This window comes from Mya arenaria, chromosome 3, assembly GCF_026914265.1.
Source record: "Mya arenaria isolate MELC-2E11 chromosome 3, ASM2691426v1".
Taxonomy (NCBI): Eukaryota; Metazoa; Mollusca; class Bivalvia; order Myida; family Myidae; genus Mya; species Mya arenaria.
The window spans coordinates 67,846,475-67,918,563 of NC_069124.1; the positions used below are offsets into that span (position 1 = coordinate 67,846,475).

The 72,089-nt window shown below is 35.7% G+C and overlaps 6 protein-coding genes across 8 annotated transcripts in view; 2 read left to right on the top strand and 4 right to left on the bottom strand.

Annotated features, from left to right (window-relative positions):
- Positions 1 to 368: 368 nt before the first annotated feature.
- LOC128227242 (lysine-rich nucleolar protein 1-like) lies at positions 369 to 10,423 on the bottom strand. The gene is made up of 2 exons (XM_052937592.1): positions 10,344 to 10,423; positions 369 to 2,428 (listed from the first exon to the last, which is right to left on the bottom strand). Exon 2 carries the CDS (start codon positions 2,424 to 2,426, stop codon positions 1,320 to 1,322), a length of 1,107 nt encoding a protein of 368 aa, XP_052793552.1. The 5' UTR covers positions 2,427 to 2,428; positions 10,344 to 10,423; the 3' UTR covers positions 369 to 1,319.
- Positions 10,424 to 11,635: 1,212 nt separating this feature from the next.
- On the bottom strand, positions 11,636 to 17,707 carry LOC128227243 (cholesterol 25-hydroxylase-like protein 1, member 2). Its single transcript, XM_052937593.1, has one exon. The coding sequence runs from the start codon at positions 17,332 to 17,334 to the stop codon at positions 16,357 to 16,359; it is 978 nt and encodes a 325-aa protein (XP_052793553.1). The 5' UTR covers positions 17,335 to 17,707; the 3' UTR covers positions 11,636 to 16,356.
- A 3,173-nt stretch (positions 17,708 to 20,880) lies between these two features.
- On the top strand, positions 20,881 to 34,236 carry LOC128227240 (AP-4 complex subunit epsilon-1-like). Of its 3 annotated transcripts, none has more exons than XM_052937587.1 (19): positions 20,881 to 21,156; positions 21,850 to 21,921; positions 23,030 to 23,153; positions 23,435 to 23,508; positions 24,329 to 24,450; positions 24,853 to 25,012; positions 25,340 to 25,506; positions 25,788 to 25,861; positions 26,381 to 26,503; positions 26,935 to 27,044; positions 27,596 to 27,735; positions 28,040 to 28,152; positions 28,379 to 28,491; positions 31,228 to 31,449; positions 31,782 to 31,947; positions 32,163 to 32,301; positions 32,513 to 32,609; positions 32,910 to 32,996; positions 33,616 to 34,236. In XM_052937587.1, the coding sequence occupies exons 1-19, from the start codon at positions 20,998 to 21,000 to the stop codon at positions 34,189 to 34,191; spliced, it is 2,838 nt and encodes a 945-aa protein (XP_052793547.1). In that variant the 5' UTR covers positions 20,881 to 20,997; the 3' UTR covers positions 34,192 to 34,236. The 3 variants fall into 3 exon arrangements, with proteins under 3 accessions (XP_052793547.1, XP_052793548.1, XP_052793549.1); XM_052937588.1 differs by having other exon boundaries at positions 32,178 to 32,301; XM_052937589.1 differs by having other exon boundaries at positions 21,097 to 21,156; positions 22,994 to 23,153.
- Positions 34,237 to 38,226: 3,990 nt separating this feature from the next.
- On the bottom strand, positions 38,227 to 46,780 carry LOC128227245 (60S ribosomal protein L35-like). Its single transcript, XM_052937595.1, has 4 exons — positions 46,732 to 46,780; positions 46,450 to 46,530; positions 41,139 to 41,200; positions 38,227 to 38,485 (listed from the first exon to the last, which is right to left on the bottom strand). Exons 1-4 carry the CDS (start codon positions 46,732 to 46,734, stop codon positions 38,254 to 38,256), a joined length of 378 nt encoding a protein of 125 aa, XP_052793555.1. The 5' UTR covers positions 46,735 to 46,780; the 3' UTR covers positions 38,227 to 38,253.
- A 158-nt stretch (positions 46,781 to 46,938) lies between these two features.
- LOC128227244 (actin-related protein 2/3 complex subunit 5-like) lies at positions 46,939 to 50,127 on the top strand. The gene is made up of 4 exons (XM_052937594.1): positions 46,939 to 47,144; positions 48,095 to 48,167; positions 48,398 to 48,577; positions 49,348 to 50,127. The coding sequence occupies exons 1-4, from the start codon at positions 47,008 to 47,010 to the stop codon at positions 49,408 to 49,410; spliced, it is 453 nt and encodes a 150-aa protein (XP_052793554.1). The 5' UTR covers positions 46,939 to 47,007; the 3' UTR covers positions 49,411 to 50,127.
- A 7,040-nt stretch (positions 50,128 to 57,167) lies between these two features.
- LOC128227785 (probable maltase-glucoamylase 2) overlaps positions 57,168 to 72,089 on the bottom strand; it is a 23,928-nt gene continuing 9,006 nt past the window's right edge. Inside the window, exons 3-15 of the mRNA XM_052938634.1 lie at positions 69,733 to 69,856; positions 67,789 to 67,939; positions 67,535 to 67,604; positions 67,008 to 67,340; positions 66,761 to 66,829; positions 66,391 to 66,576; positions 65,472 to 65,740; positions 65,231 to 65,300; positions 64,962 to 65,126; positions 64,551 to 64,727; positions 63,491 to 63,578; positions 61,424 to 61,601; positions 57,168 to 57,512 (exon numbers count right to left, since the gene is read on the bottom strand). Of these exons, the coding sequence (XP_052794594.1) occupies positions 57,423 to 57,512; positions 61,424 to 61,601; positions 63,491 to 63,578; positions 64,551 to 64,727; positions 64,962 to 65,126; positions 65,231 to 65,300; positions 65,472 to 65,740; positions 66,391 to 66,576; positions 66,761 to 66,829; positions 67,008 to 67,340; positions 67,535 to 67,604; positions 67,789 to 67,939; positions 69,733 to 69,856 (1,970 nt within the window). The 3' untranslated portion in view covers positions 57,168 to 57,422. The remainder of the gene's footprint in view (positions 57,513 to 61,423; positions 61,602 to 63,490; positions 63,579 to 64,550; positions 64,728 to 64,961; positions 65,127 to 65,230; positions 65,301 to 65,471; positions 65,741 to 66,390; positions 66,577 to 66,760; positions 66,830 to 67,007; positions 67,341 to 67,534; positions 67,605 to 67,788; positions 67,940 to 69,732; positions 69,857 to 72,089) is intronic.

A 72,089-nucleotide genomic window follows, 5' to 3' on the forward strand; every position in this document is an offset into this window, starting at 1 on the left:
ACTTCAGGACTTTTGATGGTCTTTTTAAGGACAAAATCAATTAAAGGTCTTTTTAAGGCCATGCAAACATTCTGATTAATACAGGTGCACCAAATCACATATTCAACAGTTCATATCATGGTCATTGACATCTGAAAGTTTGAAAAAGATTTATAGAAAAAATGAGAAAAAATGACCAAGGATTAGGCTAGACAAAGCTGTATAATTTTTGCCTATTTTAACTTATTCAGGGGCCATAATTGGAGACATGATCATGTGATTCCAACCACAATCACAGGGGCAAATGTTCTCACCATGGCTAAAAGTTTGAAAAAGATTCATTCAAAAATGACGAAGGAGTAGGACGAACAAAACTAATTTTACCCAATTTAACTCATTAAGGGGCCACAACTCCACTCAGGATCATGTGACTCCCACCAAATTCATGGAGGCAAAGGTTTACATCATGGCCATTAATATTTGAAAGTTTGAAAAAGATTTGCTCAATAGCTTCAAAGAAGAATCCTGGACAAAGCTAATTTTGCCCAATTTAACTCATTAAGGGGCCACAACTCCACTCAGGATCATGCGACTCTGACCAAATCCACGGAGGCACAGGTTTACATCATGGTCATTAATATTTGAAAGTTTGAAAAAGATTTGTTCAATAACGACAAAGATGAATCCCGGACAAAAAAAAACGGACGGACAGACGGACAGACAGACAGACGGACAGACGGACAACCCGATTCCAGTATACCAGTATACCCCCCCCCCCAAACTTTGTTTTGGGGGGTATAATGATTGGATTGAAATAAAACTTTGTATATAGACAGATGGCAATAAGAGGTAGTACAGTGTGCAACAACCAGAATATTTGTTAAGTTACCTACTCTTTATCATTTTTTCATAATCAGACATAATGTCACACTGGTCGCCTGGTTTCTTAAGAGTCAAAAATGGGACAGGTCTAGATGCTAGGTAATTGAAAGTAAAGTGAAATCTTCAACCCAAGCTGGCAATCCTTTCCACAAAGAATGTGACTTTTTTTACTATAGCATATTTTAAATATATGGCAAATGATAGATCTACTCAATTTATTGAATGCTTGTTTTATTTTTGTTTACAAGTATGAACCCCGTAATGTTACATTATACTAGTGATGTAACAAATTACAATATTGAAGTTAAAAGTAATAACTATAAGTTATTAGTTTGAAACAAAACAGTAACGTTAATATTAATATGGAAATGAAAACACAAACAACGAAGGACAATGTGATCCCTATTTTCCTGTCATTGTCATGCAGCAATGACCCAAAGGTGACAAAAAAAGTCATATTAATCATCAAATTTAATTGAATTTGACTTTCTTGTATCAATAAAGAACTTCTTTCCCTCATCTGGGGGCTTTTCAAAGCCAAGGCCAATTCCCTTGTTTCTGTTACTACTCAGTGCCTTTTCAAAGTCAGACTCCAGAGTTTTTGTATACTTGTCCTGCTCGTTTCTATTCATGGCTCCAGTGCCTCCTGGTTTAAAGGGCTTGCCAGAACCTCCAAGCTGGAATTTTTTCTGCAATAGATTTGAAGAATTTGTTTTCTTCATACCTCCAAGAAGGCGATAAAATTTGTTCTGTCGGTCAGTGTCTTCAAATTCAGCACTTTCCCACTGACCAACTGTGGATTTTTTGTTATTGCTCTGTTCTTTGTCACTCTTGAGATTTTCTTTCAAACTATCTGTTCCAACACTAATAGAATCCTTTTGGACAGCTGTTTGTTTATTTTCAGGTAGATCACCATCTGCATTTGTGTGAACATCCTTTTTAAAGTCATTATCAACAGAAGAATCTTCTTTTTTGTGCTTTTTCTTCTTTTTATGTTTAGTTTGTAGCATGTTGGAGTTATTGCTATTTGCTTCTTTGTCAACATTTATTTCCAATAATTCTTCTTTGCTCTCAAGTGCCGACTCAGTAATTTCTGAAACATTTTTATGCTTTGATTTTTTCCTCTTTTTGCCTGTACTATGTTCAATCGATCCATTTAGATTCTGGTCTGTTTCATCTGATTTGTCTGTCCTCTCTTTAGACTTTTTCTTTTTTTTCTTCTTCTTACTAATCTCAGAATCATAGTTTGGAGTTTGCTTGACGTCAACACTGGAAGTGTCATTTGATTCAAACTTTGAATCAACACTTTCATCAAGATTTGGTCTATGTTTCTTCTTGTGTTTCTTTTTCGGCCTGTCATCAACAGCTTCATCAGATTTAATGGTCAAGCTTTCTTGGGTTATATCAATAGCATTGTTATGTTTTGATTTATCTTTTTTCTTTTTCTTGCCTGAATGTCCAACCTCAGCATTGTTAGTGTTGTTGTCCTGAACCAGTTTAGTGCATGCCACCTCTTCTCCAGGCTCACTGCTTTCTTCGTGTCTCTTTCTTTTATTCTTTCCCATCACTGAAAAAGCAAGAAGACTTTCATTGTTTTAATACCATAAGTGATGGCGCCATCATGAAATAACAGCATTATATGTATTATTAAGAAATACCTAGTGTAATAACTTTCGATGTAAAGTCATACAGATACAAGAGCTGTTGTAAGACAGCGCGCTCGACTTCGCCGCTTTGACTTGGGATAGAATACAATAATGATGTATGTGCCTGTCAAAAGCGATAAAAAAATCAAATTAAAAAGTAAACAGTGACCATAACTCAAGGGGGACCAAAACACAATATCATGAAAGGTCTCTATAAACTCTTTATATATACCAAGTTTGATCGTAATATGTCAACCTTTACTTAAGTTATTTAATACCAACCATTTTCCGATATATAGTAACTTTGACCTTGATCCTAGGGCCTAAAAAAAAAAATTGTTTGGTTAGGGTTACATCCTTAAAAAAAATAGGTAGGGTAGGTAGGCTTTTTATTTTTTTTTTATTTATTTTTTTTATTAGGCTTTATATAAGAAAATAATTTTCATCATTGGAGAATGGTGTTAAAGCTATCTTCTGTATAAGCATTTAAGGTTTAAACTTAATATTAAAAAGCAATTTTAAAAAAAAAACGAGATTTTTTTTTTTTTTTTTAATTTTTCATTTTTTTTTCAAACTGACTATAAAAACGGTAGGGTCGGCGCCTATTCCGTAGGTAGGGTCGGTAACCCGAACCAAATGTATTTTTTTTTTAGGCCTAGGGACCTCAAACGCAATCCCATGAAAGGTCTCCATAAACTCTTCCTATATACCAAGTTTGGTCACTATATGTCAAACCTAGCTAAAATTATTCGATACATGAGGTGACTTTGAAGCTGTTGTCCCACCAGCCCTCCCAATTAATGACGCAAGTCATTCTAATAACTTGTTTTCCCTTTGTGAAAATCTGGTTAAGAATATAAAAAATAATAAAAAAAGTCAATCAACTGTGTGAGGTATTAAGTGAATTGAAGGAAGGGTATTGGACTTATAAGAGAAAATCCCAACTTGCCCTAAAACTTTAACCTGCCCTAAAACTTTAACCCTGGTCAATCAGGGGACATAATTTGTATCATGGATAGTATGGAGTTATGAAACCTCATTGTGTGATGGTCCTGAACAACTCTGTAAAGTATTAAGTCAATTGAATGAAGGGTATATAAGTTATTAATAAATATCCCAACCTGCCCTAAAACTTTTACCTAAGTTCCATAGTCAATCAGGGGCTATAATCTGTATAAAGGATAATATGGAGTTATCTAATCTCATTATGTGATGGCCCTGAACAACTGTGTGAAGTATCAAGTGAACTGAATGAAGGTATTGGACTTATAAGTGAAAATCCCAACTTGCCCTAAAACTTTAACCGGACGCCAATGCTGGGGCGAGTAGTATAGCCCTCCTTATTCTTTGAATAGTCACGCTAAAAACGTTGAAATGTGCAGTATAGAGTATCGTTTTAAGTATAAACACTGTAAAATAATATTAAATTTGGTGGTTGTGATAACCCTGTTCATGGTCAATCATGGAAAGGCTCGTTTTTATCAATTTTCATAAACAAATTTAGTTAGTTCTGTATTGAATGACAGTAAAAGTGATATTGTATTTATTTTAAGAATACTTTTTTAATACTGCAGGTTACTAAAACAGTCTCAACTAAACTACCAACAGCTGAATGCACATCAAACCCAGACCCAGAATTTTGATAGGCCATCCTGTTGCTTCCATAATTATTACAGGGTCATAAAGCCATTCACAGCAATTCCTGCAATCACCATCTCATAATCCCTAAAGATTTTGTCAAATGTCTCTACCAGTATCATATTAACCAAAGTTACATGATAGAAACATACATGCCATATTTCTGAGAGGGTTCCCAGGGGATTTTGGTCTGAATTCCAGGGGATTTTGATATTACACCAGGCGATTTTTACGCTGCAAAACTTGTGCAATATCTGCATTTATAATATAAGAATAAATACAGAAATACCCGGTACACTCAAATTACAATAATTTTTGGACTTAGTCATCATGGTCCTTCATGGAATTTCATACTCATGATATTAATGATGCTTTCCACTGTCAACCTTAAGCAAGTTTTGAAAACAAAAACATTTATTTATTTTTTAATTCCAGGAGATATGGATCCCCCGGGGACCAGGGGATAGGTCGAAATTCTGGGGGATTTTTCCCCCGCCGGGGGATATGGCATGTATGTAGAAACATAGTTTTGTCATGGTTTTCCTCTATTAGTCCATATAGAACAAGTGACTCCCTCTAAAAGTTTATATATATGAACAAGTGAACCTCTCAAAAGGTTTCAATAGAATAAGTGGCAACCTCTAAACGTCTACATAGAACAAGTGGCACCTAGTGCCGAGCCAGTTAGACTATACAGTGATTTTTTTTTGGTGCAATTTACTGCCTTCCAAAGGCTGTTTCCCCCGTGTGAAAAAATGTCCATTTTCCCTCCAAAATTGATATTTTTTTCCAAATTCGATAAATGGAGATGATGTAAATGAATAATTTAATAGCAATAAATTTCTTGAAAAATAAACAAAATCTTGGCAAGACTAACTCCTTCACAGCATAACGTATGCATTTAAAGGTGAAAACATGTTTATTAGCTATTATATTTGCTATCTTGTTCCGGATTGGTATTTTTCCCAATTTGAATTTCTTTCCCAATTTGGCAAGGCACAGGCGGTAAAAATATTTCCAAAAAAATCTCTGCTATAGGACCACTAGACAATGATAGGTATACATACTATTTTAGCTACAGTAATGAGCGATCAGGGATACTTTTTTATTTTTTGACATTTCTTATGTATCCCTGTAACGCTACAACTCTCTACCATTTAACACTGGGCGAAAAAATATATAGTAATATTATGCATCGATGTTGAATAATAATCTACAGTGGATTGAATTTGTCATTAGAGTTGTTATTTTCACATAAATATATCTGGGTCACGAATACCATTTTATACATGTACTTAACTAGTCCAAATAATTGTACATCGACAGATTTTTTTTTACGATTTTTGATATTTATAGCAAATCCTTTACGTACAAATTGTTTTGTATCAAAAGTGAGTAGTTATTCCGATCAGGATTCAGGGTTAAAGCATATTGTGTCTATAAAATATCATAATACAAGAAATATTAACATATTATGTTATTTTGTATTAGTTCCGTACACAAAAAATAAATACCCAACGAATTATGAGTTTGATGCGTTTTTCTTCATTTCATACTGTCAAAACAAAACGATATATACATAAAGGGCACCTGCATGGCTGCACCTCACAGTTTTACAACAATCCAAACACTTCGGCCATCGCCGAGTAGTTAGGATTGTATTTACAAGGACTATCTCGGAGCTTGCCGGAGATGGTCGAGTGGTGTAACACTTGGCATAATTGTTGTCTGTGTTTGTCAAGTTTTGTTTTGTTGGAAAGGTAAATCCTGTGTTTTAATCCATTTTATGCTTAATGGCAAAAGACGATTTTCTTTTTACTATGGCAGACTCGTGACGTCCACCATCCCAGCAAAAAGTAGCAAACAGTCCTTGTGCAGAGAATCCTCACAGCCACAATTTTGAAATTATCTCCCGTTATAAATTTAATTTCTGCGAAAATATTATTGCCTACTATTAAACACATATTTATTTATGTCATTATGCCCAAAAAACATGATTCAGATATCATAAAACACTTGTAACATGTGTCCACTGTTTATCAAGTATCCGATATCTGTAAATCAGGGACAAATCTGACAGGCTGTGTTCACGTATAAAACGGTATTCGTGACCCAGAATATATTTATTTGAAAATAACGACTCTATTGATAAATTCAATCCAGTTTAGTTTACTGTCAGGTATATATTGAACAATTTTGTCATTATTATTGAACATTGATGTATAATATTAGTTTGTATTCTTTCGCCCGGTGTTTAATGTTAAAAAGTTGTAGCGTTACAGCATGTTATATGACAGCAATCTTATATGAAAAATGAGCATTTGCGGAGATAAATGCAAAAGCTCATTTTGCATATAAGATTGCTGTCATATAACATGCTGTAAAATGTCTTAATCAAAGATATGTTGGATGGGACCTCGCGAGCTTAGACTGCCTAGGCAGCTGGTCTCTTTCAATGTGTCTTTGATTTAAATCATGTTAATTAATTGTGACTTCTTTTTTTTTATTTCCCATGCCAAATGCATTGTCGTATTACTTTGTGATTCGTATTTTCGATTAACTTATGCTATAAATTATGCTAATCTACCTACATTCTATATATAGTCGAATGTCTTTCAACTGCCAAATATGTTTATGTGATTTTACTATAAGAATTATTTATTTGTTTCAAGTGTACATGTACATACTGAATATTATTATTTGCATGAACTGATGGGTGTGATATATTAGTTACATAAATTATGCTATTCATTTATAATGTCGGTCAAAAGCTATTCATAGCTTATGTTAAACTGTTGATGATAGTACCCGACAATAAATAAATATTGACTTGACTTGACTTTACAGGGATATATATAAGAGATGTCAAAATAATAAAAAAAGTATTCCTGATCGCTCATTATTGTACAGTTGATTAAGGGATTCCGAATCAGTAAGGACAAATCCAGTGCTGTATAAATATTAGGATAGTCAGTTAAATGAAACAATACATGTTCAGGAGCTCATATATATGGACTAGATTTTTATTACTTTCAAATTATGATGAGACTTCTGAAGTCCATATATCTTGTTGTCGTAGGAATTCCGGATCAATTGAAGGTGTTTAGGATCACGTGATATGTTAGGCTGTTTTATCCAATCACTGTATCTTCTGTTCTCTGAAGTTGGGGGTCGTTTCAAAATCAACTTGAACTGTCAAACACATGTCGAAACAAACATGGAAAAGGCCAAAGAATTTTTTTTCTTTGATTCTCATGCGGACTTTAAAAATTAAATTGGGTGTTTGGGTGGATTTTATTTAGAAAAAAATAGGCTAGTTAGAAATAATGAACTTGCAGGTTGGTCATATTTAATTTTATTTTACATAATCATTTGTCCTAGTCAAATGAAAAATTAAGGCTGGTGGGTTAAAGTAAGGATGTGGGGTTTCAGACAGGTGGTCAAGTGAAAATCCAAAATGATTGATTTTGCCATCAATCTTGTTAATGTATTTGAAGTAGGGCTGAATGTAACAAATATCTTTTGTAACTATATTTATTTTTTGTTAATACCTTTAACACAGACCAGTAACAAAAATAAATTGTGACAAAATATACATGGAATATATAAACCAACGTCTACTGGCTTTGGGGTACACATGCAGTACCAGTCACTGACTAGAAATTAAATAAAAAGAATATGTAACAAATAAAGATAACAAACATGGTATATATGAAATGGAGATATGATGGAATAAGATAATGATGGTGTTGAAAATAGTAGAAAATGGGCATTACTACTCACTCATTTTCTAAGCTGGACTTTTGCCCAATGAAGTTGCTATTGAAACATGTGTACCAAGTTTCATTTGAATATCTTAAACGTTATCTTATCTGAAATGCCAAGCCAGGGTATCACAATTCCTTGACTGTTTTCTTAAAATTCAAAAAAGAAAAGCTAAAAGTATAACTGTCCCATTATCTGATAAAATTTCAATACAAAGTAAATCTAACTGTTTATATTTCTGATCACAAGGTTCATTGCACTCCCAGATGTCATTTCAGCAACAGTATCTTCCAAATTCTTAACAGTTTCATCAAAGCATGATGCCATTGGCTGGATGGTGTATTGACATTGAAGCACCGCACCATCACCATGTAACTTCATTTTGCTCTGGCCATTGACATGTACTTGGTACTGGATCACCACATGTTTCAGCATACACAGTTCCTCTCACCATGAAATTGGAAATAAAACACACTTTTAGTAAAACACTTCATACTGTGTCAATGAATTGTATGTAAATTTATGTACTTGTATGTGGTGATTAAACTGATCAAAGTTTTTAAGAAATTAAGTAAAAAGAAAACACAAATTTGCAACCACAAGTTCTACCCCTCTTAACTTCCAATTTCGAGGTCTGCCCCTGCAAACCCACAACCTCATGGCCATCAGTTGCTTCTACTATTAAGTATAAGATCTAGCAACATTTAAAATTTTATGAACAAGGTTACTATAACATAAATTTTTATACTGAACCAATGGCTAAGTAATGTTCTGTAAACTTCAGGCCATGATTTCTATCATTTAATTTTCAGACAAGTATTTTTGGTTGAAACTTCTTAAAGCTGCACTCTCACAGATTGAACGTTTTGACAACTTTTCTTATATCTTATTTTTTGTCTTGGAACGAGCCAATTTTCCCGAAAAACCCTGGAAATTAGTGATATAAGACTGCTGACAAAAAATCAGATCACAGATTTAAGTTAAAAAATTGTTTTATGCATTTTTTCTTAAACCGTTAACCGTATTAAGTAAGGGTGGGTGCAGGACGAAGTGAACCATTTCACAAGTGAACCAGTTCCTAAGTGTACCATTTCAGGACCAAGTGAACCACATATGCATTATATAGTGGCTATTGTGTGATGGCACACTGCATGAAAGGTGATAATAACTAGTAATTAGCACCATTTGAATGCAATACTTCACACATTTGTTACACAGTTAAAGATGTTTATTCAGCTGTTAGAAATTGAAAAGGCATGAAACCTTAGACTTTTTATATAATAGTCTACAATCTAATTTTTTGTCAGCAATCTTATATCATTGGTTTGCAGATATTTATGCAAAAATTTGCTCTTTCTGAGATAAAAAAAAATAGTAGTTGTAAAAATGGTATCTACATGTGAGGGTGCAGCTTTAAACCACACACTATGAATTTTGCTTGCAACTAAAAAGTGATTTTATGTAGAAAGTTGAGTTTTCAACAAATATTTTTACACAAGAATGCAGAATTGTTTACAAGAACGTTATTTACTGTACAATATGCAATGCACTTGACTTTGAGACAGCCCCCAACATGTGACCCGGAATTCCCGCAATAACCCACTTTCATTTTCAATGTAAAATCAATATTTATTCTCAATATATTTCTATGGGGTGCTAGCATCTGTTAAAGTAGATATCCATCTTATGTTAAAATCCAAAATAACAAGTATTTACCACTTATTTACCTATTTATTTGATGTTGTTTCATCCAAAGCGCATTTCCATTACCGGTGCGTCGGTAAAATTGTTCCATGTGCGATATTTGTAAACATGTACACAAAGGTAGTTTTGATGTGTACACGTTCTAAAATTGTTGTAAGCAATAACAAAGCGTCAAACACAATATATATGGAAGAAAAATCTTTATATGCAGGTCATTTTCTGGTAAATTTAAACGACTGATTCGGAACTACCCCTGATTCGGAATCCCTTATTAAACTGTCATTAAGGACCAATAGGTGGATTGCAGAAACAGGCAGTCTTCATCGTAACTGGGTTGCCCGAAGCCCGGGACAAGTTAATACTGTTTCTGGCAAGTCAAAATTCCCAAGTGGTTGTCCGAATGGGCAAGTGTATTTATCCGAAATTTAGATCCCTCTGTTTTCATAATTACTTCAGCAACAATTCACAAATCCTGATTGAACGTTATTATTATATTGAAAATTGGGTTTCGTACATTTAAGCATAAATTGGTTATTTTGGGCAAGTAAAACTGTTTTTGGGCAAGTGGTTTTCTTCAATTACTTGCCCGAAAGGACAAGTGCTGAAAAAAAATTAATGCAAAGACTGAGTGAACAGGTGAGCGGATTAGAGCCTTAGATTAATGTTACTCATTGAAAACCCTACAATTCTATTATGTTTATTCTCTGACAATACATCATTTATATGTACCAGTCTTATCTTGAGAGGACAGGAAGGCGTAAAACAGAACGACTGTCACCTGTTGACATCCCCCACGTGGATGTTTTGACAACTACCTCTTATTGAAGAGCAACAGTAATATTAAGTAATAACGTCAATGGATCGAACGGTGGTGTAATGTAATAGGTATTTTTCTGCTATAATAATGTACGTGCTGTCTAAATCTGTCTAAATCTAGGACGAGTAAAACATATTGATTTCATTTTAATCACGAGGATAGTTGGTGAGGCAGAAACTTAAAATGTGACATTATTTGTTGTGCAGACTCTCAGTATAGTTTTATAGTATGTGTAACGCAGAATTCCGCGACTTGAAAATGATGGAATATTGGCAACGGAAGGGTGAAGCGGGGCTAAATACGCACTAGCGGGTCCAGGGGGCGGTGGTGCAGCAAGCGCTCGCCCTAAATCGTCCAAGCATTTTTTCAGTTTCGCAATTTTTAACGTCAACTCCTGGATACGCCCCTGATCCGCATATATAATATAATAAGTTTTTGGTCACCATTTTCTTTGCTCCCAGTACTGAGTAGAACTGTAATGATAGTTACTCACTTCAAAAGGTGAGCAAACCATAATTCACTTATCTCAAAATACGCGACCCCAAAATACGCAACAACACCGTTTTAGGAGATGGTCTTTGAATTGCCGGGTGAAAATATTCGACATGGGACTTGTGAAAACTGAATCCATTTTAGTGCTAAATGTCTGCAAAACGTCATTTATTCTGTGTCATCTCGGCCTCACCGCCCCGATATCGACCTGCATGGATAGACCAACATCGGGACGACTGATACCGTACAAACCCTAAACAGTAAACTTCGAGTGACAAAATCACGAGGAAATCGATTTACTGGTCCCCGCCAAAACATTAGTACACTAAAACTCAATAGATTGATATCAATAAACCTAATGACTGTATTTAACGAAACGTGAATAATTTTGTTTTGCTGGTTTTGACTGGTGTATAAATGGTCTATTTTTAGTCGGTTTTAACTGGGACATTGAACTTGACCGAAATGTCTTAATATCTACATAACAATAATATACGAATTGCACTATACACACTTTTGTCACATTTGGAGGAGGTACTGTTAACTACATGTATGTCCGAAATATCTAATGCGACAAATTGCGAAATATTCGCCTAGACTGAGAACATAGGCACACTGAAAGGCTGAACGGCATAAGCATAATAAGGATTTGATATAGCAGTTTTACTCTTTATTTATTTTAAGGAATTATCAATCTGCTACTTTCTATGACGACAATATTTCTTCGAAAATGCACGTTAATTAGTAAATATGTGTTCTTATTAAATAATTTCCTTCCGGCCTAAATATGCTGGCCAGTTTACAGAAAATAATAAATTAATGATGCATCAAGTACTTAGATGCTTAGAACACTTTTATAGCCAATTAGTATAGTCTTTGAAAAGCGAAAATGAAAATGATAAAATGAAATCAGAATCACCATGGTTCGTTCCTTTAACATTATGAACTAGGAGAATAACTAAATACTATACATAGCTCAATAAATCTCGGACCAAATGTTGAATTCCATGACAGAACATATACATAACTGACAGAACGAACCCTAAAAATCATTAAGTTGATGCACACTCGACCACTATTTTATTGTAAAGGCATAATAAAACAAGAGCTGTCACAGTATGTGACGAATACCCCCAAATGTGACATTGACCTATGAACAAGGTCAGTACATGAAAAGTTAAAGATGAAACAAATACATATGGCAAGTTATTTTAAATTGCCTCTGAACATAAAAAATACCACCCGTACTTGACAACCTACATTCTTATGTCCTTATATTCAGCATTTTGTTGTGAATAAACACAAAGTGTATCTTTCACCTTAGAGGTAGGGACATGGGTCTTGCACGTGACACGTCGTCTTGGTATGTCAAACACATGTGGCAAGTAATTTTAAAATTTGTCCATACAAGAAAAAGTTACAGCCCGGACACGACAACCTATGCTCTATGTCCTTATATACAGCATGCCATTGTGAATAAACACTAAGTGTAACCTTGACCTTAGAGGTAGGGACACGGTTCTTGCACGCGACACGTTGTTTTGGTATGTCGAACACATGTGGCAAGTTATTTTAAATTGCCCGGTTACAGCCCGGACACGACAACCTATACTCTATGTCCTTATATGCAGCATTCCATTGTGAATAAACACTCAGTGTGACCTTGACCTTAGAGGTAGGAACACGGGTCTTGCACCCGACACATCGTCTTGGTAATTCAAACACATGTGGCAAGTTATTTTATAATCTGTCCATACAAGGGAAAGTTACAGCCCGGACACGACAACCTATACTCTATGTCCTTATATGCAGCATTCCATTGTGAATAAACACTAAATGTGACCTTGACCTAAGAAATAGGGACAAGGATCTTGCACGCGACACGTCGTCTTGGTATGCCGAACACATGTGGCAAGTTATTTTAAAATCTGTCCATACAAGGGAAAGTTACAGCCCGGACACGACAACCTATACTCTATGTCCTTATATGCAGCATTCCATTGTGAATAAACACCTAAGTGTGACCTTGACCTTAGAGGTAGGGACATGGGTCTTGCACTTGACATGTCGTCTTGGTATGTCGGACACATGTGGCAAGTCATTTTAAAATCTGTCCATAATATTCTGAGTTATTGAGTCGGCCGGCCGGACGGACGGACGGACGCTGCGATTTTAATATGCCCACCTTCGGGGGCATAAATATGCAAAATAAATAGTATAATATAGAACACTATACCAGATGAACGTTGCAAAAATTATTAAAATATATTACTTCTGAAAAAAATGACAGCAAGATCATATAAGCCATTGCTTTATGGGCACTAGAATATATTTGTATCGCATAACCATTCATTAAGTATCTTGTAGCCATGTTCACAAACAATGAAGATCAAATTTAATTTACTAATGTTCAACCTAGTATTGGAATTAGACTTTAAATCAGTTTGGTTTATGGCTAGACTATTGTTTACGTTAAAACTTAACAACAAATTTTGCATGTTTGAATAATAAATTAAACAAAAATGTTTCTTTCCATTCGGTATGGCCTGCTTTCGTAATACATTATCAACATGGTATACATGCAGTTTCTTTATCAACATTGACCTCATACAAACAAATGAGTTGGGTAAACAAAAGTTCAAAACCGATCCTTAAATGGAAAGGTATTTGATAATAAATAAGACACAAATGGAAATATTCGTTAGTTCAAACCGCACGTTTATGACCTGTAACAGTTTCTTAATTAAGTGCTTTTTGCCACTTCGCAAACTATGTATGTCACATTATAATACGAGTATGAATATCAAGCTGCTAATTGTGTTGTTTAACTATTGTACCTTTTTGACTTTCACGACTGTTCATATTTTCTCGTTTCGAATGTTCTCGTTTTTTCAGAGACATTATTTAATATTAACGTCTGGAACCTGAAACTAGTATGCACATAAACTTGATCCAATAACTTTAACTTTCCATGCATGACCAATGTTTAGCGCCGTAAATTACTACGTGCACATGCAGATGGAAGATACTTATAAATAATCATAAATACACTCATTTTTATTCATCTACATCTATTTATGAACTAACTGCTTTGATTCAGCACTTTGATTTAATGTGCAAATATCAATTGTAACTTTTAAAGCACATATAAAAAGACAAGTACTTTAAAAGGATTCGCTCATATTTTGGCACCAAATTAAAAACAAAGCTGAAACCATATCCACTTGCCCACAAGGACTAGTAAGTAAGCTGATGGATATTTTAACCTTTATTGACTGCTTTGATGGAATCACGTCAACCAGACAAGCTACAGCCCTTTGTTGAATCGCGTTTAACTCTTTTCATCGTGGACTTCAAAGAAGATATTTGATATTTTATCAACAATTGTTGAAGGGCTCAAGCCGTCACTATTTTAGTTTTAACACTCTAATTGATTTGCCACACTTTATTTCGATTTTTTTATCCCATAAAAGTGCATTTTATAAATCATGAAACAGTCCCTTTAAACACAAATATGTAAATAAAAGATGTACATTATTAATTGTTTATCAATGAATTATTCAATAAATTAAACACGACAATACACTTAAGTAAAATAAAAGTATGTGACAAAATCATTTCCAAAATAAAACCTACGTGAAGGTCTACATATCTAAGATAAAAGCGTGACATAATACCCCGCATTTCAGCGCTGCATTGGGGTGATACAGAGCGTCATAAACGCAATACTACGTCAGCTTACAATCTACATAGACTATAGCTTCTTAATCAAAATGTAATAAGTAAATAAATATATGAAATATTTGTTCATGACCGCTTCGAATATATTGATAAGAATATTCTTTTATTTTTAACAACTGTAAAAATCGGATTTTATACAAACTTTTCTTTTTCCCTTAAATTAAAAAACAACAACAAACAACACAAAATCAAGATAATTTAAACTTAGTTAAAATATCGAATAAAGCTCAATATCGATTGAAGTAGTTGTGCAATGATATACTTTTCAATATCGATACAAAGATATATTTCCTATATCGACTATATCGATATATAACGATATACTATCCACTATCGATACAACGATAAACTATCCTATATCGATACATTGATGTGTGCGTTATGACATTCATCGATCATCAATCATGACTATACAAAAGGGCAGCTAAAAATTCATGAGTAAAATTTAATAACTATTACAACAAATATATTCTGGTGTGTTCATAATGCACTTCGAAACCGTTTTGGGATGAAACAGTTCGTCATATATGCATAGCATCACATCATAAATACTATGTAAGAACATGTAAATTATTTTATAAAAAGTAATAGTAGGGACTTCTTCAAATGTTTATATTCTATGTCTTATCCACTTCAAAAACGGTTATAAAAAAGGAATAAGTAATACCCGCATTTCAGCACTGTATTGGGGAGATACAGGGCGTCATTCATGCAAGCTTATACCACTATATTTTGTATATGTGATCGTCAAGGTTTGCACGTGCTGTCGGCGAGTATCGCGTCATTAACACGTGCACTTGACCATTTGTTCACTGAACTACGTTTACCAATGCAAATGTAAACACACATGGAGTTGAACGCCGGATAAAACATGAATTACTATGGTAAAACAATTAAATGCTTAGTATAAACATTCTTTCAGGTGAAAATAATTCATTAATTACTCTGTTCAAAACAATAGTAAGAAAAAACTCCACTAATCCAGGTTTGAAATGTTATCTGGTCTGAGGTTGCAAACGGAATACCATAATAACTTCGTCAAAGCAGGCAAACATGTGAAAGTACGGTCGAACCCCGTTCGCTCGAACTCTCAGGGATCGGCAAAAATACCTCCGCACTCGGGGAAATTCGAGCCAAGCGTGAATGTTTACATTCAGTTGAAACAAAATCGCTCGTTAACACCCAGTTCTAGCCGAGGAAATCGAGCCAAGCGAGTTTGAGCCAACGGGATTCGACTGTACGTCAAATAAATAAGTTCAATAACGGGACGACATAATGCACATTAATTTTAAGTATAAATGTAAAAAAATGTTGAGATTAAACAATATATCACAGAGAACCAGCCGATGTTCTAGCATCTCTTCAAATACAGTCATCCTCGATCTAAATAACCAATAAGTACAGGAAGTTCGAACTACTTAGTAATCAATATCCGATGACGAACTGTTAATCAATTGATGAGAAATATTTCAATGATGAATTTTAACCAACGTGAACTGAGTCCACACGGAATGTTTTCCACATGTGTAATTTGTCAATGTTAAGCACAGCATGAATAAGTAAACGTACAAGTATGTCCTACTTGATATAAAACTACCTGAATTACAGAAGACGGTGTTAACATTGCGGTTAACATTGCATTGGCACACAATAGAATAGTAACGGTCGTATCACATGAACAAACAGCTGTCTCTAATCAAAGGTTTTCTTTGTTTCCTTCTGTTTCCGCTCGTAATCAAGGAGGTCTGGCGGTTTGACTCCTCCCCTTGTCATGACTGGGCAGTACGACCCGAAAATCTTGTCCCAATGATTGAAGAAAGGCTGGAAGTTCGTCAGCGGCTTTAAATGATGCATGTCATGCTTCGGTGCCCCGCCTATCATTCCGAACGAGAAGTGATTTAAAGTAAAGGGAAAGTCAAACCCAATGTGTGCTTCAACACTGACTATGATCGAAACCACCATGTAACTCCATATAGTCAGTGGGTGGCAGTTGAAGAACCAAGTGTTAGTCGTTGTAAGAAAGCCAACGGTGATCAACTCCCATGGATGGAGGTACTGCGTTGTCCAGACGAATGGCGAGTGGTAGCGGTGATGGAGAGCGTGCACATGTTTGTATAGAAAACGCACCTTATGATGCGTCCAATGCCACACAAAGTACTGCAAGTCAAAAATGACCAAGGCAGCTACTTGGTGCCAAAGAAACTCGAAGAGAGTAGGTGCCCTTTCTGGAAGATACGTGTCAGGGGTCCACACCCACTGAGATACCGCCGCCGGAAGGATGTAGAGTACATGATTCCAAAATGTGAGACTCACAGTGTCCCATATCTGCGCCCAGGTTACCTCCAAATTCGACTGAATCTTGTACTTATGTATACATGGTAGTTTATCTCCCAGCAAGTCGACTATCATAAACGGTGTGCAGAAACTGAAGTAGAACGAAACAGACAGAATCACGGGAAATAATGGGGAAGCAAAGAAGTTTTCTCTCCCTAATCGTATATCCCATATTGGTTGAAGGATGCGAAAATCGCCCGATGCAGCTGCGTCCGCGATCGTAACATTTCTTCCAAGATGTGATTCGTTATGTTCTTTAGACCGCACCAAGCTGTCAATCGCGGACGGAAGGTGGAGTAATGCATCGCTGAAAAGTTCGTATAAATTAGAGGTCATATTGATGAATCACCACGAAAAACATTGAAAGTCACTGGGCTTTTGTTACACTAAACACGCTCTGTATTTAAGTCATCCACTACCACTCGCCATATATCCAACACGCTATTTCAGCGGTATTTATACATTCCCCTCTCCACAATCTCAATCGATAGCGCCTCCCATTTCGCTACGTCACATAAGACATTTCCGATATCTGGAGATAGTTAACGTTATCATTTTTGAACTCTAACCTATCTGCGAATTTATTGATCCGTTTAATATAAATCCGACGGTGGTGTTCACAAATGAAGTCGTTAACGATATATTACCGAAGCGTTTATTAACAGATATATTCCATTGATTTCGGTTTTCTTCTTTATTCATTGTGATAATATGAAAGAGCTTGAAAAACACCGTCACGATTTAATGAGGCCCACCACTTCTCATTATTTTAGGAAGGGGAAAACAATAAGTTTAGTTGCCGATTGTTATACTCAACTGGGTTTGGATTAGGACAGCATTACCCTTTTCCATGGTTAATATATGATATTGGGTGATTATTTTGCGAGCTAAAATAGTGTTTCAGGTTTCATACACCACCCATGGCAAATAGAAGGCAAATAAGACAGGTCTCTAGGTAAGTACGGGCCATCTAAAATGTAACCTGAATTAATCTTCGGTTATTTCGATCAATGCGTGAGGTTTAATTATATACACGTATGCTTTTGTAAACACTACATGCAGTGTTATAATTTGAGCCCATAATTATCAATCATCAGTCTTGATTTTAAATGTTAAATTGTACGTGCATGTGTCGATGCTGAAGTATTGTTTTGTGGTCACCAAGCCAGACAAGTGGGTTTTCTTCGGGTTCTCCGGTTTCCCCCACAACACAAGACCACACTTTCGCGTAAAATCGTGTCAACGAGAGTGATTAATATAATGTTGTAATAACCTGTTTCACAATCCTTGTAAAATAAATATGTTTAAACTAAACTAATGCTGAAGTAAAAATTACTTGTCCAAGATCAGGCAATAGAAAAATACGGACAAGCCCTGAAGCCAAACAAAAACAAATACCCTGTTCACAAGGCATCAGGCTAATACACTGTATTCTAGGGCGTAACAAACAAATAAGTGAACTAGAGACACACAGCACACTCGGTTTAAAATAAGTTTCTAATATATGTTCTTTTAATATAATTAATTATGGTGTGCAAGGGCGTACCAGACATTGAACGAGAGACACACAACGTACACACACCACTGTGTGCTAGGGCGTACCAAACATTGAACGAGAGACACACAACGTTCACACACCACTGTGTGATAGGGCGTAATAGGCAATGGACGAGAGACACACAACGTTCACACACCACTGTGGGCTAGGGCGTACCAGACATTGAACGAGAGACACACAACGTTCACACACCACTGTGTGATAGGGCGTACCAGACATTGAACGAGAGACACACAACGTTCACACACCACTGTGTGCTAGGGCGTACCAGACATTGAACGAGAGACACACAACGTTCACACACCACTGTGGGCTAGGGCGGAACAGATAATGAACGAGAGACACACAACGTTCACACACCACTGTGTGCTAGGGCGTACCAGACAACGAACGAGAGACACACAACGTTCACACACCACTGTGGGCTAGGGCGTAACAGACAAGGGACGAGAGACACACAACGTTCACACACCACTGTGTGCTAGGGCGTACCAGACATTGGACGAGCGACACACAACGTACACACACACACCACTGTGTGCTAGGGCGGACCAGACAACATACACATAACACAGTGTTGAGTATACCTTATGTGTGTGTTTCGTTTATTGTCTGTTACGCCCTAACCCATAGCGTTGTGTGTACGCTGTGTGTCTCTCGTTTATTGTCTGGTGCACATTAAGTAGCCCACAGTGTTTTGGCTTTAATGATAAAAAAGCAAATGATTAAGGTACAGATAAAAGCGATTAGCCTTCTTATGCGTTTTTTGATAAATAGCTACGTATAGCCACAATTGCATGAGCCGGAAAAGCGCCAAAATATCGCTTATATTTTCAATCTCTACCTCACTCATATGCATCTTTTTTTCTTTTTTTTTAAACTTTTTATCATTATGTCAAATGTTTTTACATTAACCTATATTGTGCGCGTCGCAAACAACAAAACAGATTGAAGGCTAAGAGGTAGATTTTACTATATACACGTTTCATATTACTAGTTTATGTTTGTCAAAATTGCACTCAATGCTATTGCTCAGAAAAGTGGTTCTTCCATGACTGTATTTTTAAAAAAATGACACCCTTCCACTCTCACCACATAACAAAAACGGAAAAAACACCTTCACTTGTATATCGACACCACGCTTAAATTATGTGTACGGGCATACAATTAAAATGTACTATATATGTATATATATATATACCCCACAACGCAGCGTTAGTGTGGTAAACCCGTTCTAGGCAACGTTAGCGTGGTGATACCGCACTAGGTGTACTACGGTATATACTGCGTATACATGATAACAACGATTGTTCTCGATCCACAGACGATTGTTATTCACGAAGATTATCATACGTTCATGATTCGTTACGTGTCCTATCTCATCAGTCATAGCAAGTTATGCTTCGGACAATATAGAAGCAGCAATAAATATACACAGACGACGTCATGCGCCACACAAATTAACGTCATGGTAAATTGTCGTGTATTGCCGCAAATTGTGAAGATACTTGTCGATCGCAATCGACTGCGCCACAATTGTAGATACATCGTAAAGTAAGTGTAGAAACTGGTATGAAAATGTGCTAACGTTTCAAAACGTATAAAAATAGTGCATTCGTAAATAATAGTACTGATCAAGTGACCAATAATTGCACATCTTCCCCATTGTGTACAGAGAAGTATACAATATCAAACGTGACCAGGTCAAACATTATCAACAGATAACTTGCAACTCCAAAGTGTAAAACACTGATTACATATTTATTTGAACAAAATGACCTAAATGAATAGAGGACACGTAAACATATGCTCGTTGATGTCCTTTGATACATGAAATGATGCATTTAATGATGCACTTAATGAACCATTTAAAATTAGGATAAATAATTATACCGTTATATATATGATTTCAATTATCTCTTTTACAATAAACATTTTATGCTGTACTACTATAGTAGTTTATGTCATTGTACAAAAATGAAGCACCATCAACATTCCTATAAAATCCGCGACAAGAAGAACAATTAAGTCCTTAAGTAAATTATGACGTAAGTCAGTAGAAGGTCGTACGTAGTTTGCTCGCTGTGATTGCAAGACATGATGCTAAAAGTAAAAAAAAAACTATTTATTTATAAAAGAGCGACTCGTTTCTGCTTGTCGTGTTTCAATTATATAAAATGTATATTTGTTAAAAAATGAGATTTCTTTCGCATTTTTTAAAGTCCACATGTAATATTACTGTTGACTTGCTGTCTTGGGCATAGTCTACCGTTTTCGTGTAAGACGTTTTGTCTGTTTCGAAGATATTGTGCTATTTTCACGAATGTGTTAAAAATCATAAAAATAAACAAAGTTCTCGAAATACAATGTCTAAGAGTTCATGTCATTTTTTTCCCACCGAACACACCTTATGCTATGTTTATATCAGTAAAATGTAATAGATGGCAGAGAAAAGTTTAAAAGTGTTGTCCCGTGTTTTGGCGGATGGCTTGTTCGGTAATGTTGGTGGGTCTACTCAGTCGACAACTAACACCGTTAATGTTTTGAATAGAGGGTTTGAGACGTTTGTCATCAGCATTCGCAAAGCTCGGTCTAAACATGTAAGTAAAACGTAAAGAGCTATATCAGGGCTCTGAGAGAAGTTCCGCCAATAATTACTGTTGCATTTGTACCGCTTTGTCATTAGGTGATAATTTATTCAGGTCAACCATATAGTCATGTCCTTTGACTGGATTTTTTTTTCTGTAATTTGACTGTAAAAATCAAGCTAGCTTCAGGTTTGACCTAGAGACACTAAAGATTATCAAATTGAATACCCTTGGTCAAAAATAAAGGAAACATGGGCCCTGTGTTGGGAAGACCCCATGACAGCGGGAACAGTAGCATAGTGCTCTAACCAAATGAGCTAGGCGACTGGGTCTTGATCAGCAGTCACTTTACTTTTACCCCTTCAACCTTTTAGGTTAACGGAAGCCTTTCTGGCGTTAAGTGTGCCATAAGGTAGACCTGGGGGAAATGTGCTCCCGGTGTGGGGATTGAAAACACGACCGGCCCAACACTAGTAGTAGCACAGCGCTCTAACCAACTTAGCTAACCGGGCTGGTTCTTACCCACACACATTATAAAACTGACTTTTGTTAACTTTTATTACGGATAATAAATGCAACAAATAATTTCCCAAGCCTGAGACCAAAAGTCAAAAGAAAAGCCCTTAGCATAAAACCAGGGCTTGAATTGTAAGAAAAATTATACGCGCAAATTAATGAAGTCAATCTTTACCCTTTTTCTTGCAGGAAGAAGGTCAGATTGTTGGAAGAGAATTGGAAGCCCTTAAGACAAGTCTTGCTCTTCCAAAGTTGTCCATGGTAATTCAATGTAAAGAATGTGCAAAGCTGCACTCTCACAGATTGAACGTTTTGACAACTTTTTTATTTTTTGTTTTGGAACAAGCCAATTTTTGCGAAAATCCATGGAAACTAGTTATATAAGACTGTTGACAAAAAATTAGATCAAAAACTTGCTCTTTCCGAGACAATAAATTAAAAAGTTGTAAAGATGGTATATCTGTGAGAGTGCAGCTTTAACATACTCTGTAATGGTTTATGATTTGTGGCAGTGTCAAATCTACCTAAATGTTTAAAAGCTATGTTTCCTTTACTTCTGTGTTGCTTGTAAAAAATGGCTTAAAAATAAAGATTGCTTTGTCCCTCTCCAACGTCACACTTCCGCTTCTGATCAATAACTTTTGAAATGATTGGTAATGAGTCTTCCAAATTGGTATGCACATTTTTCATGGGCAGGAGATGACCCCTATTGATTTTGCGGTGAATACGTCATGGTTATAGTGACCTTTACGCAAACATAATACTAGTAATAGGTGCTCCCAACAGGCAACATGTGTGAATTATGGAATTCTAGTTTATAATTATTTGCTGTTATCAGATTTAAAGTATGTGCTTAGTTAATTTTATCTAAGTTTCTTTGCAATCAAGTTTTCAATAGAGTAATATTTTACAAATAGTAACTCATTTAATATTGTTAACATGACTAAGAACTTAGTTAGGATTATTTCTTTGAAATAACTAGTAAAATAATTCCATGTGACAAACATCCACATGTTGAAGAACAAGATCACATATATCAATATTTTTTAATCTGAAAGTATGATAGTAACTGTTCGGGCAATAACAATATACTGGTATACCGTTGCATGCATATGCCTGTATACTGATAGATGATATATTGAAGGCGATATCAAACATACCGTTTCTTATAGAGCATTTTAAGGTGATGTGCAAAGTTATGGGCTTTGCATATTGCAATATTGTGCAATTCAGGTATTAGCATATTTTTGCAGCCCTAGTAACTGTTGACTTAAACCATTCTGTTCGATATTTTGGATGTTACACATTTAAGTTTTTTTTCTCTTTTGTGTAGGGCCATATGCGAGTAGTTTTTTTCCCTTTTGTGTAGGGCCAGATGAAGGACTATCTGTGTAGAACGATCCTGTGTCATTTACTTGGTTACGATGTAGACTTTGGCGCAATACATGCTGTCAAACTGGCCCAACAAGGCACACTGTTAGAGAAGAGAACAGGTCAGCCTACAACAAAGTGATGCTCTCTTATTTTATGTTAATTTTCCAGTGTACCTTGGAAAAATAAAGTGTACCTTGAAAAAATATATCTACATGTATATGATTTTAAATGATTTAAAAAAAATCAAGACTATCTGTGATTGTGAATAGTTGTTTAATACACCAACATGTATTGTTTCTGTTTTTTAAGTAGTCAAAACACTTGACCTTGATTTAGTAGAAAATTTGTATAAATTTAAGAATCATTGTAATAAAGTGTAAAAAAATGCTGCATATTTCAGGATACCTTGCCTGTTGCCTGCTCCTTAATAGAGAACATGAGTTGACTCTGCTCCTCATCAACACCATACAGAAGGTGGGCACCGTATTAGCGACCTACATTTATATGTTGATACGGTGTTGTATTGTTTTTCGGTGTTTCACAATCCGTTACGAAAATCGCACGAAAAAATTAACAATCTTTTCAGTTAAACTTTAAGCCAAGTAGCTGTTTGGACAAATCTAGTTTTTGGTTATTTATACTTATATTATTATTCTGTTTCACATGAATCCCTTTGAGAAAGACTGCTGGATAGGAACTGAAAATTATGACATCAGAAAATTATATATTCTAGAGGTTAATACGAATGACTGAAATTTGAAGTGTTTATTGGATTTGTTTGCACAAACATATATGGGTCAACAGAATGTTCAGTTTCATTTTTTTTTACTTACTTTTTTTCTTTTGTATTTTTCACACACAGTCCTGACTATTGATACAGACAGATTGTTATGCTATCTGACTTTCATTCATCTATACAACTAGTTCAATAAATCAATGAAACATTTTGATCTGCTGCAGGTTATAATATACTTTCATAGATGTTTCTTAAAAAAGATCTGATGATGAGTCATGTCTGGTATGTAAAGGTGTTTAAATAATACACAGCATTATATCATTTTTTGTTTTCTGTGTACAAACAATATCCAAACAAACTCAATAAAAATACCTCATTTTCACATGTTTTCCATTACTGAGAACAAATAATTTGTTATTTCTGTTTTTTTTTTTCATTATTGCACCACTTTATGCTCGTTATAAATTGAAAATCAGGTACATGTTCATGTAGCCATGATAAATTAACCCTAAAATGGTTGATTTCTTTTAATTATTTTTGTGCAATAAATTTCTTCAGGACTTGAAGAGCAGTAATCTTTTGGACAATATGTTGGCCCTGTCTGCGGCCGGTCAGCTGGTTCCTACAGAGATGGTACCCAGCATACTCCCACTGGCCATTTCTAAACTACAACACCAGAGGTATGTCAAGATACATGTAGTTAGTTTTTAAGTCTTGTTCTGTAAAACACAGTTTTATGTGAACAAAAGTGTTTTTGTAGCATAAATTATACTGTGAAACTGTGATGATTATAGTCATGTCATTGCAACTTTAATTCCATTTGCTTTGGGTGCCCAAAAACATATAAGGGTTGGGATTGATCGTGTTCAGCTCGTCTCAAACTCTTTTATTTACAAATCTGCTTTCATTCCATAGATTCAGTTAACCTTCATAATTCCAAACACATGTCATGTAAGCTCATGTGCAATAATTGGTTTGATTTCTGTTATTTCACTGGTATTCTCAGGCAATTTGCTCTTAACATTCATGTATAATTTATAACTTTTTTATTTTTCAAGCATATCTTAATTGTATATCTGTAGAGAGTTGGTCCGACAGAAAGCGGTGTTGTGTCTGCACCATCTGCAGTTACTTGCCCCTGAATTGTTGGCCCATTGCCAGGAGAGTCTAGAGAGGGCCTTGCTGGATAAAGACCCAGGGGTCATGGCTGCTGCCCTGCACTCCCTCTATCATAATATACAGGTATCACAGGTTACAGACCATTGTTTTTATCGTTCATGTAGGATGTTGTTGCATTGAAATATTTAAAGTGATGAATGCTGCGTGATTTTATGAAATGTTAAATTTCATTCCTGTACTTAATTGTCAATCTTTAAGATACTTTTCTTTGATATTCATATTGGACCGAATTCAATGATTCAATGAAGTTTTCTTAGAATTTGATGAGTATTTTCTTCTTTTCATGTTTATCGCAGAATTCATATAGTTAAAAAAACATTAATTTGACAAATATGTATTGGTTTTAAGAACATGAGTGCTTGATTTTCTTTATACATGTACTGAATTCAGACAAATCCAAGCAAGCACCTGCAGTCAGGGGATATGTTGGTTTCTGTGCTACAGCAGCTTGTTGCTAGGAAACTGGCGGCCATGTTTGAATATCACAACACTCCAGCGCCATGGCTACAGATACACATCATCAAATGTCTGTCCTTGCTGACCCCTCTTGATGATCAGTAAGTCTCAATAGTGGTGTGTCACTCATAATGCGTAAGTCTTAAAAGTGGTGTGTCACTTATGAACATATTTTTTCTGTGACTAATCCATAAGAAATACAACACTGAAACAACAAATCTTCTCTGTATGTTATAATTAACATACCCAAACTATCAAATGAAATTAAATTACATGAATAAGATAAAAAATGACATAATTGTTTTGTCTGTAGAAAACTTTACAGAAGTATTTTATAGAATACATGTAAAACTTGTATTGATAAGTGGAAGATTATTTTAAGGCTGAAGTTCAAAGTATCCACTGTTTTGAAGATGATATTACAAAGGACAAGTCTGAAGGAACCAATTGCATTTGGTGAGTTGTTGTTACGGTTGATTTACTCACATAAGAATAATGTTTGAATGTTTGGGTGTTAATAACAATTTTGCATTCAATGTTTTAAACACAAATTTTCAAAAATTCAGTTTTTATTCAATCTTCATGAAACTTAATCGGGTCGAGGATATTTTTCAGCATGATATTTAAGACCATTGGGAATATGGGTCAAAACTAGGTCATTTATATTCAGACAAAATTTTGTGTTTAAGAATCTTATTCCATTCATATATTCACCAGTGTTCATCAAATTCAAGAAGGTCAGTCAGGATAATGCTCGGCATGATATTAAGGACCAGTATGAATATGGGTCATCTCGACTCAAAAACTAGCTCAGACCATGTGAATGTGGGAATATATATCCTGCTGCTTAATTGCATGTGTCAAAATGAATAAAAGGACTTTAATGCGGCTTTCACATTAACCCCTTGTTATATAAATTTTTCACTGCTTCATCTGAGTAATAGAATATTGTATTTACCGGTACTGTATTTTTAGCTGTGTTGTATGAAGTGATACAGTGCATCCTGAAGATGAAAGCTGATAAACCAGTGGTGGATGAGGCTGCTGAGCACGTAAAACGCTTTCTCAACTCCTCCGAACCAAACCTCAAGTTCATAGGTGGAAAACTTTTAAAGAATAGCTTAGTTTAATAATACATGTGAATGAATCATGAGATAATGATTTCAGGATGTAGTAATTCATTCTACCAATCAAAGGTATAAAGCTATTTGCACTTCAATTCATTAGTGATATCAAAGCCATATTGCATTACTGGTGCTATATGCACGATATAAGAGTTCTTGAAATACACTCATTTTAATGCATACATATTTTTCATTATGAGTGTTTTGATTTTGTGCATTGATTTAGATAGAAAAAACAGATTGATTAACCTCATGAAGCACTTGATTTTGACTTGGACCAGTAAACCGAATTCTACTCCCAGATTTTGCATATAAAATGTGATTGTTCTTCTACACAACTCTTAAGTCTACAACTAGTATTACATGTATACAACAGGTAACAATCATAACAGTTTACTGCTCCAGGTGTGAAGCTCCTGGTGAGCCTGGTTGGGCTGAGCCCAGAGTACGCCATTGAATACCAGGACATGATAGTGACCTCCCTTGATCACCCAGACCCCGCTCTACAGAAACAGGTGAGTGTGAAAGAGCAGAATATGTGCTCAGATGGTTGAAGGCTTATAAACTAAACTCTGTTGACATTTAACTTTTTTGATTGGAGTTTATTTATGTGATACTTTGCAGAGTTTAATTTCATTGTTACTCAGAAGTGAATAAAAAATTCAGTTGCATTGTTTCACATTTTCCATTCCATTGAATATTGTCTTTTTGCAATTTAAATAACATCAATTTTGCTATGACAACTGCTACCTTTGAATTTTCACTTCAGGGAGTTGAATTTACATACGATTGCCAAACGTGTTTTCCTATCCCTTATTCTTTTTTGTACATATTGGTTATATGTTAATTTACCAAAATATATATGTTTATACTATTTAGACAACCAAGATTTTTAGCTAGTGAGTATTTGGCCGTACCCGGTATTTTTTTTATATCAAAAGAAGTCTATAATTATATTTTTAATTTACTCATTGAGTCAACATTTATTTTTAAGATGATGCCAGTTTTGTTCTAACCACTCCTTACATATCAAACAAACAATGTTTTAAAAGTGTCTTTTTTCCAGATGCATACAGTGCTTTACGGTGTAGCCTGTCTGGATAACGTGGAAGTGGTCACATTCAGGCTGCTGCAGCAGGTGGACACAACATCAGACAGATTCTGGAGGGCAGATCTCGTAGCCATGGTCACAGAACTTGTTCACAGGTGAGGAACATTAAATGCATGGATATGTGTATGTCCTAAAAATGAATCTCATCTTTATCATGAAAAGGCACTTTTTACTTGGAAGTAGTATTATTAAAATATGGAGAAAATACAGTAACATTTTCCAGAAAATAATATGGTTTTACAAAGAAAAAACAACATGGAAAGAAAATTACAGATTCTGTTTGAGTGAATAATATTAACATTTACTTGAAAGAACAAAAATGAAATACATCTAAATCAGACTTAACAGTTCAAAAGTTAGATTATCTAGATCAACAGAAGTTTAAAATTACGTTTGTAGGTTTCCAGGGAAGAGGAAGTGGGAGGTGGACACATTGTTTACTGCTCTACAATACTGTGGAGAAACAGCAGACAGGGCTTACATTAGCAGGCTTAGGACACTTGTACACACAAGTATGCTTATTATTAAAGCATCTACTAATTCTGACAGTGTTAATTTTATAGTTCATGTCTTTGCATACTATCTTGTTATGTTATTGGCATATATAGAGTTTGCTCATTGAAATATCTTTAATTCAGTTTCAAAGCATGTTAAAAAAGTAAAAAATTGCATTTTAAGTAAACTATTTTAAGGTAGTTGTTTATTGAGACTTATTCCAAGCTGATCATTTATTTCAAGGGTACCTGAGCAAGCAGAGTGAGGAGACGTGTCAGAAGTACCTGGTACAGAAGTGTGTGGTTGCCCTTATGTCTGCCAAGTCCTCATGTCCTCTACTGCAGATAGCTCTCTGGGTAAATGGATGGAAACTGAAATTGCCTTTTTGTTGTTTAAAAGTGCAAAAAAAAGCGCCTCATGTGACACATTTTAAGGCCGTACAACATTGTTTCTGGGTATATCGTCCTTTGGCTGCCCAATTGAAACCAACCTACATTTTATATGATCATCAATCTTGCCGAACATTTCCAATTTTCTTTGATTTTACTGTTATTCAGAGTACAGTGGGTTAGTGCAATAAACATGCTTTATACTTTGTACTAGTATTCATGGCATTTGATATCAGAATATGATGCATTCTGTGTGATACATATGATCAACACACTTAAAGTTTTATTTGAACTCATTTTGCAGCGGAAATCTGTGTAACAATTGAGAATGATCTAAAAACGGACTAAGGGGGCTCTAGTGCCTATAGATGGATTTCAGATAACCTAAAAATAGATTCTGCATATCATTAACTGACCACATGTACTAGCTGGGGGCAAAACATTGCTGATAAGCCCCTCCAGGTTAATACATTATATAGTACAATATAGTTCAATGGTCTAGTTAGAACGTAATGGTTTGAGTTATTTAAACAAGTTGATTTATCAGATTATGCAAGGAAATTATCCTCCAGTTATGTAGCAATATATATTCTGTTGGAGCAGGAACTTCACCTGATCCTTACAAAATAACTGCAAGTATAAGGGAGTAAATCAAACAGTTTAGCAGTTCATGTTCAGAGAGACATTGACTTTCTTGAAAGATTAACAACAAAACTACTAAAAGTGTTTGTGTCAGATATTATCCCAGGGATAATAAAGAAAATTAAGTCAAACTTAAACTATTTTCAGTATTTGTATTTTCATACAGTATATAAACAGAAAAGAGTGAAAATGAAAAATTGTAATTTTGGCAGTTTATAGCGATAAACATAAAATAAACAATTAAGACCACAAATATTTGCTTTGCGTTTCTTGTTAGATGTAAACACCTAGTTATATGTAATGATTGAAGGCATGAAATTGTCATTCAATAAAGTAAGTTGACTCGAGTCCAGTATAAGAAACTTCCTCATTCTCCCTATGACACGCTCAACATGTATTCTCACATGTGACAATTTTTCTGGACGGTTCATTGCCAGAAAGTTGATTTTTGCCCGGTGAATGAAGGAATCCTAAGTACAGTGCCGGAGGCTGCCATTTCCTCGGCAACAAGGACCCCCCTTTTTGTCAACTATTCATTACCGGGCAAAAGGATGGACATATATCCTGTTATTTGCTTGTCCGACACACGTCCACCCCATCCATCAGTAATCAAATTTACTGCTCCCGTTGGCGATATAGATATCAAGTATTTTATTGTATTGTTATGTTTGTAGTTGCTCCATGTTTGTGCTCTTCTTGTAAGATTATGCGGGCATTCAATAAAAATTCAAAACAATCGATTATTGAAATCATTTTGTTGTGACCAAGTTCAAATGCCTCGGGTATATTTGATTATGTCACCTCCCTCTCTGGCCAAATAATTAATTGTTTCAAACATTTAGCTTAACTTGGTACCCATGTGTTCCAAATTTGAGGAACTGTTGCCCCCGAAAGTGTTAAGCTATATGATATGTCTTTGTTTGAAAGACCTAATCCAATTTTCATTAGGACAATCAAGAGGTGGTCTTTAAGTGAAAGTCTTGCCAGTCTTTTTTAAAGTGACGCTCTGATTTAAAATAAATACATGCACATGTATAAGAAAACTTCTTACTAAATGATGCATTTATGAAAAACATTCATAACTGATGACAAGATTGTAACCGTGTATTTAATATCTGAAAACGCAAAAATATTAAATGATTGGTGAGTGCTAAAAAATTCACTGCGATCTATTTTTGTCTAATTAGGTAGAAATCGCGTGTTTTCTGCACCTTTCTTTCAAACTCAACTCGTTATCCTTCATAAGAACCATTGTTTTTGACATGTATTTATCTTTATTTTGGTATATCAAAACATTTATATAAATTGTGGTAAATCTTATTTGGGAGAGAGAGTGCAACTTTAAGTACATAGGGTTCTGACTGAGTATATATCCACAAAAATAAATCACGGGATATACCTGTAAAAATGTCACCTTGGTGTTGTACATATTGTTATATATTACTCCAGAATCTTTTTTTTCTGTATTGTCTGCAACAGCCTACACATGTATTCAATGTGTCTACTCAATGGGTATTTAGGAAATCTGTGCAAAGATATTCCCTTTTCTTTGTTTTGTCTATTTGCACACCCAACAACACATAATCTATACCATTTCACCAATTTTACTAACAGAAAACATGTATAAACTGACCATCCAAACACCAATGTATTGAATTTACTACTGGGGGCTTATCAGCAGCAGAGCGTTCTTGCCCCCACTAAATAATTCATGAGCTGTTCAGTCAGCCATGGTCATAGTGAAATCCATCTATATTCTATATAGGATATCTCTCATTTAGTAATCGCTTTTTTTGGTTGGTGGGTGGGTGTGGGGAGTCATTTGTTTTTTTAGGACAGCCAGATATTTTTTTGTACTATGGGTTGATGCCTTACATAGTAACAATCTGGTATTGCCAAATATGTATACACATGGTATTTTGGAAGTACATGGCAGTATGTATAATTGAATTATCAAGTACCAGGTACACAAATAATTATAGCTAATTCAAAATGACATTGTTTCTTACAATAATTACATGTGCCTCTTATGAAATGCAAATGTATTTATACTTATTTAAGATTCTCAGCGAGTTATGTGGGATGCTGCAGCATTTAGAGGAGGGCCGCACCATTGGTCTACTGACAGGCCTGCTTCACCGCCCTGGGACCCCTTATCCTGTTCTGGTGGGTGCGGTCACCTGTCTACAGTCACTGGTCACTGCCCAGATCATCTCCCAAGATACACTAGCAACCACTCTTCAGGATTGTCTAGACTTAGACCTTTCTCTTGTTATAAAGCAGGTGGGTTTTACTGATATATTGGACAAACAACTGAAGTTGTATGAATTTAAAGTATTTTCAAAAGGTATAAGATTAAAAAGAAGATAATTTTATTTTATTATTATTGTAATTAAAATTGACAGATTACAGGTTTTATCCACTATGTTTCTTACTACTTTGCTTAAAATAAAGATTACCTTTAAGGTAGGTTTTGCAGTTTACTTAGTTTAAGCAAAGATAATATTTGATTATTAGTTCACTACATGAAGTACATTTGACAGCATACGTTTCCGATGTTGAAGAGACACATTGTATGGATTCTCCTATTTGACTGAAATATGATTATGTTTCAGAGGTTATCTGTGATAGAGAGAGTGTGTTACTTAAAACTTACTCTTCACCACTACAAGGCTGATTGCATGGATACAACCTTGACCTTCCTAGATGACATTGTGAGCTCCCACCTAGAGGCCGGAGCCATGCCATATACACCACCGCACCTACGACATGCACATAAAGGTAGGAGTGTACCATTCTTTTGATTTATTCAAATTCATGAATGGCATTATAATCTAGCATGTAAAATATTAAGAATAGAAATGAAAATTGAAATCAATATTATACTGGCATTCTGTATTGAATGTAAACATATTCAACCTGTTTATCTGGAAGTGTTTATATATAAAAAGATTTTGGTACCTTTTGGTATAAACCACACACAATTTGTCCCACAGTCCTTTGTCCTACAGGAGGCGAGGCCCTGGACCCAGGGGAGAGTGTGTACACAGAGGATGAGAAGGAGGGGGACAGCTCCATGACCGGGGACAGACTGCACACAGGAAGCACATCCTCCACTCATACCGATGGAGACAGGTATGTTTGTTTTGTGAATGTCTGAGTTTACTTTTATATTATCTCTGTCATAGGGAACTTTAATAAAGAATTTATCTTAAATTACTAGTTATAAATGCAAATGAGATATAATGATGAGATTTTAAGAAAGCACATAATTAACAGGAATTTTAAATATCCCCATAATCCAATACATAATATATCATAATGTCTAGAAATCTGTATGTTACAGGGACAGCGGGTTCAGTCAGTCTGGAGTGAAGAGAGTGTGGGGCAAACAAGGTCGACTGGACACGCCCACCAGACCGGCTAACCTAGAGAAACAGGAGGTGTGTACCAGGAAATAGATTGAAATAAACACATCAGATTTTTGAAACAGTTACATATTTTATAACCATTTTCCTTTTATAATGATATTCCTAACTATGTGGCTACAGGTTTTGCTTTACCTTCTTTGCTCACATTTTTGATTAAGGTAACTGAACATATCTTGAATAGGATTGCTTTTTCAGTGGCAATTGTTGTATAATGCAGTGTCACCTTATTTTAGCAATGGATCAGTGTTCTTACAAAACAACTTGCCCACAGCTATTCTACATAGAACTTTTATTTATCCTCTGTTTTTACAGAACTTGATAGAGGATGTTGATACAAGCAAACAAGACCTGGCAAAAGCACTCTTTGGGAGTTTGCAGGGTAATAAACCATTAGAAAAGGTATGTGTAATATTTAGCTCAAATGCTAAAAAAATAGGGAGAGATATACTACTTGCTCTAGCTTCAGCGTCATACCTTGGTTAAGGTTTTGGATGTAAGTTCCCTTAAATCATATTTTAAGTCACTATCTCAGCAAAAGCATCATGTATTGCATTGAAACCTTAGACATGTGTTCCCAACTACCCAACCTATTTTATTGATAAAGTTAGACATTTCTTGTATATAATGCAAACAATAACCCTTTATTATTTGACTTAGATAAAGATAATTTCTGGTTACGATTTTGCATGTAAGCACACATAGGTTTATATAGATCTCAGCAACTACATGCTGTATTACATTGAGACGTTATACAACTGTACTCAACGATCAAACAGTCTTACCCAGTAAATTATCTAATAAGATAACTCTATTTTGCATTTCTTAGGAATAAAAGCAGGACTTTCTAGCATACTTTCTCTGAGTCTGGTGATACATGAACTTTTTCATAAAACTGTGTTTAGCATTAGGAACAAATATAGGTTACATATTGAATATCTACCAAACGGGGAAGAACAAGGAAGCTGTAAAAAGCGATGTAATATTCACAAATAAGTTAGTTCTTATGATTTCCTTGCAGCCAGTACAGAAGATAGTGACAGGGTTTGAAGACAATGACAGTGACGAAGAGGAAAGTCCCTACATAACAAAGGCCACCTCCAACCCAGGGCGGTGGTCCAACATGAACGCGGTGGCTGAGAGTAAAAGTGACGTTGATGCTTCTCTAAGGAGTGATTCTGAACACTTTGCACAAGATATGTACTTGGATAAACCAACAGAAGGATTATTTGGACCAGGCAATAGTTTGTTAAATGAAGGTGTTAGAACAGATGGAAAAGTGTCAGAAAATGATGCTAGTGCAAGTGTAGATGTGTTACCCACCGAGAGTAATACTGCTGGTGGTCTGATTGATGATAATGTAGACATGGACCTTAATGCAGCTCTGTCCTCAATATTAGATGATACAGGCAATGAGGCTACTGGGCTTCTAAACAGAAATGCTTTTGAACAAAAGACTGGAGATGCAGTTTTATTTGGTGCAGAATTTAATTTAAATTTTGACAATAGTTTGCCTAGTAGTTCTCATAATCAATCTTTCATGAGTACTGCTGAACATGCAGAGGAAGTGCAATCATCTATTTATGATAGTGATTAATATGCATTGTTGTTCATATTGTTGTTAAACTAAGAAAACACCATCTTATCTCTTGTGGTTTTATTTTTCACTTTTGTGTTTTATCGTCTTGTCCAGTCACACAGCAGCTTAAATCACAGAGTTTGAAGTTAGTATGTTTACATGCGAGTGAAGGTAAAGCTAGGCAAAAACAAGAGGCCCAAAAGGGCCTATGCTCAACTGGCTGGGTTTGTGTGGTCAACATCACTGTTTTTGAAAAGAATCAACCTCTCATGGATATCTGAATACTGTACAAGTTTCATCAAGATACAATCAAAACTGAAGACTATCATGTTCGCAAGCATTTTTTACACAATAACATTTTTTTTATACTATCAAGGCCTATAATCTAATCATTTCAAGGCCCATAATCTAGGCAGGCCCATAATCTAGGCATGCATTGGCAGATCTAGCTGGTTTTCGAAAGGAACCGAGCTCTAATAGATATCCATATACTGTACAAGTTTCATCTAGATACAATCAAAACTGAAGACTGTATCATGTTAACAAGCAATTGTTTACACAATAGCATTTTTTTTATACTATCAAGGCCCATAATCTAGGCATGCATGGGTGGATCTAGCTGGTTTTTGAAAGGAACTGAGCTCTAATGGATATGTAGATACTGTACAAGTTTCATTGAGAAACAATAAAAACTGAAGGCTGTATCATGTTAACAAGGAATTGTTAACAGGCACACTGATTTTTTATACTATCAAGGCCTATAATTTAGGCATGCATGGGCGGATCTGGCTGGTTTCGAAAGGAACCAAGCTCTAATGGAAATGTAGATACTGTACAAGTTTCATCGAGATGTATTGTGTTAACAAGGAATTGTTTACAGACACACAGACGCACATACTACGTTCACATTACCATCGCACAAAAACTAGTAGCATGGACATTTTCAGAAAGGCTCATGAGGGGTATGACCAATGAAGACATACAGCATTAAAAGTTTCACCACTATGACATGGACCATCACTTTTCACAAAATGATGCCAAATCAAAAGCCCTGGTCATTTTCTGGTCGAGTTTCATTATCATACATTGTCGAGTTCTTGCACGTAAATGTGGTCTGGGTTGACCATGACCATAACAGTGGTCATCTACTAGTCAACTGCATAGTTTTATGGATCAAGGCCAATATGTTATTGCGGACAAAGATTTCTTAAGAAGAATCATCTGTGGCCTACGACCCTCTCACCCAGAAGTAAAGTTTCATGGTTGTAGTTCAATGATTCATTCCTTAGCTTGGTTATTGTGCGGACAATGTTTGCGATGACCTTGACCTCCTGGACCTCAAAACAAGAAGTCTTCTTGCTAGAGGCAATCTTTGTCATGCTACTTCCTCAAACCATTTTCTTCCCATTGCCTTTTACTTGTATAATGACTGACCAGTACTTTTCTACAGATCAAGGACAATCAATAAAAAAGATCCATATTCATTTCTCATACTATTCTCTAGTTCTTGCAAGCACAAATTGTCACAATAACAGACTGATCTCAAAATCTCCAAGTTATAGACAACAAAAATGCTAAGTTTCATGGTCTTAGGCCAAATGCAATAATGGTCATCGATTTGTGAATACCTAAACTGGAGGTCAAACAAATGCCTGTTAAATGAACAGACAGTTTTCATAACAATGTTGGGCATGACCCACAAAATTATAACGGTCATGGATGATCAAACAATCCATCAGTGCAGTTTCATGGTACAAGGTAAAACTGGTCCGTTTTAAAACGACTGTCGGCCATGACCTCAGGGTCACCAAAAGTTCTTCTTGTGCCTGCAAGACTTGGACTACCACTATTTGCAAACCTGATACCTCTCTTCTAGTTAAAGAGGATCATTATAATCAGTGCCACAGTGTGGTGCAATCTCATTTGAAATATTGCTTCATGCTCATGAACATTGTTACCCAGGTGGAAAAAGAGGTCAATTCCGACATCCCAAAAGGCTGTTACCAATCAGTAAATATTGTCATTTGACTGGTTATCCAACTTTGATGTTAGTTTGTTTTTACCAAGTTTGGTCAAGACAAAAAGTTCAGAAAAAGAACATTAAGTTTAAGATACTCAATGTGTACATTAGTGATGTTCCGATGATCGATTATAATCGAAAATCGATTGGTTGGGCCTGAAATCGGCGACAATCGATAGTATTTAGTTATAATCAATTATCGAAAAAAAAAAAAGTAAGTGTTCAGATGTTATCTTTAACAAAATGGCTGATGAAAGCCACAATGAGCAAGAAAATGAACTATTTTTTATACAACAACACTTAATAACTTCAATCATAGACATAAGGTAATGAATATAATGATTAAGAGTTTAATACTGTACATGAATAAAACTGCAACTCAGGTACTATCTAGTATTTTAAAAACCGATTGTACTACAGATAATCGGTTACTTGAGTGGAACCGATCATCCATAGTAAAATTGCAACCGATTCCCAACACTAGTGTACATATTGCCCGAGACTTGGTTGAACAGTCAATGTTTTGATATGGATCCATCCAAATGTTTTAACTTGCTGTATTACCATTATGGACATGTTATATTCGTGGACATCCAAGGTCCTTGATACTATAGAATTAATTTTAACCTCGTTTTACAGTTAGCATTCAACAAATAGCGGCTTGTATTGTGCATGTCCAAAAGCATGTTGTCTACTTTTGAAACTATTCAAATATTTTTATTCCCAGGAGAGGGTACTAGACAAATTACAGGTTTCCAGGATTTATTATCTGTCAGTATGCATGTGCATTATTTCAAGATGCACTCTTGCTCCCAAATAAGATTTTCCACAACTAATACAATTCAATTGTTTTATTGCACCAAAAAGGATCATCATGCAGGGCTTCCATTAAAGGAAGTTTGGATGTATATTACTCCCTAGAAATGGGTTAAAACTTCAAAAATTAATTCCTTGAATGTACAAAAACTTCCGTAATTTTGAAGAAAACTTCAAAAGTTGAAAGCTTGGAAGTTCAAAATATCAAAACCTGGTGTCAATATTACTTTTATGGTCACAATTTCAATCAGACTTAAATTAAAATGAATTATCATAACATAAATCTGTGAATTTTGCAGTAGAGTTGCAAATTATTTGATTTTTAACAAACAAGTTTAAATAAGTGGATTTTTTTTTGTATTTGGGCGACTAACACTTCCAAATTTCAGTGTAAAACTTCCAATATTGATGGACAGGAAGTTCATACTTCCAGTTTCAAATTATTAATAGAAGCCCTGGGATGAATAAATTCTTGAAAACGATGGTTCTTATCAAGGATACAGTTTAATTTGAAAGGTGCAGAAAACAATATTTCTACCTTATGAGACGATAGATCACAGTAAATCCTAAAGGAAATATTTTTGTGTTTTCAGCTATTTATTACAATCTTGTCATCAGTAATTAATACTTTCCATAAATGCATTATTTAGTGAGCCTGGAGTTAAGATTTATCACTCAGAATTCAGTATGTTACACATGTGTATGTATTGATTTTGAGTAAGAGTGTTACTTTAAAAATCATCCCGTTCCAAAGTAAATTATACTGTTTGGAGATCCCTTGGTTCATACTTGAGTATTGAAAAAACACGGAAAGCTTCTGGCCTAAAGTATACCACATGACCAGTGAATATTACTTATTATGCAGCTTGGTTAGCAAACTTTGTGGCAGTGCTTGGCCTTATCTGACCAAAACCAAGATACCCTATTCCACCACAAGGCAATGACGAGCAATATTACCAAAGCTGGTCAAGTTGAAAAGGGTAATGTAGAGAAAGCTAGAAGGCAGTTTTAAACTTGGTCAGAAGACTACGTATACAGCATTCCAGCTGGTAACGCTACACCAAAGATACTATGCCAAGCTTGTTATAGATTGCCCAAGGTAAGAGTGGACAAGTGGGATGAAACTGATGGCCGTCAGATATGATTGAATTCTTATCTGTTTTCCATGCTACGCCAGTAAAACCATAACCAATTGTAAGTGTTCAAAATAAAACCACTTTTGTTTCTTATTTATTTAGACACATTTAAGCTTTAACAGCAAATTTTCTCATGGGATAGAGACGCTCCTTCCTCAATTGTTTCGCGGTCTTGAGTGATCGCTGGTGAGGAGTAAGGGCTCGTCTCAGAGCACGTGTCTTCTTGGGCCGGAGGTCCTTGGGCTTGTAAGGTTTGTTTCTGTAGTATTTACGCAGGTTCTCTTTCTGTGTCTGGTGGATCACAGTGAAAACGCGGGCAATGGACTTCCTCACCACACGGCTGAAATCACACCAAACATGAATGTTAATAGCATTTTATATCAATTATTCTGCAATAAATAATCTGCAGGTCACCTTTACATGCTGATAAACACATTGCACACTTAAAATTGAGGATAAACTAACTGTCAAGAAAGTATCCTGCAGTTAAAGTTGTCATTAAAATTTGATAAACGGGTTTTACATTAAGCCACATCAGTCCTATCGATCCGTTATTAAAAGATCATCATGTTACTTGAATGAAAACAATTGATCATCATTTGTGGCTTAGTAAACTTGGTTTAGGATAACTCATGTTATTTTACTGTATTTTACATAGATAATTTTACTTAATTATAAGTGGCTGACACTTCACAAATTTGATGTTCTTCAAACTTCATCAGTTACTTATAGTGGAAGTCAACACCTTTGTCATGTGTAACTGACATTGTATAATACCAAACCAAGTAAGAACAAGAGATGTTTGTCAAACATTATGCCCCCTGAGCGCCAAGTTGCCAGAAATATTTGGACAATTGAATGAAATATGCATGGACTGAAATGACAGCTGATTTGTCATTGGATGCATATGAGGCAGGTCATCTACTGGTCATACCTAATCTTCATGTCAAGTTTGATGACCATAGGTCCGGGAATTGTTGAGTTATCACTCGGACAAGCTTTGGTCTTCCAACAGACCGACCGACATGTGCAAAGCAATTATATAACCCCTCTGCTTCGAAGGGGGGCATAATTAAACTAGATGTTCACTGAAAACTGATACTTCAACTCATGCATTTAGTGACATATAAATTTCTACTGTCTACTATATAAGAAAATAAAATATGGACAATCAGAAAACCTTTTTTCAGCTTACAGTCACACTGACCTTGACCTTTGACCCACTGACCTCAAAATCAATAGGGTTCATCTGCTGGTCATGACCAATAAGCCTACCTAGTATGAGGTCCCTGGGTCAAAGCGTTCTCAAGTTATTGATCGGAAACCGTTTTTCATGTTAAGGTCACACTGACCTTGACCTTTGACCTCAAAATCAATAGGGTTCATCTGCTGGTCATGACCAATACACCTACCAAGTATGAGGTTCCTGGGTCAAAGCGTTCTCAAGTTATTGATCGGAAACCGTTTTTCATGTAAAGGTCACACTGACCTTGACCTTTGACCCACTGACCTCAAAATCAATAGGGTTCATCTGCTGGTCATGACCAATAAGCCTACCTAGTATGAGGTCCCTGGGTCAAAGCGTTCTCAAGTTATTGATCGGAAACCGTTTTTCATGTTAAGGTCACACTGACCTTGACCTTTGACCCACTGACCTCAAAATCAATAGGGTTCATCTGCTGGTCATGACCAATACACCTACCAAGTATGAGGTTCCTGGGTCAAAGCGTTCTCAAGTTATTGATCGGAAACCGTTTTTCATGTAAAGGTCACACTGACCTTGACCTTTGACCCACTGACCTCAAAATCAATAGGGTTCATCTGCTGGTGATGACCAATACACATACCAAGTATGAGGTCCCTCGGTCAAAGCGTTCTCAAGTTATTGATCGGAAACCATTTGGTATTCCGACCGACCGACCGACCGACAGACAGACCGACCGACCGACCGACCGACATGTGCAAAACAATATACCCCACTTTTTTCAAAAGGGGGCATAAAAAGTTAATTTTGTTATGGCAGCTGTTAAGAAGTATGTATGCTCATGGCTTATTAACAAAACAGCTCAACTTGCAGTTACAGTTGCCATTATAAAGGCAATAGTATGATACCCATGGTATATAATGATACAATGTACACTGGGTCATTTTGCTATGAGATTATCGTAATCATGAACATTTAATGCAGCAGCTCCATAAGTGCAGAATGGGGACCTTTTCATAATGTAAGCCAATAAACTGTTTTGTTTTTCTATATTTAGTAACAAAACCTCTTTCTGAAGTCCTGGTTAATAGCATTTAATTGTGACATACAATTTCATTGGAAAGAGCTCCCTTACTTCATTAATATTTAAGAAATGGATGAACTAATGTAGTGAAAATGGAATCAAATACCAGGTTCGCTGACAATGAATAATGATGATTAATCCATGTGTTTTACATACAGCCACATCAGTCCTATCGATCCGTTATTAAAAGATCATCATGTAACTTGAATCAAAACAATTGATCATCATACGTGGCTGGTAAACTTGGTTAAGGGAAAATCATGTTACTCTAGTTCGGGTATTATACATGCCACTGTCATGAATAGAATTAAAACAAAACAAGACCAGTTCACAAAATTGGTTTGGGTTATTAAGTGACTAATAGCAGCAGTAAAAGAACATCACCAATATTGTCATGTGTAATGCTATTTTTTTATATGTACATTCACAATTGAAATTGTAATTCATGACCGACTCTACACATTCAACAACAGAAAAACAACAATTCATTAGAATGGCATACTTTGTAGACCTATATCTACTCAAAATCCTATATAAATAACATAATTCATGGTATCACATCAGTCCTATCGATCCAGTTATAGCAATCTTCATAAGCTGTCAGTATATTTCTTCATCACTTATGATACCATTTAAATCAATTAAATACATGCAGATATTAAATGAGAGTTCAACAGAAGTTTTACATATAATATTATAACTTACATTTTGGAAAGTTTGGAAGCTGCACCACCAGTGACCTTTGACACTCTTAATGTTGCCAATTCCTGAAATGGAGGTTTCCATAAATAGTATTGAAATGTGTTATTTGCAGAGTTTAAAAATAAGTTCAAATTTGCCGAAGGCATCAGGACTTGTAACATGCATGGTGGACACAATTTAGTTCCAACATATACTTTCATGATTTAGCCTTACGGGCTTCATATCCATACTATTTAATAACAAAGCATAATTTTCAAAGTAAATATATATAGACCTTTTTTTTTTATAATAACAACATAATTTATGGCATCACATCAGTCCTATCGATCCAACAGTTATAGCAATCTTCATAAGCTGTCAGCATATTTCTTCATCACATATGATACCAAATTAAATCAATAAAATACATGTAGGTATTAAATTCAAGTGCAAAAGAAGTGTATGGTACTTTTGAAAAAACAGACATGTACACAGCTTTCAGACACAAGGTCATTGGTGCACACATCAAGTATGGTTATATATTCAGATAAAGTTATTCAGTTTTGTTGGGCTGCACTTTACTACTCATTTTCTGTAAATATGAAAATTTGGGTTTATCTTTTATCCATATCCTCAATTTCCACATTCAGTCATTAAAGTTAAGACTTTTGGATGAACAAGTCCACATTCTTACACACTAGAGCTTTACTTAAGAAAAGAAAACAAGCAGGCTATATATGATCCAAAATTTGAGCAAGCACAAAAAGGGCGTTTTTCACCTTCTGCATTCCAAGAAAGTGGATGCGGTATGATACAATTTTAGCAGGTTAATCATCAGCATATCAGTACTTTTTTGGTGAAAACTGTTCATTTCTCCCCCAAAATCATAATATTTTCTCCATTCAGTCAACACAGTTTACCAGAATAAATCAGCAATGTAACTCTTATAAAAAAGCAATGCAATGCAATTCTTATTAGTAAACAAGACCTTTATAAGACCCTCTCAAAGTATACGTTAGAGTTCATTTTGGCGATCTACAGAAAATAAGCAAGCACAGCAAGGCCCCAGCCTGAGAAAGCTTGCACCATTTTCTGTAGATCGCCTTAATAATCTGTAACTTATTTGGTGTCCGCACTTATTTGACCCACAAGCTCCTCCCTTTTTGTAGTCACGCGATATTTTGGCATGAAAGTTAAACCCCCAGGCGTTAGTTAAATTAATAAATGAGTGCCAGGCAATGGAAATTTAAATGGATGTTTTCATAAAAATTGGAAAACAATGAAACATGAACATTTATGGTACTGTTGATATTAAGATTAAAATAATTCAGTAGTTTTGTTCGCATAGTACAGAACTTGACTGGAATGACTTCATTAAGTTTTTTATCCATAAGGCCAAAAAACAAGAGGCACATCAGTGCCTGTGCTCCACTGGCCAAAAGGTTCAAGCAAAGACCACCTAACGAACATTTTCGTCAAGTTTCATAGAAATACAATCATCGATTTTTGAGGAGAAGTTATTTAAAAAAATTTTTTACTTTAATAGCTCTGGCTGCCATGTTGTGCAGTGGACCGAAATGATTTGGGCAATTTGAGTAAAGGAGCACCAAACAAACATTTCTGTCAAGTTTTATCGAAAAAAGGTCATCGGTTTCGACGACAAGTCGTATAAAGTTTTTTTTATTTTTTAGCTCTGGCAGCCATGGTGTGCAGTGGACTGGAACCATTTAACAAATTTTGGTTAATGACCACCCAAGGAACATTTCTGTCAAGTTTCATCAAAATCTGATCATCGGTTAACATTTAATCTGAATAGATTATGAAGCAATATCTAACCTGAACAAGAACTGACGAGATAGAATCGACTTGGTGTTTCACTTACACTTTTCGGCCATTTAAGTTACTAAAAATAGCTGTTTCATAAACTTTCAGAGTGTCACTTAAACGAAAATTAATGTTCAGTCTATATATACTTTCCTATGTATAAATGTAAGGTTTTTAAATTGATCTTTTTGTGAGAACTTTATGCTTATATGTTTACTCATAAATTATTATTGTTTAAAAATTATTTAAAGATGCTATACGTGAATAATTAAGACATTATTTTTTTTTTCTATTAAAGGGAGGTAATTCAGTAGTAAAATGTAATCAAAGCTATTAAAGCATGGCATTTCTTTTCTAACCATGTTGATATTATTACAGTCTATTCAAGCAAGATGCCTTTTGTTTTTACATAGTACCCATAGGTTCTGAAAAACAAGGAGCACTATTCCCAACAGAAGGATGTCACTCCCTATCACTGCATGAGCATCATAATAAAGAAATGTTTACTCAAACTGCAAGCTGCTCAATTGAAATAGGTATTTACCTCAAGCATACAGTTTTATAATGTGGCAAAATAGTCGGACTACTAGATTGTCATTCGGACTAGTTAAATATGCCATTATGCTAGTCCAACTGGCTAGTAGGTTAAAATGTTTTTCGTGAAGACTGCGGACGAGAAGTCCTTAAAGGTTTTTCTATTTTTAACTCTCGCAGCCATGTTGTGCAGCGGACCGGAACCATTTGGGCAATTTTGGTTAAAGGGCATCCCGATGAACATTTATGTAAAGTTTCATCAAAATCTGATAATCGGTTTCTGAGAAGATGTAGTTTAACGTTTTTTTCTATTCTTAGCTCTGGTGCCCATGTTGTGCAGCAGACCAGAACTGTTTGGGCTATTTTGGTTAAGGACTACCCAAGTAACATTTCTGTCAAGTTTCATTGCAATACGATCATCGGTTTCTGAGGAGAAGTCGTTTAAAGGTTTTTCTATTTTTACCTCTGGGGGCCATCTTGTGCAGTGGACAGAAACCATTGAAGCAAATTTGATAAAGGACCATCCAAGGAACATTTCTGTTAAGTTTCATCAAAATCTGATCATCGGTTTCTGAGAAGATGTTCTTTAAAGGTTTTTCTATTTTTTTGCCCTGGAACCCATGTTGTGCAGCGGACCGGAACCATTTGAGCAATTTTGGTTAAGGACCACCCAAGGAACAATTCTGTCAAGTTTCATCAAAATCTGCCTATCCGTTTCAGAGGAGATGTCGTTTAAAGATTTTGCTATTTTTAGCTGTGGCGGCCATATTGTGCAATGGACCAGAACCATTTGAGCAATTTTAATAAAGGACCACCCAAGGAACATTACTGTCAAGTTTCATCAAAATCTGCCGAACCGTTTCAGAGGAGATGTCGTTTAAAGATTTTGCTATTTTTAGCTCTGGCGGCCATATTGAGCAATGGACCGGAACCATTTGAGCAATTTTGGTAAAGGACCACCAAAGGAACATTCCTGTGAAGTTTTGTCAAAATCCGCTTATCAGTTTCAGAGGAGATGTCGTTTAAAGTAAAAGTTTACGCACGCACGCACGCACGCACTCACGACGGACAATCTGTGACGACATAAGCTCCATGGCCTTCAGCCAGTGGAGCTAAAAAAAATTGTCTGTTTAGGGTAACCTTCCCAAAATTTCTAGGAAGGGTAGGTAGGCATTTTTTTTCAAAATCTGTCTTAAGTTCAGAGTGTTTTCTTGCACATGGCAGTCTTACCTACATTACTGTCCTTGCCTGACTTTGTTTTATCATATAAACAATAATTCTGATTAAAATATGCATTTATCCGCCCTTCGTAACTCTATTCAATAACGAATATTTTTTTTGCTCAGAAACGAAAAAAATTAGTTGGGGTCGGCGCATTTTTATTGGTAGGGACGCGAAACAGACATTTTTTTTAGGCCTAATGATCAACAAAAGATTGCACCTTTTGGTACTGAAATTAATTACACATATCATTTCAAATTCAGTTGATGATGTAAGCTCCAACTGCCTCCAGAAAACAGCACCCTTCACGGTTTATCTTTTTGTTTTAATAGGGAACAAAATGAATATTCGAATTCGAAAAAGTTCCCTAAATGCGCAATATTGTGGCTAGCTCAAATGTAGCCACAATAATGCGTGTTTAGGGAACTTTTTTAACATTTGTCTATTCATTTTGTTCCCTAAATGCCACGAGTCTACTTTTCCATAACTGTAGTCCAAATAATTGTACGTTGACGGATTTTTTTAGATTTTTGATATGGCAAATCCTTCACGTATAAATTGTTTAGTATCAAAAGTGGGTAGTTGTTCCGATCAGGATTCCGGGTTAAAGCATATAGCGTCTATAAAATATCATAAAAACAAGAAATATTACCAGATAATGTTATTTTATATTAGTTCCGTACACAAAAAAATAAATATCCAACTTATAATTATGAGTTTGACGGCTTTTTTTCATTTCATTCTGTCAAAACATAACGATATATACATGAAGGGCACCTGCAAGGCTTTAGGGCACAGTTTTAAATCGCTCGGAACATTTCGGCCATGGCCGAGTTGTTACGATTGTATAACAAGGTCTATCTCGAAGCTTTGTCGGAGGAGGCCGAGCTATTACGATTGTATCAAGTTGTTCCCCTTTGCATAATTGTTGTCTGTGTCAGTCAACTTTCGTTTTATTGGAAAGGTAAACAACTTGTTTTAATGCATTAAATGCTTGTTTAGTGCTAAATAACATTTCACTTACATGGTAAAATATGAATAGAACTCTTTATGATCAATTTCAACCATAAAATACTTCACTTAAAACAATTTCAATATTTTTAAAACACCCCCGTTTTTTGCACATTCCCGTTTAGACGTTAGGGATTGGAAGAATCCCGTATAACACGTCTATTATTTTAGACTACCATAACTGTTACTCCACAATACTTAACACTTCACTGCTAAATAAAAACACAAAAGTTACACTCTAATTATTTTAGCCAATACCTTTTACTTGTTACACTTAAGTGTTTAATGAAACACAAATAATTTGTTTGATTAATATCGACTTCTGTCAATAAAGCATCACCATTTTGAAACCATCTAGCAGGTGCCCATTATCTTTCCGCTCAATACTTAGCCCTTAGATCTGTCATTCTTGGCTAGGAAAACAACAAGTGGGATATGGACACTTAAAGAGTCGCCAAATCAAAAATTGTCAAGATTCTAAAGCGGCTGTTTATATGGATTAGCTACAATGCAGCTTTTACAAAAGTAAACAATACACAAATAATTAAGTAATAATGTGAGGGAAAGTGCCCCAAACTGCCAGAATACAAGCATGGTGGTCAAACCAACTGAGCTAAGCAGTGAGCTGGTTCTCACCCACACACAATACTACCACTGTAAGAGATAATTTTAATTTACGACCAAAGTTTTCATTTAAACTGGAAACAGAACATTAATGCTCATGCAATTGCCAAAAAAATCATACAGTTTTTAGGTCTATGAGCTGCTTCTGAAGATCTTCCTTCTTTTTGCCCCTGAGCTCCTTGGCCTTTACTTTGACTGCAGCCTGAAAATATAGAATGTCAGAATCTGTTACACCACTGTTACATTTTCGTCTAATATACAAATTTGCAATGGTCAAATGTGTGAGGAAACATACTATACTAACTAAAGAAATGTTAAGTATTTTAATTAACAGGATAACATGGGTTGCAATGACTTATTATTAACGATGGAGTCCGATATTTACAAGCTAGTAAACAAATACCATGATTATGGCGAATGAAACCGGAAGAAAAGAATTCGGAATAGCGTGGTTTCGTATTCGATGACCACAAAAAAATATTATACCAGATATCAAAATAAAATATTAAGAGGTCATTGAAATTAACTATTAATAATAATTATCGAAGAAACTCCGAAAACCGGGTAAAATTTACTACCTTTATTTTATTTAAAATTCGAAAATATTAGAGCTCTTTTCTCAGGAAGCAAAATCACTTCCGGGGTGTGCTGATAGACAAATTTGACTGTTGTTATAAAAATGTCGAAAACAGTAGCGTCAACTAAGTTTAGAAAGGTTAATGTAGATGAATATGATCCAGAAAAGTTCGCTGACGACACTCCAGATGGTGAGGAGCAGGGGCCAAATGAAGCAGAAGTGAACAATTGTTTAGCTCAATATCCTTTTCCTGGTGACTTTAAAGTGTAAGGATTGTATTATTATTATAATAATAATAAAAATCCAGGGTGAGTTGCTTGAGCTATGTGAGAGGGCTACTTGGCTAATCAATGACCTGAATCGAAATAGTGAGATCTTGGTGGCGCTTTTAACTAACTACAGAACTTTGCATTTATTATGAGTTGGTAGAGTTGAACCCCTTTTCTGTTTAAATAGTCTATACATATTGACACTGAAAGGAAAAATCTGAACTACAAACACTTTTGATATTGATTATGTTCAAATCCATTGAATAACCTTTTTATAGATGTATTTTAAAAATAAATATTCATTAATTGTTGTGCATTTGTCTCTATAACTACTATCTGAATCTGAGTGGGTATGTTGAAGCAACCAATACTGGCGTTCTTTCAACTATGAAAATTATGAAGTTCTGATCCCATGTGTACTTTTTATTATCAATGACAATAAGACTGGCATCAAAAGATCATTAGTCTTTTTGAATAAACAAGGAAGTTTTTTATTTTGATTATCCAAATGATCTAGAGTTGAATTGTGTTTTGAACTAGCATATATTTTCAAGCTTAATATTTGAATACAATAAAATTGGGCTGCGCCATGTATGCATCAACAGGGTTATTTGAACTTTTTATCCCTCAGTCCATGTTTATGTTTTATCCTAGAACTATTTATCAGTGTATTCATTTAAGAATTTAAATACAACGCTGTATATTACTATATCATAGTTATTAAAATGTGGGTTTTGTTGGAAAAGTCTATATATATTTTGAAAATCAATCTCATTGGTCAGGCACAATTTCAGGTGTTAGGTGTATTGGTCGATACATTACCCACAATTTTTCTATGGTCTAAATGGCTTCATTTGTAATGTAAACTACTAACAATTCATGAGTAGTAATACTGTTAGATTTACCTTAACTGTTCTCACAGGCAAACATGTTGATGCACTCAATGTTATTTTGAAGAATGCCCCAGTGGGAGCAAAGAATGAATCTGTTAAGGTAACAATATTTAATATTTTATAATTTTGTTTAAATAATGGTTTAGATAATGATGCTGTGATAATAATTATTTGTTCATTAAAATAAGTCTTATGAACTAATTATGATATTGGGATTATTAATTAGAATATTATCATACCGTTATGTACTCCTGTACAGCAATCAAATTTCTTAATGTATACAGTTAAAAGTTTTGCTTTGTACATGTCACTATTATGTTTGTGTTGTAGGATAGAGCGGTGCAGCTAGCAATAAGAGTATTGACCACCTTCAAGGCAGCAGATATTGACCAAGCTGTGAAGGGCCTTGATAGCCGGTCCCTCGATATCCTCATGAAGTACATCTACAGAGGGTTTGAGTTCCCATCAGATGGAAGCCCATGTGCATCACTGCTTACCTGGCATGAAAAGGTTATTATATTTTTGGTCAAAATTAATGATTAAGAATTGAATTTTATTTTATCATTTTTAAGAAAAAAATTGTCTGGGGTTGCTAGTTAGACAACGAATTGAAGTTCTATGACTTCACTATTACTTTGTCTATTACATGTACTTATTTCACTATTTCAAAGTGTACCGCAACTGTCAGAGTGCTTAATACACATAATTTATTTTCTAATAATTCAACATTTAACCTCTCCAATACTCTTTACCTAGACATACATTTACCCAATCTATTCCCTCATGTATTTACAAGCAGACTTACATGTGTATAGCTTTCTCTTGAAACACAGTTGATGACATGTGCAGTCATATCACCTGGCAAACCATAGTTAAAGAAACAATTTTTCAGATTGCTGAAGGAAAAAGTAAAACAACCAATTAATTTTAAAGAGAAAGTTATTTTAATAAAATGTTATCACTTTGAATGCATTTGTTTTAGGCTGACAATGGTCAAATGAGAATATCACCATGTTTACCCACATTTTTAAACTGTCCTGGATACTCTTTGTTACAAGTGACAATTTATATTTATATGCTGTATGAAAAGTAGACCTTTTTAAAAGGAATGAGCAATGACTAATCCGACAAATTGCCGTGACAGCCTTATCCTTTAATACAAGGTCAATGTTAGTATAATTTCCCTGAAAAAAAATCATGAAATGTACCGTGTTAATATGTTAAGCTAACTATATGACATAATTATGTTAATTGTGTATGTTTGGATGTATTCACTTCAGGTGTATGCAGTGGGAGGCCCTGGATGTATTGTTAGAGTTTTGACAGACAGAAAACGAGTTTGAAAATGAATGGCCATGCTAGTATATAAGAAAAGTAACTAAGTAAAGTATTAAATCTATGCTGAAGGAAGTCTTTGATATTGAATTAATTTAGGGAAAGTTTGACTGGTAACTTTCAACAATCCTTTTTTATACCATTTTACACCAGGGTGGGACTAATGTTACATTTACATTGTAATAATTTGTTTAGGCAGAAGTGAATATTATGTTAAATAATGCTTTTATAAAAAAGAGTGCTTGACTTTAAATAACCATGTCAGGTCACAATTGATAAATAGTTTATTTGACCTTACCCAACACACATTTCAAGGGAACACACATTTCAAGGGATGGGTATAAAAAAATAAATAAAATGGAATGGCTTGGACAAAAAAGATATTTTTGATGAATTAATGTTCACCAACCAGAGAAGCTTAAACAAAACTCGGATCATGTGTATTTTTGTGAGTCGGTCAGGTTAGGTCAAACAAATGGTTTTAAATTGTGGCCTTATTAATGCTTTGTTTCAGTATAAAAATGTACAAGCATCTGGTAAGGGCACTGAACAATCTCATCTTCATGTGATTTTAGAATTAGGAAGTGCTAATAAGAAGTACCATTCCATGTCACTGTGTTAGACATTATCATTTACAAGTTTCATGTATTTAAAGCCATACCATGTGTACTTATTATTATGCAATATGTTATTAATAACATTATATAATAAAATTGGCAAATTTATGCTTTCTTTATTATATGTTCATCAGTTGTATCCTTGTAATGGCCGAACACTTAACCCTATAGTAAAGTGTTATATAGTACTGCAAGGCCATATGTCATAACTAGTAAACTGTTGACACATGTCAATGTTGATTGATTGATAAAACACATACAGTACTTGTTATTCATGGAGGATTGATATCTACTTACCGGTATGTCCATCTAAACAATTAGTAATACACTTACCTTTACTGAATATGTTCATGGGAAATAAATATCATAAATTTTTAGACAGTGATCAAGTATCAAGCGTTTGATTACGATATCTTATATTATGATTCTTCAACCAAGGGAAAAATTTAAGTAACAGTGTAAATGTTCACATCATGAATGACATGCGGAGTGCATTTCAAGCCATCGACCTTAAAGGGTAAGGTTATACTTAGAGGTCAAAGGTCAGAACGCCATCTTTTGTGTACTCCCCGAAACTCCTTTACCATAACTCCTTGACCAATATTTTTTATGCCCCCGAAGGTGGGCATATTAAAATCGCACTGTCCGTCCGTCCGTGTGTCCGGCTCAATAACTCCGAGTAAAGTCCGAGCTGTAACTTTCCCTTGTATGGACAGATTTTAAAATAACTTGCCACATGTGTTCCACATACCAAGACGATGTGTCGCTTGCAAGACCCGTGTCCCTATCTCTAAGGTCAAGGTCACACTTAGTGTTTATTCACAATGAAGTGCTGCATATAGGACATAGAGTATAGGTTGTCGTGTCCGGGCTGTAACTTTCCCTTGTATGGACATATTTTAAAACAACTTGCCACATGTGTTCGACATACCAAGACGACGTGTCGCGTGCAAGACCCGTGTCCCTAGCTCTAAGGTCAAGGTCACACTTAGTGTTTATTCACAATGGAGTGCTGCATATAAGGACATAGAGTATAGGTTGTCATGTCCGGGCTGTAACTTTCCCTTGTATGAACAGATTTTAAAATAACTTGCCACATGTGTTCCACATACCAAGACAATGTGTCGCTTGCAAGACCCGTGCCCCTACCTCTAAGGTCAAGGTCACACTTGGTGTTTATTCACAATGGAGTGCTGCATATAAGAACATAGAGTATAGGTAGTTGTGTTCGGGCTGTAACTTTCTCTTTATATGGACAGATTTTAAAATGACTTGCCACATGTGTCCGACATACCAAGACGACATGTCAAGTGCAAGACCCATGTCCCTACCTCTAAGATCAAGGTCACACTTAGTGTTTATTCACAATGGAATGCCGCTTATAAGGACATAACAGTATAGGTTGTCAGCTCACCCCAAGATGGAAGTTATTGGGCGGTGCTAGGTGATAGCCCTGGATGTCCCCTACATGCCAGTACCCGGTCTTGGGGCGTCACATCGCCTCCTTCTGGTCGTAACAGCCACCCAAAGTAGGTCCATGTGCTTGTTTTACCCAAATAGGGGGTCCTGGACGTTGGGGGTCAATTTTGGTCAAGCTCACCCCAAGATGGAAGTTATTGGGCGGTGCTAGGTGATAGCCCTGGATGTCCCCTACATGCCAGTACCCGGTCTTGGGGCGTCACATCGCCTCCTTCTGGTCGTAACAGCCACCCAAAGTAGGTCCATGTGCTTGTTTTACCCAAATAGGGGGTCCTGGACGTTGGGGGTCAATTTTGGTCAAGCTCACCCCAAGATGGAAGTTATTGGGCGGTGCTAGGTGATAGCCCTGGATGTCCCCTACATGCCAGTACCCGGTCTTGGGGCGTCACATCGCCTCCTTCTGGTCGTAACAGCCACCCAAAGTAGGTCCATGTGCTTGTTTTACCCAAATAGGGGGTCCTGGACGTTGGGGGTCAATTTTGGTCAAGCTCACCCCAAGATGGAAGTTATTGGGCGGTGCTAGGTGATAGCCCTGGATGTCCCCTACATGCCAGTACCCGGTCTTGGGGCGTCACATCGCCTCCTTCTGGTCGTAACAGCCACCCAAAGTAGGTCCATGTGCTTGTTTTACCCAAATAGGGGGTCCTGGACGTTGGGGGTCAATTTTGGTCAAGCTCACCCCAAGATGGAAGTTATTGGGCGGTGCTAGGTGATAGCCCTGGATGTCCCCTACATGCCAGTACCCGGTCTTGGGGCGTCACATCGCCTCCTTCTGGTCGTAACAGCCACCCAAAGTAGGTCCATGTGCTTGTTTTACCCAAATAGGGGGTCCTGGACGTTGGGGGTCAATTTTGGTCAAGCTCACCCCAAGATGGAAGTTATTGGGCGGTGCTAGGTGATAGCCCTGGATGTCCCCTACATGCCAGTACCCGGTCTTGGGGCGTCACATCGCCTCCTTCTGGTCGTAACAGCCACCCAAAGTAGGTCCATGTGCTTGTTTTACCCAAATAGGGGGTCCTGGACGTTGGGGGTCAATTTTGGTCAAGCTCACCCCAAGATGGAAGTTATTGGGCGGTGCTAGGTGATAGCCCTGGATGTCCCCTACATGCCAGTACCCGGTCTTGGGGCGTCACATCGCCTCCTTCTGGTCGTAACAGCCACCCAAAGTAGGTCCATGTGCTTGTTTTACCCAAATAGGGGGTCCTGGACGTTGGGGGTCAATTTTGGTCAAGCTCACCCCAAGATGGAAGTTATTGGGCGGTGCTAGGTGATAGCCCTGGATGTCCCCTACATGCCAGTACCCGGTCTTGGGGCGTCACATCGCCTCCTTCTGGTCGTAACAGCCACCCAAAGTAGGTCCATGTGCTTGTTTTACCCAAATAGGGGGTCCTGGACGTTGGGGGTCAATTTTGGTCAAGCTCACCCCAAGATGGAAGTTATTGGGCGGTGCTAGGTGATAGCCCTGGATGTCCCCTACATGCCAGTACCCGGTCTTGGGGCGTCACATCGCCTCCTTCTGGTCGTAACAGCCACCCAAAGTAGGTCCATGTGCTTGTTTTTACCCAAATAGGGGGTCCTGGACGTTGGGGGTCAATTTTGGTCAAGCTCACCCCAAGATGGAAGTTATTGGGCGGTGCTAGGTGATAGCCCTGGATGTCCCCTACATGCCAGTACCCGGTCTTGGGGCGTCACATCGCCTCCTTCTGGTTCGTAACAGCCACCCAAAGTAGGTCCATGTGCTTGTTTTACCCAAATAGGGGGGTCCTGGACGTTGGGGGTCAATTTTGGTCAAGCTCACCCCAAGATGGAAGTTATTGGGCGGTGCTAGGTGATAGCCCTGGATGTCCCCTACATGCCAGTACCCGGTCTTGGGGCGTCACATCGCCTCCTTCTGGTCGTAACAGCCACCCAAGTTCCGTGATGTTTGGTTTCAATTGGTTAGGCTGTGGTGGCCTGTACGTTAAAACAGAGATTGATCATGATTGTATGTTTATTTAATTGTTCATTAATATTCATTTAATATTACATTTATTGCATCATACAGAATGTCCAGTCCTCGTTTATTGGTTACAAATACATCTATACAGCGATCTATGTTATTGATATCAAACCAGACTTGTTGTCTTCTTTAATTGATATTCTTTCATCATTTTATTTATTGCATTAAACTGAATTACGTCCAATTCTTATTCAGCGTTCACCAATAAATGTGTTTTATGTTTCCTTTTACTTCCACAATCTGGTGCATTTCAAGAATTTTCAGTGCAAATTTTATTACGGTTATTATTAAATTCCTTATTGGCTGCTGACTTAATGTATTTGGCAATTTTCTCTATTTCGTCGTATCTATTTCCGTAAGTCAACGCAAACACTTATTGGCTGCTAGCTATTGGCTGCTGGCTTGGCGTTAGCGCTCAGCTTATCTAGCAATGTTACATTTGTATATAAGGGAAGTAACTGCATAAAGTAAATTGATAAAGGCTACAGCACACCATATTTTGTAACTATTGACATAGTCTGAGTTAGCCCCTTTAACAATTATTTTCATTTATTGATATTACACGTGGCTACTCATGTTTGATTTTTCTATATTTGAAAAGAACTGAGGCATCTTTCGGTACTGGTACCAAGCTAGTAGATTTATAGTCCAAGGAAGATAACCATGAACTAGGACCTGGGAAGAAGGGAGAAGAATCCGAGGCGTGAGGCCAGGAGCATGCTTGCTGTAGTTGAAGGTAAAAGGCCACTTTTTTAGACGAAAATACGGATTATGCAGATCCCTCAAGGAAAGGTTAGTGTCCCAAATAACCTATGCTAATTGATATATTAAAGTAAGTGGAAAAAAACACAGAACTAAATATGGTTGTATTTCAATGGATACTGCAAACACTTTAATGCAGTTCGTGTGCATCCCATCGAGCCCAAACAGAAACCGTTAAATGTAAGTATTTATATGAACCTAAGCGATACCAATTTTAGGTTAGAAATAAAAATTGTTGGCAAAGCGCATTTTCTTCGTAAATGATACCTACATTTCAAAAACGCCAATGTTTTATAACATCGTAATTTATGTTATAAGTGAACGTGAGTATTAAAGCAAAGCATCTATAAACAACTGTTACTTGATTTCTCAAAAATGGATTTTCATTTTAGTTTGAATCATGTTGTTAACTTCTAGTGGGCAGAAATCCTTTACCCCCTAACATTCTTTAAGTTTGTCATAAAAGGTGTTTTCTTGTTATTCAGTTTTTTAAAGTGACACTCGTATATACAATCAATTCTTTCACTTGTATAAACGTGAAACATAAATTTGGAGCGATAAACCTTTAACTTCTTACAAAATAATGCATTTATGGAAACTATTTATTACTGGTAACAAGATTCACGGTAACCGTGTATTTAATAGCTGAAAGCGCACAAATATTAAATGACTGGTGAGTGCTTAAATATCTACACTGATCAACAATCAACTCATGAGAAAGAAATACCGTGTATTCTTCACTTTTCTTTCAAATTAATCTCGGTATCATTCATAAGAACAATTGTTTTCGATATTAATTCATCCTTTTCAATAAATTAAAACAATTTTATTAATTGTGGTTCATCTTATTTGGGAGAAAGAGTGCATCTTTAAGTAAATCTTAATTTTAATAAAGCCAAAAACGAAGTGTAATAACATGAGCATACAAGGATAAATTTCATATTGAAAATAAAAGTATTCATGTTTTAGAAACCTGTTTTCTTTTATTTCCTGTTTCTCAGTAGCATTTTTTTCCGGTCGTATACCCGAGAACACATGTTGATGTTATTATTGAATACTGTGCATAAACAGCTTTTGTAATTACTTAATGACATGTGAAATCTTTCTTTATAGAAAACTATAGGCTTTCAATTCCGAGTCACCAATTCATTTTTGTGCTGTTATGTTATGTTATGTACATGTATGTTTGTTGTTCATGTTAGAAAATTGTTCATTGAACATTAGTGGGGTTTTTTATATTCTACATCCGCTTTTAAATAAAGAGTCCAGCATCTTCTATCGCGAATCTTTTAATAAGGGATGACAATTGATACATGATTTCACATTGGTATTCAGAATCTCGCAGATATTATGCACCAGTCAGTTGTAACCACGGCCCCCATGTCTGGGGGTATACCGGGGATAGCCGGGGAAATGGGCCGTGTTTTTACCTTTCAGGTGGCTCCGCAGTGCCGGGTGAATACGGTGGTTTTGTCTTCGCTTTACATATAGCGGGGAATGGGCCTTACCTAGGGTCCCTGGGGTGCAGGGGCATTTGGCGGGGATTTTACCATCTGTGCGTCCCCGCAGGGCGGGGTTTTTAGCCGGGTGTTGGTTGGACCGAAAGTCAAAGTCCCCGCTATTCCCCGGACCTGGGGGGCCGTGGTTACAATTGACTGGTGCATAAAAATATTCGGATATTATCTGGATTATCGTATAGATTTATCTTGAAACAAGCGGGGTAAAAGTCCGATGTTAGATGGGAGGTTTTATTGGGACCCGGGTACCTTGGTCGGGCAGGCGGGCGGGAGAGCATCAGACAGGTGTTTTCCGCGCAATAGTTAGCATTGATGGATAGAGATGAAACTTGACGTGTATGTAGCTTATAAGTAGATCTGTTCATTTTAAATGCTAAAGATAATTCATGATGAAAAATCTCAAGACAATGGCCCAACTGGTTTGATTTGCTCTTCGATAATTCAATTAGTATATGTGTTGACTTACGTGCACGAATAACACGATTTTGTTAAAAAAGACCTTTGACTTATTGGAAGCTTTAATCAATTTAAGTTAAAATTTGTATGCATAATACTATTTCAGTTTTCTATAAATTAAACAACTTACATATTTTGGTGTATAATTTATCATCTTTGAGTCTGTACCCAGCCTTATAAGAATTTGCGTTTAAAATTTACCGAGTGAAAAAGTATAATCCGCGGGACGGAGGAAGACAGCTATGTCCTGACGTAGGGGATATTTACGGAAGTAAGAAGAACAGAGGGACAATAACCAGTGTGTGTATACCACGTGATAAATTGCGTCATTAATGCTACGCCAGAAGGCAATATTTTGCTTCGAATGAAGACTTAAAACGAAGATAACTTCACTATTTCTTCAATATTTAAATTGAAACATAACACAGTCTTCACCGCATACAGAGCCCCGCCTTCGGTCTTTTACCAGAGATTGATTGAGAGTTTAGTTTCTTTCACTTCGACAAACCGTTCACAATACGGCCGTCTGATGGAGCACTGTCAAAACATTATTTTGGAAACAGGTTTGATAAAACTAATCACCTTATCAAACTCCGGTAATAAAACGAAGGCGGAGCTCTTTAAGCGGTATAGACTGCCCTTTGTTTTATTTATAATGGTTTAATAGAGAAATAAAAGAGAAATAGAAAAGTTATTTTTGATTTAAGTCTTCATATTAAGGAAAATGTTGCCTTCCGACGTAGCATGTATGACGTAATTTATCACGTGGTATACACACTGATAACCATTGCGGGAATGAAGCTTCCTGGTGCAGGTCTGGTTGTGCTACAACGATGAATGACATCTTAAAAGTTGCGGGAAAAGGTAGAGCAGAGAGGTAAGCCTAACGAAGGAGGCGATCAGGCTCTGCATGGGATGCAATAAATGTACGTACATTGATATTGTTTTTTATTAATGCGATTTAATATCCTTCCTAAAGAATGTTGTATAAACAAGATGGAATTTCATTAAACGAGAAATAGTGTTATACAAGCACACATGATGTACTGGTCATTCTCAGACATTACCAACAATGTTGATATGAACCCACCATAAGAAATGATACCACTGATGGAAACAACAATTTAGTATGTATATATAATTATGTATATCCGTTGTGTTTATGAAAACAGCTATAGTTCATGTTTCGTCTACGCATTAACGCTGATGTTGCTGTAGAGTCTGATGTCGTCAACGGCAAAATATGAGTCTAGACCGCTCTTCTCCGAGTAAAACGCTATCTGAAATAGAAAATAAACGTCTGCCTAGAAAACAAAACAAGTATAATCTCTACAAACATGATATATGCAAGCATAATCTATACAAACATCATCTTTACAAGCATAATCTATACAAGCAGCATCTTATCAAGCATAATCTGTACAAGCAGCATCTTTACAAGCATAATCTGTACAAGCAGCATCTTTACAAGCATGATCTATACAATCACCATCTTTACAAGCATAATCTATACAAGCATCATCTTTACATGTCCAGCATAATCTGTACAAACATCACCTCTACAAACATGCACTATACATGCATCATCTCCATCTATACAAGCATAATCTTTACAAAAATAATCTATACAAGCATCATCTCTTCAGACATGCTCTATACACGCATCATCTCCTTCTATACGAGCATCATCTTTACAGGCATTACCTATACATGTACCATATCCATCTAACCAAGTATCATCTTTACAAGCATACTCTTTACAAGTATCATCTCTACAAACATGCTCTATACAAGCATCATCTCCTTCTATACGAGCATCATCTTTACAGGCATTACCTATACATGTACCATATCCATCTAACCAAGTATCATCTTTACAAGCATACTCTTTACAAGTATCATCTCTACAAACATGCCCTATACAAGCATTATCTCCTTCTATACGAGCATCATCTTTACAGGCATTATCTATACAAGTACCATGTCCATCTAACCAAGTATCATCTTTACAAGCATACTCTTTACAAGTATCATCTCTACAAACATGCTCTATACAAGCATCATCTCCTTCTATACGAGCATCATCTTTACAGGCATTACCTATACAAGTACCATGTCCATCTAACCAAGTATCATCTTTACAAGCATACTCTTTACAAGTATCATCTCTACAAACATGCTCTATACAAGCATCATCTCCTTCTATACGAGCATCATCTTTACAGGCATTACCTATACATGTACCATATCCATCTAACCAAGTATCATCTTTACAAGCATACTCTTTACAAGTATCATCTCTACAAACATGCTCTATACAACATCATCTCCTTCTATACGAGCATCATCTTTACAGGCATTACCTAAACAAGTACCATGTCCATCTAACCAAGTATCATCTTTACAAGCATACTCTTTACAAGTATCATCTCTACAAACATGCTCTATACAAGCATCATCTCCTTCTATACGAGCATCATCTTTACAGGCATTACCTATACAAGTACCATGTCCATCTAACCAAGTATCATCTTTACAAGCATACTCTTTACAAGTATCATCTCTACAAACATGCTCTATACACGCATCATCTCCTTCTATACGAGCATCATCTTTACAGGCATTACCTATACAAGTACCATGTCCATCTAACCAAGTATCATCTTTACAAGCATACTCTTTACAAGTATCATCTCTACAAACATGCTCTATACAAGCATCATCTCCTTCTATACGAGCATCATCTTTACAGGCATTACCTATACAAGTACCATGTCCATCTAACCAAGTATCATCTTTACAAGCATACTCTTTACAAGTATCATCTCTACAAACATGCTTTATACAAGCATTATCTTTACATGGATGCTCTATACAAGCATCATCTCCGTCTAGACAAACATCATCTTTATAAGCATGATATATAGAAGCATCATCTATACAAGCATGATATATAGAAGCATCATTTATACAAGCATGATATATAGAAGCATCATTTATACAAGCATGATATATAGAAGCATCATTTATACAAGCATGATATATAGAAGCATCATTTATACAAGCATGATATATAGAAGCATCATTTATACACGCATGATATATAGAAGCATCATTTATACAAGCATGGTATATAGAAGCATGACCTATACAAGCATGATATATAGAAGCATCATTTATACAAGCATGATATATAGAAGCATCATTTATACAAGCATGATATATATAGAAGCATCATTTATACAAGCATGATATATATAGAAGCATCATTTATACAAGCATGATATATAGAAGCATCATTTATACAAGCATGATATATAGAAGCATCATTTATACAAGCATGACATATATAGAAGCATCATTTATACAAGCATGATATATAGAAGCATCATTTATACAAGCATGATATATAGAAGCATCATTTATACAAGCATGATATATAGAAGCATCATTTATACAAGCATAATATATAGAAGCATCATTTATACACGCATGATATATAGAAGCATCATTTATACAAGCATGATATATAGAAGCATCATTTATACAAGCATGATATATAGAAGCATCATTTATACACGCATGATATATAGAAGCATCATTTATACACGCATGATATATAGAAGCATGACCTATACAAGCATGATATATAGAAGCATCATCTATACAAGCATGATATATAGAAGCATCATCTATACAAGCATGATATATAGAAGCATCATTTATACAAGCATGATATATAGAAGCATCATTTATACAAGCATGATATATAGAAGCATCATTTATACAAGCATGATATATAGAAGCATCATTTATACAAGCATGATATATAGAAGCATCATTTATACACGCATGATATATAGAAGCATCACCTATACAAGCATGATATATAGAAGCATCATTTATACAAGCATGATATATAGAAGCATCATTTATACAAGCATGATATATAGAAGCATCATCTATACAAGCATGATATATAGAAGCATCATTTATACAAGCATGATATATAGAAGCATCATTTATACAAGCATGATATATAGAAGCATCATTTATACACGCATGATATATATAGAAGCATCATTTATACAAGCATGATATATAGAAGCATCATTTATACACGCATGATATATAGAAGCATCATTTATACAAGCATGATATATAGAAGCATCATTTATACAAGCATGATATATAGAAGCATCACCTATACAAGCATGATATATAGAAGCATCACTTATACACGCATGATATATAGAAGCATCATTTATACAAGCATGATATATAGAAGCATCATTTATACAAGCATGATATATAGAAGCATCATTTATACAAGCATGTTATATAGAAGCATCATTTATACACGCATGATATATAGAAGCATCATTTATACAAGCATGATATATAGAAGCATGACCTATACAAGCATGATATATAGAAGCATCATTTATACACGCATGATATATAGAAGCATGCCCTATACAAGCATGATATATAGAAGCATGACCTATACAAGCATGATATATAGAAGCATCATTTATACAAGCATGATATATAGAAGCATCATTTATACAAGCATGATATATAGAAGCATCATTTATTTTCGGTTTGACATAATTAAACTTCAGTTTAAACTATCAATTAGACGTTATATCATGTCAGTCAGACATCATTAAATGTAGGCCTGTTATATTAACATATCAGTGATGTACAATCACATGTCGGTTAGACTTGATAACATGCTCGTTAGATATAATACCATTTCATTAAGACATACATACATGGTAGTTAGACATAATAGCATAACATGTCACAATACACGACAGCTGTCACAGCACCCTACGTTCCATACAACGATATATTACACTTGTACATACTGTTTGATGAATCAATATAAACACAATTAATAACTATATCAAATTGTTCATTATTGCAGCGAAATATGTCAATATTCATAGTTATAGGTTTTCGACAATGTTCGCAGAATACAAATAAGAAATGTTCAAGAGGCCTAGTTATACAAACAATTTGTTTCTTTTATTCGAAAATATAAACAAATATACTGACCAAAAATAAATGCGTGACTTTAAAATAATACAGAAATAACTGTTTATACAGAAGTTAAAGAAAGTAATGTTTGGTATAATCATTCATATAAAATTGATAAAAAATCAGCAAAGAAAAGCCCTTATACTTCGAACGCCTCCTTGTTATCCAAGACCACGGCGGCCTCCGTCCAGCCGACTGTCTCGTGCCTGGCTTCCTCCCACACCAGCCTTCTGCCGCCTCCGGAAATGACGTATATGGATAGTTTGGCGGCGCCTGTCGGCATGTTGTACATGAAGCTCAAACAAAAACGACCGGGTGTTGACCTATTTTAACAAATATGTTTTTTGTTACAGTGCACGACAACAACAGTTTCAAAAATAACAGTTTAAGATAAGATAAGATAAGATAATCTTTATTTAAAGTCCGTTATGATAAACATAAACAACACTAGCTGATAGCTATTTTCCGACATAATAGATTATCCAATATCAGACAAACAAAAGACCTGAGAAATATTTAAGATCATAATATCACATGTTAATTAAAATGTTAAAACATAGGTTATAATGAGATTATAGGCTTCATTATAAAAATACCAGATACATCAAAAGTTTCAAGATAAAACATATTTATGATTTAAATACTAGTCCAATGCATTAAGTGAAATTTAAATAAAAGCAACAGTAAGACACAAAACATGTAATTCAAACAGCAATACATATTTAAGTGATAAGATAGTTGTCAGTTTAAACAGTAAATTCCTGTACATATCCATTATACATTGTTAAAGATGCACGTGTATTGTTCTATATTAATTTAAAAGGTTTATTCACTAGTTCGTATTTTTCTGAATAAAGTGAATGGGAGTTTTACCTATTCTCCAAGTTGCATAGCTCTGTTAATGAAAACTCATTTTACCTCATGATGTTAACTCATATTTGGCAGTTTATCTAGTAGAGATGTTTATGCTCCACATGTTGATGGCTTTATAACATTTTCATTTTATGGTTTACCAGATTGGAACATGCCTCCAAATTTATTTTAGCTAAGTTGGTATTTTGTAAAACAGTGTGATTTATTAATGACCAAATTGGAATTGGATATGTGAAGCTGGTTTTGAGTTCATAAAAAATCTGACTTATTTTTTTTCAACTTGTTGTAGGCTTGTTTTATGTCAAATATGCAAAATATCTCGCTATAAAGTGAGCCTTTGAACCTATACTTCGGTGTTATACTATGTAGATACGTCTTTGTGTCATGCAGGCAACTTATTACCGTGAGTTCATTATATTAAGTCATGTATTAGTTTGATTATGTGCTTTTATATTCCGCGCATGGTATTATGTTATGTGTTAAGTATGTCAATACTGTGTCATATATTCTTCCGTGACCGTATTATATATTGTGCAAACTTTGGTATGTAGTGGTAACTTCAATGAGGACAACAACTGTGATATTTCTAATTGCGCTACAATCAATACTACTGCATTTTAGGAGTATATATAGATCTCTTAGCAATCATTTTAGATCATATCACATTTACAGTTATCTATAAACATATACAAGAACATATTGTATGTATATTCCTCATTGTCACAGTTATTTCTAAATATAAGAGTGTTTTTTAGATAACATGTAAATTTATGACATATAATTTACAAAAGTATTCTTAAGTAGTCCATATTAAAAATATAAACATAATTAATTGCCTGTTTTAAATAAATAGCGGTTGATTATTTATTTCAGTATAATATCGAAAAATAGTTACATTTGAAAAAACATTTTACTGTTTATCATATGCCAAATAAAAAAAGACAGTTAACTCGAGGGGTGAAAGCGAAAATGTTCGATATGCTTCTTTATTTAATGTCACATAGAACCTTTTCGCATTCAGCCCTCGAACTGCAGGTTTTTCAAAAATAGCACTCCAAGAACGTAACGTCATTTCGAATAACGTCGTTGTATGTTGTTTTTTTAAAAAGCTCGTGCATTTAGTGTTATTATTTGGAACATAGATGCATTTAAGTTCATTGATTAATGTTCATAAAACATTATGCAATTGTATAATGTTATATTTGTTTTATTGATTTCAGTGACCATATAATTGAATTGAATTGTAGCAAGTTCAAAAACAAATATGTTAACTTCTGATTTTGGTACCCAAAACAATTGTGCATAACTTGATGAGCCACAAATGAACTTACTTCATTACCTAAACATTGGTGAGGTCATTTCTCCTCCCTCGCCTATTGGCACGTGGAAGTCGTTAGTTGTGAACGCAGCATACATTCCATTACCATCTGAATGTGGAAAGTTTGTTTCGATTTAGCACTACAGACAGTAGCTGGTAATAAAAAGTTATTTACTATAGGTCGCTTAATTTGACATATATCAATTTGGCCCACTGGTAAGCCATTTTCAGGTGCGAAACAATGTAGTTATTATATACGATTGGACAGTATTTTTAATAATTCGCGTACAATGTTTTCCTATACGCTAAAATGCCGCCAAAAATGCCTTAAAATGGGGAAGGTAATGTCGAAGATATCACAGCATCCCTGCACGTGCCGATGGTGGGACCAGTTTAGTCCTTTAGGAGACCATATTCCCTAAAAGATGCAACCGTCGGGGCACCCAGGACGTTATTTAGTCAACGGTTCCTAATGCCTCAAAGTGTCCCAAAAACGCTACTTTTCATACTTTTCAACGGGCTCCGACATAGCTTGTAAAGGAAAGCTAATGTCGAATTCGATTTCCTACGTTACGCGTAGGCTTCTCTTGTGGTAAGATTTAAATGTCACTGAGAACACAAAACTAACGACGTAACGTATCATTTTAGTTTGAATTCCATCAACCAAGAATTGCGAAGAATAGAACATTGAGAAATAATGTGTTCTTTAGTGGTTGTGTTTACCGGTGTGACTGCCATTAAAATCATGAATATACAGAATATAATTCCAGCGTACAAGTCAAGGGATTGGACGTATGGCCATCTAAACAGACATGCTCAAAATCACATGGAAAAAACGAATCAATCATAAATGATGTTATATCTTCATCAGATGAACGTTCTGATCGGACTGACAATTTCATTATGGTTAAATGATTAAAGCGGCTCCTTCTTTCAACAGTCAACATAGCTTGTGTATTATTCCATATACTATTTCATCATTAAAAACATATGCTTGAAGAGAACCAAAAATAGTAAAAGAGTAAATTTAAATAAGGAATATAGCTTGCAACCTATTACACTAGCTAAAAGTTGTTCTTACCATATGAAGACGCGTCCCCTGGTACCACCCCGACACTCTCGTTACCATAGCGATAACGCACCAGCTCCCATAAGTGGGGGTACATCGGAATATTGAAGTCACATGACGTTCCTACGTCAAAATTACACGACATTTTCTTCTCAAGCACAGCGCCTGTCAGCTCTGAGCAGGAATGGACTAAAAGAAATGGGAATTCGATCAGTGATTGACTGCTTTAAGGCCATCAAGTGTTTGAGCACAAGAAACTGGCATTACCGGGCGAATTCAGAAAATCTTGATACTCTATTTCAGATAACTTTTGTTAACTGTTTAGTTACAACCATACACATTTTCAATGTCGGTGCATTAAGGTTTTTTTAACCTTGCTATCTCGAAATGAGCGGACAGAAAGAAAAACTGCGAAAATAGTACACTGCATTTTTGCCGTAGTGACATCACAGTCGATCACCCGTACAGTTGGGCACGTGCATGAGCAGGTGTCGTCTGCTTGGTCGGCATTCCCGACTCCTTGTACATTGTCGTCTGCTGGGCTAGCATTATTTATTTGCCATTCTGACCTTTTTACACGAGGCTTTACTGCAAATATAAGACAATGCCTTTTGCTTTTCGAAAAAAGAAAAACTGTTCCGATTTCGTAATTGGAAAACAAAACGACGTCATATTTTATGACTCAAACTTACAAATAGAAATCTTAATGTCATCCAGGCCAAGGTACCCCGCTTCAACTGTTTTTCTGCTTTCAAACTGAACCTGAACCAAAATAAAAAGAAAATTTGTAGGAATTCAATTTTTTAATCAAAACATTCTATTATTAGGATTATTTTGAAATTGTCGGTAATGTTTACATGTTCCTTAGATAAGAATATTCAACATGAAATGCAAATGGCATAGCTCTTATACTGTTATTTTATGGAAGGTTACCGTAAAATCTGCCGATCCTTGAATGAACACTTTAGCTAGCGTCCACCCAGCGGTTGCAAGTTGACTTCTGCTATACACAAGCGTCCGACTTCCATTGGTGACGTCATTCAAGAACACGTGAAAGCTCGAGACGTTGGTGGGTAAGTTGAACCGGAAGGAGAGACAGTACTCGGTGAAGGCCAACAACGTAGGTGACTCGAGCACGTGCGTCGTGCCGTTCTGTACGTGATTGTTGTCCGTGTTGAAAACCATGTACCCACCCGAGCCGTCTGAAATGATAGGAACAAAAATATTTTTTACAAAAGAAACCCTGATTTTTTGGCATAATTTAAAGCAGTTAAGCAGGTAAAGCAGTTTCTTAATGTAAAATGCGAATGTATAGGTATGAGGAAAGTATAAAAAGATAGGGTTTCTTTAACAATGATGTGCGTGACCAGCACTGCTGGTAATGAGATGAGCTAGTCACGTGTACACACTATGGCATACAAAGGGTCAAGCTTGTTATGAAATAGAAAACTATTACATCTCATTTACAAGACTAAAGATTTGTCTCTTGATTTCAAGTTTACCCATTTATTAAAGATACGATTTATTTTAAATATGCAAGACATTCGCCGAAACTTTTTTCTGAACTTTCATCAATCGGGTCCTACAGTTCGTAAACCAAGCTATAAAACCGTAGGGTATAAATATCCAGAGGTTTATAATAATGGTATAAGACATACGTTTTTTTGTAGCTTGATATTTCTTTTTTTTTCTTTAATCAGTTTATACAATTGTTTGTTCATAAAGGTTGTTCTTTTACCGAACCTATTCTATAGTTTTATTTAACAACAAATGTGGTGGCTGATCCATTTTGATCACGTGACCCTGCATGGTACAACATTAAAACCTATTCCACGCGACGTCAAATACATACCTGAAGAGCTGTCCCCGCTTATCTCCCCGGATGCGGCGTTGCCGTACCGAAAATGTGTCCACTCCCATAGATGTGGGTAAATCGGAAGTGTGAAGGCACAAAGGTCTGTATCGAAACTGCAGCTGTAACGGCTGTGGACCGACAGTTGTTCGGCGGGTCGGTCACAAAGCGTTGGAACGGGGGCCGCTAAAAAATATGAACTTTCTGATATTTCTTCAATCTTCTGACCATTTCTTTTATTTATATTACTTAGACTTCTAAGAAGGACTCCGTTGGATCGACAACTGAGCGTTTTTTCTTCCGTATACTTTTTATCTTGGTAATTTATTTTTTCTTAATTGGAAAACACAAAACCAGTGTCTGTTTATACCTGTCGTGGATATCACGTCACTGGCACAGACTGTGGATACAGATGGACACTTGCAATCACATTGTCCTGCTACGGGAAAAAATGAAAACATGTTTTATCTATTTTGTAGCAACAAGAAGTACTAATACTATTTTTATAGCTTAAATTTGAACGCATTTTTACTATCATTCAAAACAATTATTGAAATATTAAGCGGTTACCCGAACGGAATAGCTTCGTACATAACTATAAATCAAAATAGTATCACCAGTTGTTGTTTCTGGCGTTGTGGGCGTTGCAAGCGTCTTAAGACTTGTCGAAGGTGAAGTGGGACTGGTAGTAGTTGTCCGAGGTGAAGTTGTTGTAGTTGTTGGAGGTGGAGATGGAAGAGTTGTAGTAGGCGGAGGTGGAGATGGACTTGTTGTAGTTGTCGGAGGTGGAGATTGACTGGTTGTTTTAGTTGTTGTTGTTGTTGTTGTAGATGGACTGGTCGTAGTTGTTGGGGGTGGACTGGTCGTAGTTGATGGAGGTGGACCTGTTGTTGTTGGTGGAGGTGGACTGGTCGTAGTTGTTGGCGGTGGACTAGTTGTTTTAACTTTTTCTGTAATGCACGTAAGCTCTGTGATGTACATTATATGTTAATAAATCTATTGACTAGTACAATAAGTCAGTAATCGAATATGTAATGAATAAAAGAAAACATTTTACCCTTGTACGCGTATTGGTGCTCCACTTAAAACATAACACTATGAAAACAACTGTACACTTTCAGGAGAAAACCCCAAATTCGCTTACCAATCAGGACTTCGACATGGTCTAGTCCGACGTACCCGTATATGTTTTCTTTCACAGACATAAAATCCAGCTGGAATGATATATTTTAAGAAATCTTTTGACTATAAATTATTGTTAGGTCTAATTAGCAAGTGTCATTTCATCAAAAGTTATCATTTTATGATAAACCAATTATGATCTTGGTAGCCACGGTAAAATAATATTGATTCATATAACAATACCTTGATTATAAGAACATGTTATAATAATTTCACCTGGAATTGCTGGTTGCTATCAATCTGCATACGAATCTGACGCCACTGAGACGCCGGCTGGTACTTGTAGCTGTAGATAAGTCTTGAACTGTTGTCTGCTACCGTCCGAAGGTACACCTCTAATTTGGAGTTTTGGTTCGGCATCAGAAACCTTATGGCATTTAAATAAAAACAAGACGAATGTTGATGTTAGGCATCAAAGACGCGGCTGAATGGGGATTGTTCGCAAATCATTATGCGATAAATATCGAGCCTCGTTTATACTTTCGACTATGGTAGAATACAAAGCATTTCCCTCATTCAGTATACAGTCTACATCGACAGCCGTTAACATGTGGTTGTATTCGTAACTAAAAAAGCCAATAATGCAAACAGAGCCATAGCGGTACATTGCATGCCATTGTATGGAGAAAACAAAGTTTGCCCTTGGTAAAAATGGCCTTACCAGTTTTCGCGTTTTCTTTCCCCGCAAAAGGATGGAGGAGGATGCTGAATCGTTGTGTCACGTGAAAAATATCGATACCCAATTGGCTCAATAAAGTCATGTGACAATATATACAATTGTTAACATTCCGAATAAACACGGACATAGCCAAACTATGACGGCTTAATCAACTTTCTAGATCTTAGTTACTGGTCGTCTCCGGCATGCGTAAATTATTTAGACTAGTACCTTATCACCGATAAAATTATTGGTGTCGTGTCGATTCGGCCGAGATATCATTTCGGCCTGATCCTTTTCGGCCTACTTTTATTCATTAATGTTTGATTTAAATCGTGTGAATAACGCTTTGAACTTTCATTTTATATCAGTTAAATTTAAATTGTATTAATTTCGTTATTGCGACTTATATTTGTTAGTGAAATCGTGTGAATTACGCTTTGTACTTCCATTTTATATCACTTAAATTTAAAGTAGTCAATTAATGTCGTGTTAAGGCACTTATATTGGTTATCAAATGCATAATTTAAACTATTATTCACAATATGCCCGTAAATTCTCACATGCTTATTTACTACCACAGTGTGTATATAAATCGTTTTCACAGAAAGTAAATTTCTAAAATAACAAATTCGTATGACCGGCGACCAGTCAATACAAAAAACACAGAGAATAACTTTTTTTAATTTCCTGCTTTAAACATTAGGCTTATTCGTTTTATATGACGTTTTAGAAGTTTTACACGCATTAAAACAGTTATTGACTACAAATTTTAAGTAAAGTTGAATAAGAGTTGATATCATTAACAAATCTTCTTTTTTTTCATAACTAAAATTTATCCGTATACACTTCCCCATTGACAATGGCAAATATGTCCCTATAGCCGCGTCTAATAAAGCACTAAAATTAGTTATTGCGTTTTGAATCTTAATACTTTCATGTGGTACGGGTAATTCTATAATGCATGTCGAGATATGTAGAACGTACGATTTAATGTAGTTGGACATGGCATTTATAAAGGGCAGTTAAGTTTAATATTTCAAAAAGGAATAACTAGATCACAAACTGTGTGAATGTCAGCGAATATAGATTTTAGCTTATTTGCCGGTATCGTGTCGTCGATGTTAGAAGCGGCAGTGGCGAAGTAGTGTAAACAATGGTCTTAATTCGAAAACAATGTCAAAGGTCAATTTACTAGATCGATAAAAACATACGATATTGATGATTATATGCCCATTAAAAACATGTTAGAAATGCCATACTAATTGGCATTCCGTGTCACGTGTTTTTCTAAAACGACTACTGGCGTCCATGTTTACTACATATGGACTGCACGTATATTCACAGGCAAAAGGGTATCGGGTTGACATTTTGTTACTGGATTTTCGTCGTTTTTTTATGTTACATTGTCTTTAAATGTCTGTTTGATAAGGGTAGCAGTAGAATTAGCAATGAAGTTTAACTAAATCAACATGTAAAATAAAAACCTATGTCGTCCCTACCAGAAGCTGAGACAGGCATGCTGTGTGGTAATGGTGGGGCTATGGATGCCGCTGACCACATCCCCCGTACTGTTACTCTCTTTCGGGTCGTTAGATTGGAACAACGCAAACGACTGACTCTGACCTGTAGTGAGAAAACAAAGGTGATTGAATCTCTCTTGGTTGGCGTGTAGGGTTCACTTTGAGAGGTTGTTGCATGTGTATTGTACGGAAATATGCCACTGGTACTGGTGTAATTATTCGTAAGACTGGCTCTGTTCTGCAATAAAGCAAATGTGATAGACTCGACAGAATGAATGGTTACTGAATATTAATATCACATCGAGAGTTTAAAGGTAAAAGGTGCCACCTTCAGGAAACATTAGAAATAAAAGGACAATTAGGAGTTTAAACCCCTCCATTTATTACCAACTAAAATTGTTTGACCACACTATTGTTCCAATATTGACATGTGGTTGTGAGATCTGGGATTATGGTGACCTGTCAATTATTACAGAGGTACACACAGATTTCTTAAAATATGTTCTCGGTGTTAAAAAGAGCATGCCTCATGTTATGTTAAATGGTGATCTTGGTCGCTGTCCATTGTCGATTGTAATTAAGATGTATGGTTGGAATTTGGCATAATTTTGTTTACATCAACTGAAGGCAAACTATCTACAAAGCTTTATACAATCGTATTTCCCATTTAAATGACAATGGTACTCATTTCAAGAAGATGCATCATGTTTAACATAGTTTCGATTAATGTGGGATTAGTTATGTATGATATAATCAAAATTTCAACAAAACCACTGCTATATACAAAAATCAATCAAACACGTTCTTAACAATATTTATAAAGTTGGAAGTCTGATGTTATTTTTTCTCAAAATGTTTGAATTATAGAATGTTTAAGGATACATTTTGTTATGTGTGATATTTTGATAATGTTCCTGATTTCTATTTGCAATATTTCGAATGTGTAATCACCATCTCCCTATTCAAAATGGGCGATGGTTAAATATTGAACGGAATTGAGGAAATGTTATCTTTGGCAATCAAACGATGTCGGTTACGAATTTCATTATCTTTTAAAATGTGCCCACTTTGTTCATGCAAGAAAGCGACTGCTTCCGTGTTAAAGATGATAACTGTAACACAATAAGGCATAAAAAGTTTGTGAATGAAACTGATGAAAAGAAGGTAATAAATAAAGCGAAGTTTTAAAAGATTATACTGGGTTATTCTATATTCTTTAAATGTGGTAAAATTTTTAAACTTATGTTAATTCTTTATATGGAAAATACTGACTCCAAGTGCAGTTCCAAGTACCTTCAATGCAAAAACATTTCAATTGTTTTCACTGGAAAAAGGTGTAATCTTTACTTGGAACCTTTTACCAATGAAAATAGGCTTTATTAATACAATGTTGAAAATAATGTTGACCTTGAGCATGACAACAAACATGAAACAGTTGCTAGAAACGAAGAAAAACAGATGTAAAGCCAAAACAAGACAATGTTCATTAAATATTACACCTCATATAGATGCGGCTAACAAAATCCAAGACGTAAATGTTTGAGTCGAAAATTGGTTGTCTGGGAAATCAGAGATTATATAAACCAGAACAGAAAGAAATATTAAAGGCAGAAACTCTTATTTCTTTGTAATTGGATAGAGAAAATTGAGTGTTTGTAGAAATTATAATTTGAAAACACTAGAAACCGGCAAAAAGGCAGTTGCAAACGCAGGGTACCATTAATCCCACTACTTGTGTACCTGTACATCAAAATGGCTCTAGCTACGTCCCTGAATTTGTCATGTTTCAACGCTCCCCTTTCCTTACTTCTACACAAAAAGAGACCAATGTCAGGTGTGCAGCGTTTGCGAAAATCTATATCTAAGAGGGAATTTAGAGGATGGAACTGAAAAAAGTAGTACAAAGTCCATTCAAGTTGACACAAATGGTCCAACATGAAAAATAAGCATGAGCCATCAACATTAAAGTTTGATCTGCAAGCTGTCTTAAAGCTTGACAGTTTTGACACTTTTTCAGTTTTTGTCGCAGACTCAGACTCAGCTGTTATGGTATCAATGCCTTCAATTCGGTCAAATAGAATAACTCACAATAAAATATATATCAAATGTTTGGAAAACTGCCGAAAATTTCACTTAAACCGTTAGTAACGCTTTCACCCATAAAACATCAATTTTCGAACGTAAATATGAAAAACTGCAATCTGATCTTTTGTCAGAAGACTAGTGTCACTGTTTTAAGGCATCTGTCAATTTGCTCATTCCAAGACAAACAATAAAAAACAATCGTTCTGTGAGAGTTCAGCTTGAAAAACAGCATGTAGTTTACGAACGAAAAC

Bases quoted from the DNA above. Each gene is read 5' to 3' on its own strand.
- LOC128227240 (XM_052937587.1), top strand. From the start codon at position 20,998: ATGGCAGAGAAAAGTTTAAAAGTGTTGTCCCGTGTTTTGGCGGATGGC. The intron at 23,154-23,434 runs GTCAGCCTACAA...TGCATATTTCAG, and splicing joins ACTGTTAGAGAAGAGAACAG to GATACCTTGCCTGTTGCCTG. The intron at 32,610-32,909 runs GTGTGTACCAGG...CTGTTTTTACAG, and splicing joins CTAACCTAGAGAAACAGGAG to AACTTGATAGAGGATGTTGA.
- LOC128227242 (XM_052937592.1), bottom strand. From the start codon at position 2,426: ATGGGAAAGAATAAAAGAAAGAGACACGAAGAAAGCAGTGAGCCTGGA.
- LOC128227244 (XM_052937594.1), top strand. From the start codon at position 47,008: ATGTCGAAAACAGTAGCGTCAACTAAGTTTAGAAAGGTTAATGTAGAT. The intron at 48,168-48,397 runs GTAACAATATTT...TTTGTGTTGTAG, and splicing joins CAAAGAATGAATCTGTTAAG to GATAGAGCGGTGCAGCTAGC. The intron at 48,578-49,347 runs GTTATTATATTT...TATTCACTTCAG, and splicing joins TGCTTACCTGGCATGAAAAG to GTGTATGCAGTGGGAGGCCC.
- LOC128227245 (XM_052937595.1), bottom strand. The intron at 41,201-46,449 runs GTATGATTTTTT...CCTCCATTTCAG, and splicing joins AGCTCATAGACCTAAAAACT to GAATTGGCAACATTAAGAGT. The intron at 38,486-41,138 runs GTAAGTTATAAT...GTGTGATTTCAG, and splicing joins GCTTCCAAACTTTCCAAAAT to CCGTGTGGTGAGGAAGTCCA.
- LOC128227243 (XM_052937593.1), bottom strand. From the start codon at position 17,334: ATGACCTCTAATTTATACGAACTTTTCAGCGATGCATTACTCCACCTT.